Here is a 60,948-nt window from a genome sequence, read left to right on the forward strand (position 1 = left end):
AGCACAAAAGCTGACGTTTCGGGCCTAGACCCTTCATCAGAGAGGGGGATGGGGTGAGGGAACTGGAATAAATAGGGACCAAAGATGGATAGAGGAGAAGATAGGTGGAAAGGAGAGTATATAGGTGGGGAGGCGGGGAGGGGATAGATCAGTCCGGGGAGGACGAACAGGTCAAGGAGGCGGGGTGACGTTAGTAGGTGGGAAATGGAGGTGTGGCTTGAGGTGGGAGGAGGGGATAGGTGAGAGGAAGAACAGGTTAGGGAGGCAGGGACGAGCTGGGCTGATTTTGGGATGCAGTTAGGGAAGGGGAGATTTTGAAGCTTGTGAAGTCCACATTGATACCATTGGGCTGCAGGGTTCCCAAGCGGAATATGAGTTGCTGTTCCTGCAACCTTCGAGTGGCATTATTGTGGCACTGCAGGAGGCCCATGATGGACATGTCGTCTAAGGAATGGGAGGGGAAGTTAAAATGGTTTGCGACTGGGAGGTGCTGTTGTTTACTGCGAACTGAGCAGAGGTGTTCTGCAAAGCGGTCCCCAAGCCTCCGCTTGGTTTTCCCAATGTAGAGGAAGCCACACCAGGTACAGTGGATAAAGTATACCACATTGGCAGATGTGCAGGTGAACATCTGCTTAATATGGAAAGTCATGTTGAGGCCTGGGATGGAGGTCAGGGAGGAGGTGTGTGGGCAAGTATAGCACTTCCTGCGGTTGCAACAGCAATTCATGTTCCGCTTGGGAACCCTGCAGCCCAATGGTATCAATGTGGACTTCACAAGCTTCAAAATCTCCCCTTCCCCCACTGCATTCCAAAACCAGCCCAGCTTGTCCCCTTCCCCCACTGCATCACAAAACCAGCCCAGCTCATCCCTGCCTCCCTAAGCTATTCTTCCTCTCATCTATCCCCTCCTCCACCTCAAGCCGCTCCTCCATTTCCCACCTACTAACCTCATCCCACCTCCTTGACTTGTCCGTCCTCCCCGGACTGACCTATCCCCTCCCTACCTCCCCACCTATACTCTCCTCTCCACCTATCTTCTCTTCTATCCATCTTCGGACCGCCTCCTCCTCTCTCCCTATTTATTTCAGAACCCTCTCCCCATCCCCCTCTCTGACGAAGGGTCTAGGCCCAAAACATCAGCTTTTGTGCTCCTGAGATACTGCTTAGCCTGCTGTGTTCATCCAGGCTCACACTTTGTTATCTTAGCTATTGTGTTTAATCCCAGTTACATACTCCATTCCCAAACCATTGACTCCTTTCCTATCTTTGACAACTGTCAGAGTTCAACATCGTTCATTCCAGACATGAACTTCTGACTGCAAACCCAAATCACCAGTAAAGAAAATTAATTTCCACTTCTGTAACTTTGTGCAACCCTGCCCAAGCTCAGCTACTGCCAATGCCCTCATCTGTGCCCTGGTTACCACTTGGCTTGATGATTGTAGTGCATTCCTACCATCCTTCCACATTCTATCCTCCATATACTGGAAGTCAAACTTTCACAAATACAAAATGGCATCACATCTGGTTCACCCAGCACCTGCACTTGCTTACATACACCAGCATCCAGTAACACTCAAATTTTCAGCCTCATCAAACCCCTCCATATCTTCACCTCTCCCCATTTCTTCAATATCCTCCATCCCTATAATATATCTACACTCACTTAATTTGGTGCTTGAGCTTCCCTACATTTATGTCACTTCACCATTGATAGTTATGTTTTCATCTGCAAAGATCTTTGGAATTCTGTTCTTTAACCTCATCTCTTCCTTCTTTTAGGATACTCCTTAGTAGCTGTCTTTGAGCAAGCTGTCAGCCCCAATATTTCATACTGGGAACTGGTGTCAAACTTTGCTTTCTCTCTATGCAATGTCTTAGAGAATTTTATGTTAACAGTGCTACGCAACTGTCAACTGTCATTATCGTGCCAACAGTGGAGTATTTCTTGGTGACTTGGCTGCTATTTATCCATCAACCAATGTTATTAAGCTCCACAAGGTTTGGTTAGCATTAAATTACAGTTTGTGGGAGCTTGCTGTGTGCAAACTGGTTTTTGTGTTTATTTGAAAGTACATTATTCACTATAAACAGTTGTGGGATGCTACGAAAGCACAATCTTTACTGTTTTTCCTTCCTTGCTCAATTCGAAACAGCCTTCAGTACTAATGATTAATAAATCAGTATTGAAAAGGTTCCAGGAAGTAACCATAGAACTACATCCAACAAATCAAAAATTAGCCAGCATGGAAATTATAGTAATAGGGTTTGATGATTATGTAGATGAGTCTTTGAGGTAAACCGTAAACTCAGTAGTCCTGTTATATCTGGTGAACGGCTTTTGTGGTGCAGTGGTCGAGTCCTTATCTCTGGCCAAGAAACTTAGGTTCAAGTTCCACCTCCTGGGAAACTGCAGGGGATGAGCACAGTAGAAAGGAAACTGCAGGGGATGGGCACAGTAGAAATGTGGAGCTTATTCAAGGAAAAGCTCCTGTGTGTCCTAGATAAGTATGTACCTGTCAGGCAGGGAGGAAGCTGTAGAGTGCAGGAGCCGTGGTTTACAAAGGAGGTGAAATCTCTGGTCAACAGGAAGAACGCTTATGTTAGGATGAGATGTGAAGGCTCATTAGGGCACTTGAGGGCTACGAGGTAGCCAGGAAAGACCTAAAGAGAGAGTTCAGAAGAGCCAGGAGGAGACATGAGAAGTTGTTGGCGGATAGGATCAGGGTAAACCCTAAGGCTTTCTATAGGTATTTAAGGAATAAAAGAATGACGAAAGTAAGATTAGGCCCAATCAAGGATAGTAGTGGTAAGTTGTGTGTGGAGTCAGATGAGATAGGGGAAGTGCTAAATGAATATTTTTCAACAGTATTCACTCTAGAAAATGACAATGTTGTTGAGGAGAATACTGAGATACAGGCTACTAGACTAGATGGGATTGAGGTTCACAAGGAAGAGGTATTAGAAATCCTACAGAGGGTGAAGATAGATAAGTCTCCTGGGCCGCTTGGGATTTATCCTCGGATCCTCTGGGAAGCCAGGGAGGAGATTGCCGAGCCTTTGGCATTGATCTTTAACTCGTCATTGTCTACAGGAATAGTGCCAGATGACTGGAGGATAGCAAATGTGGTTCCCCTGTTCAAGAAGGGGAGTAGAGACAACCCTGGTAATTATAGACCAGTGAGCCTTACCTCAGTTGTTGGTAAAGTGTTGGAAAAGGTTATAAGGGATAGGATTTATAATCATTTAGAAAAGAATAAATTGATTAGGGATATCAGCACGGTTTTGTGAAGGGAAGGTCATGCCTCACAAACCTTATTGAATTCTTTGAGAAGGTGACCAAACAGCTAGATGAGAGTAAACCGGTTGATATGGATTTCAGCAAGGCGTTCGATAAGGTTCCCCACAATAGGCTATTGTACAAAATGCGGAGGAATGGAATTGTGGGAGATATAGCAGTTTGGATCGGAAATTGTCTTCTTTCAGCAAGCCAGAGGGTAGTAGTTGATGGGAAATGTTCATCCTGGAGACCAGTTACTAGTGGTGTACCGCAAGGGTCGGTGTTGGGTCCACTGCTGTTTGTCATTTTTATAAATGACCTGGATGAGGGCGTTGAAGGATGGGTTAGTAAATTTGCAGACAACTCGAAGGTCGGTGGAGTTGTGGATAGTGACGAAGGATGCTGTAGGTTGCAGAGAGACATAGATAAGCTGCAGAGCTGGGCTGAGAGGTGGCAAATGGAGTTTAATGCAGACAAGTGTGAGGTGATGCATTTTGGTAGGAGTAACCAGAAGGCAAAGTACAGGGCTAATGGTAAGATTCTTAGCAGTGTAGATGAGCAGAGCGATCTCGGTGTCCATGAACACAGATCCTTGAAAGTTGCCACCCAGGTTGACAGGGCTGTTAAGGCATACAGTGTTTTAGCTTTTACTAATAGAGGGATCAAGTTCTGGATCCAAGAGGTTATGGTGAAGCTGTACAAAACTCTGGTGCGGCCGCACTTGGAGTATTGTGTACAGTTCTGGTCACCGCATTATAAGAAGGATGTGGAAGCTTTGGAAAGGGTGCAGAGGAGATTTACTAGGATGGTGCCTGGTATGGAGGGAAGGTCTTTCGAGGAAAGGCTGAGGGACTTGAGGTTGTTTTCATTAGAGAGAAGGTGGTTGAGAAGTGACTTAATTGCAACATATAAAATAATCAGAGGGTTAGATTGGGTGGATAGGGAGAGCCTTTTTCCTAGGATGGTGATGGCGAGCACGAGGGGGCATAGCTTTAAATTGAGGGGTGAAAGATATAGGACAGATGTCAGAGGTAGTTTCTTTACTCAGAGTAGTAAGGGAATGGAACGCTTTGCCTGCAACAGTAGTAGATTCGCCAACTTTAGGTAAATTTAAGTCATCATTGGACAAGCATATGGACGTACATGGAATAGTGTAGGTTAGATGGGCTTGAGATTGGTATGACAGGTCGGCACAACATCGAAGGCCGAAGGGCCTGTACTGTGTTGTAATGTTCTATGTTTTATGTTCCTCTACAGGTGCATTATAACATCTTTGAGCAGGGTAATTCGAAATTATCTGGCAAATAAGTTGTAATCTGTACAACTCCGAGCTACCACTGTAACATTTCTTCATTAGTAACTGTTGTACTGTGTAATAAGTGTGGCCTGAGCTTCCATTTGGAGCTGAAGAACTCATACTATGACACAATCAAACAAATTAATTGAATAACAGAATACAAGATCAAAGAATTTGCAAGTGAACAGTCACAGGCGTTTCAGCACTCTTCACGTCGTCTTTTCTCATTTAGATGGGACCAACTTACGTTGAGGTACATTTCCTATAGCCCTGCCGTATTCCAATTTGCTAGTCTTCAAATTGGCACTCAGCACATGGACATTGGTTGTTTATTTGAACTAATTCTTCCATTAAAATAAAATGGAATTCTCCAGCAATGTCTCTTTTTGCTTCGTAGTTCTTCCATTTAACAAGGTGCAGAGATTGGAATTGTGGAGTTACTAGGGGTCATTTTAGCTTCAAAAAGGTCAATTCAGATCAAGTGCGAAGGTAAAGTCTTAAAAATCTTGATCAAAACATACAAACAAGGAACAAGTGTAGGCCATATAGACCTTCAAACCTACTATACCATTCCATAAAATCACTAGGTGATATAATTATTACCTCAACTCTACATTCCAGCATATCCCTAGTATTCTTTCATCCCTTTGATAACAGATAATCTATGTTTTAGTATTTGGTCTAGGGAGTTCCTTAATGCTCGGTTTCTACACAAGAGCAGATTAGCTTCCAATTCTAGACTTTATATGAATTGAATTTAACATTCCATCATTGGCTCAAATCTCAATAAAGCAAGTGTCTATCAATTGTAGTTATTTACATTTAAAAAGCATATCTACACTGGTGAAAGATGACAAGAACAAACAATAAGTTTATTTACTCTCTTTTGGTATGTAGTGGCTCACTTTATTCAAGTTCATCATCAATAATAAGCTCTGAAAATCCCAGAGTTGGACACTTATGAATTCCACCTCCCCCCCCCCCCCCCCAAATGGTGGCTGCACCTTCAACCACCTGGATTCCACACTCAAAATGACATTAGAAGCAGGAGTAGGCCATCTGGCTGTGCCATTCAACACGACCACGGCAGATCTTTTCATGCCCTCAGTCCCACTTACCCACTCTCTCACCAAAATCCTCAACTCCTTTATTATTCAAAAGAAATTATCTATCTTCGCTTTAAGAACATGCAATGAAGAAGCCGCAACTATTGTACTGGGCAAAGAATTCCACAGATTCACAACCTTTCGGGTGAAGAAGTTTCTCAATTCTGTCCTAAATCTGGTCCCCCTAATTTTGAGGTTATGCCCTCCTGTTCTAGTTTCACCTGCCAGTGGAAACAACATTCCTGCCTCTATCTTTTCTGTTCCTTTCATAATTTTATATGTTTTTATAAGACCCCTCTCCTATTTCCCCCAACTCCACTATTCTTCTAAATTCCAAGGAATATAATCCCAGTCTATTCAACCTCTCCTGATAAACCAACCCCTTCAACTGTGGAATGAACCTAGTGAATCCCCACTGCAGACCCTCCCGTGCTAGTAAATCCTCTCTCAAGTAAGGAGTCTAAAACTGCATGCAGAACTCCAGGTGTGGCCTCAACAACACCTTAAATAGCTGCAAAAACCTCCTTGCTTTTAAACTCAATCCTTCCAGCAATGAAGGACAAAATTCCATTTGGCTTAATTACCTGTTGTACCTGCCAACCAACCTTCAGCAATTCATGCACACAGACAGCCAGTTCCCTCTGCACACCAGCATGTGCAGTTTTTTTAACCATAGAAGTAACAGTCCCCTTTACTGTTATTCCTACCAAAATGAAAGACTTCACATTTATCAACATGGATTTCCATCTGCCAGACCTTCACCCACTCACTTAAAATTACCTGTATCCCTCTGCAAACTTTCAGAGTCCTCTGCACACTTTGCTCTATCACTCATCTTAATGTCATCTGCAAACTTTGACACACCACACGTGATCCCCAACTCCTATTCATCTGTGCAAACCACCAATTATAATCTCTGCTTCTCTAGTTTTAAAGCAGCCTTTTAATCCAAAATGTTGGAAAGCTTTCCTTGTTTCTCTTCCTTTGGTTTGGCACATTTAACTCACCATGTCTAAATCATCTTGGGATGTTTTTCCAAATATGTAAGGCAAATTCTGCAAACTGACAGCAGCTTCCAAATTTCCATCAGTGGCGAACCAGTGAACATAAAACTTAGCAATAACAGTATGGGTGTGTTAATTTGTACATGCACTCATGCTAGAAGTTGTGCTCAGTTTCTGGAGGATAATCGAAGCAAACAAATATTTTGCTATCATAACTCTTTCAAATTCTTGGCCACTATCTATGCTTTTTAAAATTAAAAAATAAAATAAAATGTAATTAAATCTTACTTGATAGGAAGCTGGCCCTTCAATTAAGTACAAACATGTTTTTATGTGTGGTGTTACTGCTGAGCAAGCTAGTTTAGAATTTCATTTCATGCACTGTACAAGTGATACAGGGAAACAGCAGTGAAATAAAGCTGAAGACAATACCAGTTGTTTTCTTTCCCGGCATAGTGATGTGTACATTTAAAGAAATGCATTCTTAGCTCACGATGATGAAAATATATTTTATTTCCAGCAAAATCAATGGTAATTTGAAGATCATTTTGACAAATCAAAACTTGTGTGAATAAAAAGTACTGGAACAACTGAACAGTTAAAGCTTGGCCCTTTAATCAGTAAAAGGATACGGAGATTTACAGCATAAATGAATGCTGCCTTTTTCATTTACACACACTTTTCATATACACATCTTGAATATAGTCAAAACATACATTTCAAAAATGAAACTGAGAAATAAGAACATTGAAATTAGAATAGGATGCATGATCTTAGAATGCTTTACAACTTAAAATGACATTCAACCATTTTTAGAATTCATTACATCCTACATTCTTTCTTTGCTCAATATACAATTTTTGGGAGTAGAAATATGCATCTCTACTTCTGAAAAGTAAATTCATTTTGAAGAAAGCGGATACATACAATTGGCTTTATAGTACAATTAAATAGAACTGCATTAGATTGAATCAGGGAAATGAGACATAATAAAGTGTTTCTTATTTACTCAAATCAGTTGAATTCAAACCTGGACACCTGTATAGTAGCTCTGTTAAATAATTACTTTTGCCAATGAATTCAGTTTCCTGATCGAGAAAATGTTTCAAATTTATAGAAGTTTTCTTCCCTCTCCTCTAACATACAGGGAAGAATACTCAAAGATACACTAAAAATTGTTTCTGCATAACTGAATGAATTTCTGAGTTACAAGTCAAAGATCATGATTATAGGTTTAAAGCAACATTATCAACGGCAGTACAATGCATATCCACTGGAACTGTTAACACTACTACGTGGCCTCTTGCAGAGAAGTTTTACACAGGGGAAAAGAAAATACTCTTTAAGCTTTAAAATGCACTTGTGTCAAAAGGTGTGGTCATACGTAGCATTTCACTTGCACAGTCTGCTTACTCCAATCAATTAATCAAATCAATCAATCTCAAGATCAAGGACATTATCAAGAATTCTTAAAATGCATTCCCCAGATCAGATCAAGCATTGTTCTGTATATACTTCTGTCCATGATAAATATTGCATCATTGAAAGACAGAATAGTTGCAGACCTTGTTGAATTATAAATCTTCTGCCTCTGGTCTAGGCTAGTTCAAACAGTTTTTAATTATTATTCAGCTCCAGCAATGTCAACAATACCTCTCTAAAAAGGGTATAAATCCCAGACATAATACAATTTCCCACAGGTTAATGCAATTTACATATTTAAACATTTCTAAGTTTATTAGTACATTGAATCTTCTCTCTTCAGTGGAAATACACCACATAGGTGTTGCTGTCTTTTAGAATATCAGACAAGAGTTGCAACATAAGACAAAATGTTTTTAAAATTAAAAAAAGCTACTTTTGAGAACAAGTTTTATTGATTTACCCAATGATGAGCTGCATAAAAATCCCACTTTGTTGCTAAATTTAGCAATGCATTACAATATCCATTCATGCAAAGAAAATTCAGCTGACTTTTAAAATAAATTGAGTACAGTCAGCTTGTCTGATGCATCATGGCACTATGCTTCCCTTTGGACAACTAATGAATAGTCACAGAAGATGGAGTTCATCCACAAGATGACTAATACTTTTTCTATTTTTTCCAGTCTCAGCATCCATTTCTTTCTCAGCTCTGTTCAGGCCAGGCCTAGATTAACAATCCAGATCACGCAAATAAAGTGTCCATGATAGCAGTTACAGAATTTGACTTCAGTTAGTAAAAAACATATGGAAACAAGAAGCTGGTATCTGTAAGCAACGACGGTTTTGGTTTGTGAAGAAGATCTAACTGATTCCTTAACAACCTTCAAGGCAAACAATTTACTACTTTCATGTACTTGCACATAAGCCAGTCTGCAAGTCTATACCAACATGACTGATTTAAACATGCTCTGAAATGACCTAACACACTGCTTGGCTGTCTCAAACTGATACAGCAGTCCAAGAAAGGTGTGCCAGTGACTTTAAAGCAATTAGGAACAGGTAATCCATGCCAGACTCCCAGGGCCGTCCATGTTCAGTGGATGAATAAAAATATTTTTAAAAGCAGTTCAAAAATGTCATGCACATACAGTTGGTTTCCACAGAACTGTGAATCAATTTCCAAACAAGGTATACGAGGGCAAAGATGCAGCAATGTAGTCCACATCTGTTCTGTAAGTAAATCATTCCCGAATTCAGACAGCGAAGAAACATGCTTACTTTTAATCTCACTATGTGGTGAGACTGCAAACTTGAAACCGTTGAGAACATATAATTAATGAATCCATTTAAGAAAAGGACAATATACAAGGGTAGCATAATGCCCTAGTGCACCAGAGTCTTGCAACATATTGCAAGAAGTTTATTTCATTCTGAACCATTTACCAACGCAGGGGCTGAAAGGATCCAGGTTGAAGCATTGGATTAGTATGAAACAAATCTTCCTTAGTTGCATTAGATTTGAAATAAACAGCTGGAAATGAACATGATACAATATGGTAAAAGCATTATATGCAAGTAAATAGTAACATTACTAAAGCACTTAAATTTCAAAAAAGACAATAGATATAAACATATTACAGTGTAAACTATTACAACTAGTGGTTAATCATACTGAAGATGTAACCAGGATAACAGATTCTGCCTTGTCTAAAAGGTGGACAGAATTTACATTGGAGAAGCAGCACATTCTGTGCCAAACTCCATGTCCAGAGTAATGGAATCTGTAAAAGCAATAGAAAAAACATCAAAAATTGTAATATTAAAATTGTTTGAAAATTCCACTTAAAAGCAGTAACCGGATCAGAGTCCCCTTACTCCAAGTAACAAGTACAGGTTTGGAAAGAATCCTCCTTGTCACTTACCAAGGCCACCTGCTGCTCCTTGTTCAGGTCCTTCATTATTGCTTCCACAATGCATTAGAGAGTCCAGTGTACGTGGAGACATTGGGAACAGGTCACTTGTGTTGCCAGAATTTGTTCTGTGCAAATTAGACACATAAAACAAAGGTTTAAGTTGAGATGCCAGTATCATTAAGTTAATAGCAATTGACTGGATTATTAATAACACCATAATCAATATACATAAAATTCTCTTGTTATAAAAAGTTAATCAGTGACAGTGGTTAGATTATAATATAAAACATGCTACTGAAGCACATTAAGTGGCCCAAAAAACACCCAACGCGTCCGTTCTTACTTACGGTGTCACACAAATGAATTTTCGCTTCAGGTATGCAAATGTTTCTGCAATATTAAAATAGAAAAAGAGAGTGTCAAAATGAGCTTACAATATTAGAAAAGGGCAAAACAAAATTTGAAATTAAAAGGTTATACATTTAAAAACCAGCAGCTACCATTTCCTGTCCTTGCAAAAACTGTAAGTATTATTATTTTCCTGACTGAAAAGTCGAGTGTCCAAGGGTTAAACAGTGAACAGTTGTTCTAAGTGCAGCAGCTGATGATGGGTGCAGCAGTGTAAAAAAGGTAGTTCATGGCATTGCCATTACTGTCTGGCTAAATTGAGCGCGTGCGCGCGAGAGACAGAGAGAGCACGCGCGAGAGACAGAGAACGTGACAGGATTAGATTACCTACAGTGTGGAAACAGGCCCTTTGGACCAACAAGTCCACACTGCCCCTTGGAGCATCCCACCCAGACCCAACCCACTATAACCCACAGACCCCTGAACACTATGGGTAATTTAGCATGGCCAATCACCTAGCCGGCACATCTTTGGGCTGTGGGAGGAAACCCACGCAGACATGGGGAGAATGTGCAAACTCCACACAGACAGTTGCCTGAGGCTGGAATAGAACCCGGGTCTCTGGTGTCTCTCATTTTAGAGTTGACTAGATAATTCCCAATTTCAAAATTTGAACTAGTTTTCAACATGTATGGTGAACAGCTTCTTCTTATCAAAATTGAGTTTGTAATTTGAACAAGAATACGGTAGATCAAGCATGAGAACCTAGGCAAGACTGAAAGCTTCACCTGGATCATTGGGATCAATAGCTTCTTGAGGTTCACTGCAGCAATACTTTCCAAATGCCTCTTCCTTCGGAATATCAGGGTACAAGTACACTAATGGTGACACGAGGATATTGGTAGCATCCATGATCTTGTAACTTATGATAATGTCAGCAAAAGACATATTGGTTAGTTGCTGTTTGGTGTATGGTTCCACAGACTGGATCTGGGTCTTTCCTGTTAGAAAATGTAAAAAATACAAATATACACTATAACTCAAATTTCATCAACTAGAATTAGCAATGTAACATTTTAATATACTCAAAAATGTTATTAATTCAACTTTAATTACACAAAGAATGGTAAAGTATGTTCACAATTCAGATGTGAGACTTTCAAACAAAAGTTGTTTGCTTGGGCAAGACTATCACAGAAACAAAAATGCTGGGTATTCGAACCCATCTGTTTTTGATATCCAGTGCAAGTGTCAAGCGCTTTATGACCAAAAGTAAACAGTTTTACTGTGCCCAGTGTATTTTACTGTTTACTTTAGAAAAGTATTTTTTGGGGCACCTGTTTAAGCAGTCTTATTTGATATCAAATCAGACAAAAGGAAAGTAATTACGTTTCAGTGCCAATTTGTAGGTGTTTGTTTCCATATTCCCACTTGGAACTGAAATTAAATCGAGCCCCTTTCAGATCCTTAAAAATAATTGTTCAATCTAATCGAACTGAACACAAACCAAGTTCTAAATGCAAAACAATAGTGCACCATCAAATTATAGTAACTCCATCTTAAAAGTTGTTGAGATATTAGCATGTTTGATCGGATTTGTAGCTACACTAAGAAATGTAACATCAAATTTGTTGAGAGATCAAACGTTAAAGAAAAGCATACAGTTAATGGCAGGACTCTGAACAGCACTGATGTACAGAAGAATCTTGGGTGTCAGGTCCATAGCTCCCTGAAAAGTGAAGAGGGTGCATGGCATGCTGAACTTTATTGGTCGGGGAACTGACTACGGTGTTCAACTCTGGTCGCCACATTATAGGAAGAATGTGGAAACTTTGGAGAGGGTGTAGAAGAGATTTACCAAGGTGTTGCATGAAGTAGACAGCATGAGCTATAAAAAGAGAGAGACTAGAAAAACTCCAAGATAATAAAATGTGAGGCTGGATGAACACAGCAGGCCAAGCAGCATCTCAGGAGCACAAAAGCTGATGTTTCGGGCCTAGACCCTTCATCAGAGAGGGGGATGGGGTGAGGGTTCTGGAATAAATAGGGAGAGAGGGGGAGGCAGACCGAAGATGGAGAGAAAAGAAGATAGGTGGGGAGGAGTGTATAGGTGGGGAGGTAGGGAGGGGATAGGTCACTCCAGGGAAGACGGACAGGTCAAGGAGGTGGGATGAGGTTAGTAGGTAGGAAATGGAGGTGCGGCTTGGGGTGGGAGGAAGGGATGGGTGAGAGGAAGAACAGGTTAGGGAGGCAGAGACTGCTTGGACTGGTTTTGGGATGCAGTGGGTGGAGGGGAAGAGCTGGGCTGGTTGTGTGGTGCAGTGGGGGGAGGACTTGTGGACTTCACCAGCTTCAAAATCTCCCCTTCCCCCACCGCATCCCAAAACCAGCCCAGTTCGTCCCCTCCCCCCACTGCACCACACAGCCAGCCCAGCTCTTCCCCTCCACCCACTGCATCCCAAAACCAGTCCAACCAGTCTCTGCCTCCCTAACCTGTTCTTCCTCTCACCCATCCCTTCCTCCCACCCCAAGCCACACCTCCATCTCCTACCTACTAACCTCATCCCACCTCCTTCACCTGTCCGTCTTCCCTGAACTGACCTATCCCCTCCCTACCTATACTCTCCTCTCCACCTATCTTCTTTTCTCTCCATCTTCGGTCCGCCTCCCCCTCTCTCCCTATTTATTCCAGAACCCTCACCCCATCCCCCTCTCTGATGAAGGGTCTAGGCCCGAAACGTCAGCTTTTGTGCTCCTGAGATGCTGCTGGGCCTGCTGTGTTCATCCAGCCTCACATTTTATTATCTTGGATTCTCCAGCATCTGCAGTTCCCATTATCACTAGAAAAACTCCAGTTGTTTTCTCTTCAGTGGCACAGGCTGAGGAGAAACTTGATAGAAGTCTATTAGATTATTAGATAGGGTTGACAGTTAGAATCTTTTCCCCAGAGTTGAAATGTCTAATACTAGGGGACATGCATTTCGGGTGGGGGGGGTGGTGAAGGTTCAAGGAGACATGAGGAGCAAGTGTTTGGCTTAAGTCTGGAACGCACTGCTGGGGTGGTGGCGGAGGCAGTTATGATAAAGGACATTTAAAGGGACTTTTAGATAAGCATATTAATATGCAAAGAACAGAGGGGCATGGACCAAGGGCAGGCATAAGGGATTAGTTTCATTTGGCATCATGTCCGGCACAACATTGTGGGATGTAGAGCATAAAACCATACAACGCAGGAACAGGTCTTATGTTCTAAATAGAAATGTTATACCTATTTTAAACTTCAAGGTAACCATTTGAAACAAATATTTGAAGTGTTTGATCAGATTACTGCACTTATATTTGTAAACACAACGAAGACCCACACAGTTAGTCTTTCCTCATTCAAGTAAAGTGACTGCTTTCATGCACCTAAACTAACCGTAGAGTGTATCATTGTAAGCAGTTTTGCATAATTAATTCCAAAGTGCTACAGAAGATAAAGGCACTTTTATCATGTGAGGGACAACATTTGCAATTTTACAAGCTTCTGCCAGGAGCATTCTGAGTGGGATGAGTGGCATATGAAATATGAGAAGTGCCCAGCCCACCATCTTTCCACCCGTCCTGAAGCTCAAACACAACTCAGCAAGTGGGTGGTTGGGAAAAATCAGCAGTCAAGCCACCATATGAAAAAAGACAGAAAGGTCAACCAAGCTTATTAAGTCTCAACTAACTGCAATATTACCCTGCATTTCCACCATGTCTCCTCCTTTCTCTATTCCAAAGGAATTGCTCTCTCTGAAATACCTTGCCTTACTGCGCACCACAGGAGGTATAACACTTGCCCTTTTACTTCCTCCCTCCTCATTGTACAAGCACTGGACAATCCTTCCAGATAAAGCAGTCATTTACTTACATTCTTTAAATCTAGTCTACCGTTGTTGCTGCTTGCAAAATCTCTACACTAAGGAAATCAAACACAGGCCGAAGACCACTTTGCATAACACCATCAGTCTGCAAGGATGATCTCAACCTTCCAGTTGCTTACCATTTCAATATACCATGTTGCTTTCATGCTCACATTTCTGTTCTCAGCCCACTTTTATACTTTCAGTGAAGCTCGAGGCAAGCTGGAGAAACAGCATTTCATTGTTTGATCAAGCACTTTACCACCTTCTGGACTCAATGCAAACTCTGCCATTTTGATGCCTTCTGCACCTTGAACCCCCGTGTCCTGTTTTCATGTTGGGCATTAATAGCTGATAGCACAACCAACGCATGCTGGATCTCTCTGTTGCCTCTCAACAATTAACACTCTGACTATTGTCCTGAGACATCTTGATCTCTATAATCTCCCTCACCCACAAAGCTTTCCTTGACCATGTGTTCCATTCCATTTGTTCGTTCCCACTGTTTTCAGACAAACACTTTTCCACCTCTCTCCAACTCTGATGAGTTGAAATGCACCGGTTTCTCTCCCAGCAGATGCCAGCAGAACTGATAGACTTCAGGGCTTTGTTTTTTTTTGAACAGCAGTAGATTCCAACTCACTTATCAAGAGCATTCAATGTTATGACAACCTTACTCTTGAGTAAACATATATGTGTAGAATTGGATGAAATGAGTGATGCAACAAACATCATAATCACAGTGACTTTCTTTTCCTGATGACAAAAATGTAAACATGAATGCAGAATAAAAAACTACGGTTAGTGGATTTGACATGTATATGTAAAGCCTGGGAATAAGTGCTATTTGAAATGGATACTAGCAAGTTTTGAGAAGATTTGTATGGATACGTTTCATAGAAATATTCCACACTAAACTATGTGAACATACAGCCACTAGGAGATTCCACACATGCCAAATCAGTACACAGAAGCACTGGCGTCCACTTTCCAAAGCCAATGCTGCACATGGAACTTGGTCGTCTGTGTAGCAGAGAGGGGGAAAAAAAAATACAGACAGCACTGTTCTACAGTACATTAGTTTCTTTTCCTCACTGAACCTTACTTAATTTTCAGATTAAAATGGTTTTTGCCATTTCTGAAGCTGAAGGGAAATGTACTGGAACTTAGCTCCTCGCAATGAAACATCATTCTTAGCAACCTGTCTTTGAAGCAAATACATTCCTTCCATTTAAATCCTCACTGTACTGGAAGAATTCAAAATTCATTAGCTGAAATAGATCATGCATTATATTCTTACAATTAAATGGTACTAAATGTGTCATGGCACTCACCATGGTAAGCCACAATTTTGAAAAAAAAACTTCTTTGCTTATGGGCATCACTGGCAACACCATTATTTATCACCCATTCCTTGACACTTGTGAACAAATGGTGCCAGGTGTTCTTGAATAGAATATTCAACTAAACTGCTTGATCGTGCAATGGATGGTGTATTCTGCTTTTTAGAAAGACTTTTATTTTTTGCCATTTGGATTTCAAAACAGAATATTGGTCAGTTGAAAGGATTTTTTTTTTGTTTGTAATTTTTTAAAAAAAAGAGACAGGTCAAAATATCATCTGGAACAGTGAACACCACCCCCGCAACCGTGTGGATCAATTCAATGACAGCACATGATTGCAGTCACGTGCCTGGCACAACTCTGCAGCGTTAATGGATGAATTCCTTATGTTGTAGAGTTTACATCAGAGAACAAACCCATTCAATTTTAACCAGAAAAGATGGATCAAAGTCTCAATTCAGACAAATGAAAGGCTCAGTTCATAAGGGAGGAGTTATCTTTTAATTCAGAGAAACCAGTAACCATGGCCAAAGTGTTTTAGTTTTGTGGAGCTTCTAAGCCAGGACAGTTTGCATAGAAAGCTTCAAGTTGATAGAACTGAAAAGTTTCAGGCCAGAGTCAGAAAAGAATTGTAAAATTGTCTTAGTTTCTTGTCCTTGGATGGCTGAGAATAGTCATTCAAGTACATATTTAAAAAGAGATAGGAGTGAAACTTCTCTGAAGCTGACTGCACGTAAACTGATACAGTACGGAAAAAAAGGTTCAAACTTTGTTTCACAGTTAGTGCTAAGGCCTTTCTAATGATACATACAGTTTTGTTTTGTAAGAACAGCCACAGCCTCATATGACTGTTTCAGTGACTAAATGCCAAGGGGGACCAACAGTAAAAATTAAGCATATGGTTTGTTAAGCCATGTCTCCTTCTGGGTTTTGATGTGTTTGGTAGTAGCATCAGCTGGGATCATAACTCCAGTGTACAGTTAAGAGTTGCCACATTCTGTGATTGAAATCACATATAGGCAGCACTGGGCAAAACAAAGTTAATTTCTGTCTGGGCTAACAGTGAACCAATCAAGCTTTTACAATAATGTGACAACTGCTCATTGGGGTCTCTTATTCATTCTATGGTATATTACAAAGTTAAAATAATCAAACAAACAGTCATTGTTGAACTCATGTTTTCTGGATGACTAGTCCAATAACAGAACCACATCACAGGAAGCGGGATGCAAGTTATTCTTTCAACGTTGGTTTGAATAGCATCTTGCCGTGCAGTGTGAGCATACGTCAGGCCACAGCTGAGCCATCATCTCAGAAGATAATAGGACTGCTCCTTCATTGGAGACAAAGAAATCTGATGGAAAGCTTTATCCTAAGGTATGGTGACGTGAGGCTGAGAAGGTGGAACCTTCATGGTGTTGTGGGAATTGAACCCATTTTGAGGCATCGTTCAGTATTGCAAACCAGCCCTCCAGCCAACTGAGCTGACCGACAACTGTATTGACTGCTGAAGCTCTATGAGAAGCTGTTGTGACATTGGAAATATGTTTGCTATACATTAGACATTTACAAAAATAAAATAATCGTTCAAATGATATTGCTAAATAAGGTTTGATTTCTCCTTTTCTGACATGATGTGAAATAATGATATTTAACTTAAAAGCAGTTACACACCATTGATATCCTTTTCCACCCACGTAAACGTGATTCCTCCTTCTTTGTTGCTCTCACTGAATCGAAGGAGGAATGTGCCTGGGGGTTTTACGTTCAGTAAAGCTCTCTCTCTCTCTTTGCTTATGAAGCCCATGATATACCTATTACAAAAAAAATCAGACCATGATTATGAAAATTACAAGCTTTATTAAAAATACAAAGTTTGTGCACCATAGCAAGCTTCTAAGATCTACATCAAAATTTAACAACAGGTTGCATTAATCCATAGGATTTAACTTCTCAAACTCTAAAACATGGATTTGCAGAGGAAAGTATAAGGCTCTCCTCCTATAGACAAGCACATCTTTACTGAATTAGGCAATGAGAACCCGAGGTTCACTGAGGTTTTGCAATAAGGATGTGAAAGATTATAGATAAATAGAAGCATTATAGTATATTCTTACCCATCGTTCCACAGAGAAAGAATAAATTTCTTCACTAAGTCTATGATATTGTCCAGCCATACCCAGAATGAAAATGCTTTGCCAGGCATATTCTCCTAAATGAAAACAAAAGCATTAAAAAGTTTGCTTGTTATTTAAATTTTCACTGTGATTCAACTAAAAAAAATGCTATCCCGAGCTTGCTCAGTGCAATAAACCCTCTAATCAGATAGTGTAAGATACAATGAAGGTATGTCAAATCCCCAGGATGTTTAATTAGAATTTTTGGATTAAATGAGTTTTATTTTAAAACCATGAACATTAAAATGTTATAATAAAGATTCTGCCCAATTATTTAAAAGAGCAAGTTAAATTTTTTTAAAAAGTATTTACAAAGCAGAATTTTGTAACAAGAAGATGATTGATAGGAAAATAAGCTTAAAACTAAAAGCAAAATTTTTGATGTTATTACAGAATTTAACAAAGATGTGGGTTCACTCACTTTACAGAATTTTGCCCAAGTGATCTGGCACCCAGAATAGTTGACACCAGGACCTAAAACAAAACAAACAAAATCATTACTAAAAGAACTTTAAGGTATAAAACAAAATACATTTAAAAGCTCAAGTACAAATTAAGTACTTCAGGCACTCCAGTAGCACATGCTGTCAACATTTTTTTTTGCTTCAGTACCACTCATTAAATGATCATACAATTGTATACTAAATCAATCATAAAATGCTCTCCGGGGGGGGGGAGGAGGAGGAGGAGGAGGAGGAGGAGGTGGCAGTCAGTTACCAATAGACAGAGATTTTCCATAAATTCAGTTTCTGAATCAACATCTGTTATCAAAGGTAACTGTATGACTTTGACACTTTTGAATGTTACTTTCTAAATTACTGTACTTCGTGTTCGATGAGAAGAACGAACTAATTTCTTTTCAGCACCATTTGTTAAGGAAAAAGTGGCTTGGACACTGGGACAATTCTTTGTATTTCTTAGAGTACCACCACAGGCTCATCAACAAGGAGACAGGGACTTGATATTTTAAAAAAAACTTTTACATCTTTTTAATAGAAATTTAAATTTATAAATTTAATAATTGTAAGGACTGAGCTCAGATACAATAGTGATCTCAATACCATGAATGGTAAGTAGGTTTGGTATGTTTAACAAGAGGTAAACTGTGCGGTATGTAAAATATATACTATAATGAATTTCTCAATCAGAATAAACAACAATATCTGTACCATTTTAGCAGAGGTTAAACAATTTTTAACTGAGATAGCAAAGAACATTTTTTGAGCAATTTAATGCTTATACATGTTATCGCCTGGTGTAAGTTCAATGACTATTTGATATTTCCATAACTCACCAAGCAACTTCTCAGCCAGTGTCCCTAGCTGCTCCATATTCAGGCCTCTTTTTGTGGTGGAAGAAAACTGCCAACTCAGAATCTCTGCGACCTGATCCCACGTCGCAACTGGTGGTTTTGTGAAAAAGTTCACATTCTATTTGAAAACAGGACACAAGTCAATATCTTAATGTCTGTGACTGTGGCTGTGCGGTATTGGCATTCACTGGAAATGTTTTATATCTGCAAGTACTTTTACCAATAGCACCAAACCTGTTACATCCTGTAACTTTATCACCTTCAAACTCGATTAGGTACACAATAGCTTAATTACCCTTAGATGCACCAAAATTTGACAATATAAAAACAAATGGGCGTCTCTAGACAAATTAAAACAATTTAAACTCAACAGGTCTGCGCTCTGGTCAAAAGACAACTGTAATGCACATTTCCTGCATTACCATGAACATTGGTTAAAGCAACGTATTCACCATCCCACCTCCAAAAACAAGAGCAAAATTCCTCAAACAATAAAATAATTTTTAACAAGTACTGGTTAAGATGTTAATAAAAGGAACCAAAAAGAATATATCCATCTTTTCTGGAGTATGTATCAGAAAGAATAATTTTAAAGCCATGACAAAAGGTGAACACAGACAAAACAATGAAAATTTAATTCAAGGTGACTAAGTTTTTATTTCATCTTTGCAATGTCCCTGTATTATGAATGAACATTTTTATAAAAAAGTGGTTGCAGTCATATTTCCTGAACATTTTAAACTTTTAAAAGAAACTGCATCCAAAGCACGTTGAGTCTGAAGACATTATTAAGTTGATAGCGTGCTTCAACACAGACTTTAATATTAAACTCTGATAATCATCAATGCAAGATGTCTTCTGAAACCTAAAGGCAGATCTAAACTGGCAGCCTTTTAAAATTTTTATTTTCATTAACTTCAACCAGAATTATGTGCACAAGCTCCTAGAGCGGGAACGAAAGCAAGACTTTTTGACTCAGAAGTAAGCCTGCCACCACAATGTCGAGGCTGGCCTCAAATGAATGGAACTACATCCAACTTGTTCTAACAAATTATGCCCATTATTAGCAAAGGTGTGTATAAAGTTAAGTGCCTCCTTATACAGGGCATACAATTTGGTGATTTACATTATTCTAGTCAATATCTTTTGCACACATTTCACTCAATGCTCTCTTCCAAGCTAAACCCGGAAATTTAGTTTCCACAACAGCCGAGTTTCATACCTTTGGGTTATTGGTTAGCATATTATACCAAAGAATTGAGGCCCAAGCATTTGGCATCTGGCAGATGTTGGAGATTACCACAACTGGCAGTGAAGAGGTCTGTTAAAGAATATAGATGGTTGGTTAATAGCACATGTAAACATTAGTTACAAACGCTGCAGATTTTAAAAGAAAAATATTTCATTTTGGTTTCATCACAAGAGTACATTGGAATATTATGTTCTGAAAAACACTTGGCATCCTGTGATCTGTCCTTCCCAATTTCCTCCTACACTGCCGAAAATGATGGAAACAATGGTCAGGCAAGTAAAAGCTACCATTTTAAACAGTTAGGACTAAGTAAGTTGTGTTCAGCCTGCTTAACCACCCAATAGCTACTTGCATAGTAGTGCTCTTTGTTTTTACAAAAAAAGGTAGCAAATGCTGATAGTACAAGAGATTGGAAATACTCTATTGTAAAATAATGTTATAGAAGTCCTCAAAGTGTAAACATTCCATACAGAATTTAGACAACTAGCAAACAAAAATACTTACTTTATAACAAGTGTGAACTCATTAATGCCAATGCAAACATTAGGAAATCTGGAATTTATTAACAGAAGTAACTAATATAAATGCTGCAATTATATTTCATCTACCTCCAAATCAATTTTAAGTCCTTGATGATAAACTTCCGTCTCAAAGGTTATTAGATGCAGCTCTTCAGTCACAATGAGGGAAGCCTGAAGGAAAAAAATGGAAACAAGTTACCAAAAAGGTAATACAAGGGGTAACATTAATTTACTGTCCAAAAATCAGGACAGCTTTTTTTAAAGCTGTGCAAAACAATGCTGTTTTTGGAACCGGGGAGATCATTTCTGAGGCTGAATGGCACCAGGAGTCTTTGAGTTAAGCAAAGGCTGCCTGATGACAGCCCTTGGATTAGTCAAACGATGGTTACCTCCAAATTTATAAGTGCAGGTAGCCAGTGACATCCAGAGGTTGCAAACTGAACATACCTTTCTCTCCATGCTCACTCCACTTATGGATGAGAAGTCAGAAATGTCAAGACAGCTTTAAATATAAATCTAACAAGACCTGACCTAGGTCCACAGAAAACTACTACAGTGAAAAAAAATCATTTTACAGGTAGCAGTGAGTAATCTTTACTCAAATCAAAACGAATGGAGAGACACTTAACCACTCATGATGTCACGTCAAAATGCCTGTGTTTATCATGAACAAGTCTTTGTTGGTTTGGGATTTTAAGAGGGGTACAGTATTGCATGCAATTGATACATTTCTTTTCTTGATTATCAAAGTTGTGCGTTACAATAGATAGATTTATTTTCTATTATTGAAAACCTGATATAAATTGCTTTTTTCTTCAATAGCAGGCAGTCAGGCAAATTGGTAAACTTTGGTAGCCTAATTGTCGGTTCTAATGTGATGGCTTGTGAAAAAGTGGGGTACAATTATAGATGCACCTTTCACAGCTGAGTCACGACAGCATTTTCATTCATCGATAGGGTGTGGGTTTCGCTGGCTGGACCAGCAATTATTGCTCATCCTTAATTGCTTGAGAATTAAGAGATGAGTTGCTTTCTTGAACTGCTGTGGTTCTTTTACTGTTAGGGAGAAAGACCCCCTGCCACCATACTTGTCCTTTCTCATCGCAACCCATCAGAGAAACTGCAAAACGCAGATAATTTCTATTTCACAAAGTCCATAAACTTAGGGACAGATGCAAATCTTAGCAAGAGAACCCAAGATACCAAGGTTTATAAGCCACAAATTGTAAGAAGGAAATACTAACACTGCAATACAAACATTAACTGTATTGAAACAGAACTACACAATGCTGAGTGCAAACATTTAGTTGCAAGCAATTTTATATTTTAAATTTGTACTCACATCACTACTAGCTCTGCCTCCATTTCCACATCTTTGTTCTCTGAGGGTCTGGAGGGAGAAAGATCACATTAATAAATAAATATAACTAGTGCCCGGAGTGTCTGGTCAGAACCAAAAAGAAACACTTTTCAGATATTAAGGTTCTAATCCAAGCAATACACTTCACCAGATCAAATACATTTAATTGTGCCAAATTATATAGATATATTAAAGACATCATGCCAAAGTGACTTCAAGAATCCTTAAGTTCATCATGATACAAGCATGCTTCACTGGAATTGCTAGGACTTTGTTCAAATGTTGTCAGCAATTCACTACCCCTTGTAACTTGATGTTCCTTTAATTTCACTATGGTTGAATCAGCTATAGGTGTTCTTTGTTTCAAAACGTAATGCATGTGCCAAACATTTATGCAAAAAAAAGGAATATACAAACTTATGCATCAGTGGAGAACTGCTAGGACACATCAACAACAGCACTCAAGTTAGAAGTCACATGGCACCAGGTTATAATCCAGCAGGTTTATTTGAAATCACAAACTATTGGAGCGCTGCTCTTTAATCAGGTGAAGTTTCGCGATTTCAAATAAGCTTGTTGCACTATAACCTAGTGTCGCGAGATTTCTGGCACGTCCACATCATGGCTCTCAAATTAGCTGAATGTAAAAGATATGCACAATGTACACAGTACAGAAATTAATCTAAGTGATAGGGGATCTTGTTTGGGAAGATCTACCATATTAAGTGCCAGTTGGGCACTTATCTGGTCTGCAGCACGCTGTACCCGGGATTTATGACCTCTAGTATTGGAATTCCCATCCCTTAAGAGAGCAGGCAGCTCTTCATAACCATTGCATGCTGCAAGTCAGCAGTGGTGGCTGCAGCCAGTGATAATACTGCTTCAAGTCCTAGAATCACTAAAGGGATTCAAGTTGGTAAGGGCAGAATAGGATGAAGTAAGGCATACAAATTGAACTTGGGAGGATATAGAAAGTAGGTTGGGTGGTGCACAGGGGTGATCTCTACCCAAACCCATGTGGTCCATAATTAGTGACCAGGCAGAAGGGCTACGCATAATCAGGCTGAGACCAGAAAGTGGCGTAGACCCTCCCAGCATCTCTCTTGATCTGAATGAAGACAGCCCCCACGCCTCTACCAACAAACACTAATTAAATTCTGCCCTCAGACACTTTGCCAGCAATACAAATTAGGTTTTTAAATATCTACTGAGCAGACGTCACACAGCATATTACAGTATTATCTGCAAAGCAAACATCTGAATACATACTGTATGACCAGTTTATGATCTTTGCGTAAGAGCAATTTCCCAACAATACTCACCAAATGTTTAAATTCTGCTGACAGGCTCCCATTATTTGATTCTTCCATATTCATGACTTTTGTATTGGTTCCCAATATGTTGAATTTCCGTGACCTAAAGATAAGTTAAAGCTATAAATGGCATTCAAACAGGTACTCAAAGAGAAAAAACAGAGAGAGGGAGAAAAAGAGAGGGAAAAAAAAGAGAAAAAGGGTCTAGGTCCGAAACGTCAGCTTTCCTGCTCCTATGATGCTGCTTGGCCTGCTGTGTTCATCCAGCTCTACACCTTACCTCAGATTCTCCAGCATCTGCAGTTCCTACTATCTCTGAAACAATTTTAACCTCACTGCGAAGCCTCTTCTAAGGATACCTACCCTGAATAAGTTACCCTCCTCCCTCGGGAAAAACCTCATTGGGCCACTCTCCCACTGCAACTCTCTCGTAATTTCCAGTTCTGAAGAAGGGTCTAGGCCCAAAATATCAGCTTTCCTGTTCCTATGATGCTGCTTGGCCTGCTGTGTTCATCCAGCACTACACCTTGTTATCTTAGAGACAATATAGTTGCCAGGCTAAACATTGTACTTATTCTGCCTGTACAGTAATTCTGCAATGCCGAAGTTAGAAAATATTACTCAAACTTTTACACACAAAAAATGAACGTAAGTACAAGTATTCCCTTTAAACAAGTAAAACTCATTCAATGCTAAAACCTAACTGTGCCATTTTAAACACAATGCATCTGTCACGAACCATTCGAGCAACACAAGTGCAGTCCTTAGAGATATTGCATTATTGAGCCCGAAGAGATGGTAAATGTCACTACATGAATACCTAATATACTGCAAGAATTTTATTCTTTTAAATTGATGCATGAAACACTAAAATTACTGTTTTTGTTCTTGACGAATGTATTCTGAATTTTAAATGAAATCAGCGAGTGATGCCTCAGAACAGAGTTAGTAGTTTCTATAGCATCAAGTGCATTTAGGTTGCGCAGACTGAAGCAGCAGCCAAACAAATTATGGGTCCAAATTATGACTGAAAGAAAGCACATTTTATTATTTGACTGCAATCTGAGATCCAAAGAATCTTAAGTAATACAGCAGTTCAGGGCAATTAGAAATGGGCAACAGCTCTGCCATGATCATTCACATGCTGGAGAAATAAAGTGGATAAACAAACAGTATAAAAATTGGACAAAGCACCACCTTTGCTCAGGTGCACTTTTGTCCAGGATACCTATGCGCACTTCGACTGGACTGGAGTGATTGTTCTTCACTCAACAGCCTCTTACACAGATATAACGCTGCTCATTATTCACTTTAGCTTGGCTACATATCGCAGAAGAACTCAACTACCTTATTCACAGACAGATATCCTACTCAATAGTCTTACAAAATATTGAACTGTTTCAAATATTTGTACTAGTTGTTTCCCCAATTACATTTGGCTTACCATTAGTCAAACTAAAATTGTATCTCCTACTATCAACTTGGAGACATATCATGCTGGACAATCCATGGAAACTTCCACACCCATTGTACTTTATTCTTGCTCATACCACAAGAAGTTGAAATTGGACTACAGAAGTCGAACAGTGAATACAAACAAAAAGGCCCAAAATAATATTTAACTTACAATCTAGCAAGGATAAAAGAGGTAAGAAAAAAAAAGGCTCACCCTCTCAGCGCAGAACCATCTCCAGAATCCCTGGAAAAAAAATTGAAAAAAAAAACTCAGTCTATCTGAAGAAGGGCCCTGATCTGAAATGTCAACTTTCCTGCTCCTCTGATGCTGCCTGGCCTGCTGTGTTAATCCAGCTTCACACCATGTTATCTCTTTTTCCTGAGTTCATGGTATCGTCAACTCACAGGTAAGATACAAAGTAATTCAGGTTAATATTTTGGAAACCTGAATTACTGCTTGTTTGTAATTCTGTTACATGTTCTACACCTGTTGATTGTGTTTTTTTTAAACTGGAGACATTGAAGCAAATAGGAAATGGCTACTACAATAGCACTACAGCTGTAAGTTGGAAATAGCTCAGGATTCTGCTGGTAAGACAATGAAAAGAAACACTAAATCACAACTTCCAAACCAGTTTTGTGCAATATTTGCAAATTGTATCAGCAGAGTAAATGCATCAATTCACTGGGTCATGCATCAGACTGTGAAGCTCACCTGGACTTGATGTGTTTTGTGTCCACAGTTTCTGCTTGAAGTATAACCATGCAGCACAGGAAGGGTACAATTGTATCGCATTTTTGAGCAGCACAAAATGCTCATTAAAAAGGAGACTGAATATGTTTTGACGGAACTCAAGCTTCCAAATGCAATTGGAATGCTGAGTTGAGATCTTTTCAGCATTCTCTACCATTCAATTAGATCACGGTTAATCTGTATTTTGATTTTCTTTACTCAACTTGCTCCAAATCCGGACACATCCATCTTGAAAACATCATTGGACTCAGTACCCAGAGCCTTATGGAAGAATGTTTCAGATTTCTACCATCAGCATTTGTGTGAAAAATTGAGACTGCATGTCATTCCAAACTGGTTTAACTGTTATTTTCAAATCATTTCCCTCTTGTTTTTGCATTCCTAAGAAAATGGTTACCCTGCATTTACCCTATCAAAACCCTTCAACATTTTAATCATACCAATTACATCTTCCCTCAACAATTTAAGTAGGGCTATACAAGCCAGGTTACCCTGATAAGTTAATCCTTTAAAATCTTTTCACCTGTACTGTACTCTCATCCAAGATTAATGCATCCTTCCTTAGTGCAATAATCTAGATGGCCTCCAACCAAGGCACCAGGAAATATAGCTTACTCACCGTGGTATTCCAATTCTCCTGAGATAAAAGCAAAAATTTTACTTGCCTTGTTAGAGCCAATACCTCTCAAATGTCCCAGGAGACAACTGAACTACCTAGTTTACTTTGCTTGAACAATATCTCTTCCAATTTAGAGGCGACAATAGTCATTTTATGTGGTGCTTGTGGATGGGATACAATCCCCAGTCTCAGCGCATCCTACACTAATAAGCTGACCTCTCTTTATTAGGAAAGACCAACTCCTTCACATATCGGGGCAAAACAGACTGTTATTATTTGTCCTAATAAGTTCAATGTCCCAAGGCATCCTGGTGGAGTGACAGTGTAGAGAAATTTAATGATGATGTTACCAGGACTGGAGGGTTCAAGTTACAGGGACAGGCTGGATAGGTTTGGACTTTTATTGACTGGAGAGATGGTGGTTGAGGGGTGGCCTTATAGAGGTTTAAAAGATCATAGGGGCATAGCTAAAGGTGAATAGCAAAGGTCTATTCCATAGAGCAAGAGAATTCAAAACTAGAGGACATGGACATATTTTTAACGTGAAAGGAGAAAGATTTTAAAAAGGGACCTGAGGGGCAATTTTTTCACATGGTGGGTGGCTCGGACGTGAAATGAGCTGCCAGAGGAAGAGGTTGATGCAGACATTTGAAAAAGACATTTTCAAATAGGGGAAGGTTCAGAGAGATATGTCCTAACGGTAGGCAAACGGGGCTAGTTCAGGTTGGAAATATTGGTCAGCATGGATGAGTTGGACTGAAGGGTCTATTTCTATGCTGTATACTTGATGACTGTATGTATAAAACAGGACCAACACATCAGTTCACTGTTATACCTGCCACTATGAGACAGACTTGTGGCACCATTTAAGGCACAATTGCTTTTATCAATACAATTAATAATATCCAATACTAACACAAAAAGTCTATTAAAACGCCAGTACGTTAAACAAATACAACCACTGACACAAATTATGAGTATTGGGAAGGATTCAAATAAATGGTGGAGGTAGTTAATTGTTGGAGGAGGCAATAATATGCTTGCAAATAAAATACTAACACACAAATACACTTAGTAGTGTATTAGCTCCTTTTTACTCACTTATCAATGGCAACCTTGATTTTAAGCTGGTAATTCAACTCTGGAAATTTAACGAGCAACCTGTGAACAGAAAGTAGGTGCTAGATTTAATAAGCAAATTACGACAGAAAGAAGCATAATGAAGTTAAAAGATAATGGCAACTACGTACACAAGCAAGCTTCAGAAACTAAACAGACGCACAGAAGCCTTTTAGGTAAATAAGATAAGGGCACATTGTTAAACACCAGGCAACCACTTATTGCTTTGGCAGTTTCCGCATGGCAGGGAAATTACCTCACTGCAGGGCTGAACTGAGAAAGGTTTACTAATTGTGGAGGAGTAATCCATAATATAAATAATAATTGAGGGCAGAATGATCTGTTTCCAAGGATAAGCAAATGGATAATGATGGGATAGTGTAGGGGGAGGGGCTTAGATTAGTTCACAGGTCGGCACAACATCGAGGGCCGAAGGGCCTGTTCTGCGCTGTACTGTTCTATGTTCTATGTTCTCTAATTCTTTATTTGCAAGATAAAGATGAAAGAATCATTTGACAACTTCCATTCCAACACAAAGCTGTTTTAGACACACAGTAAGGTAATTTTTCACGGCAGGATTGTGCACTAAGACAGGATTTTAATTATTTGGGTTCACACTGAGTGCAGATTAATTCCAGCCTCATGTGAATCAGCATTTCACTTTCAACAACACAGCACTCATTCAGGACTGCAATGAAGTATTAATTTAGATAATGTCCTATTGTCTTTTAACAGTGATTAAACTCTCTATTTTCAAACATGAGATTGAGTCATTTAAGTGCAAGGCATGGGACCAAGTGAAATCCCTAGATATTCACTGATTAAAATTTAATTTAGTATTGAAAGTAAACACAAAGCCACTTAAATATCTTAATTCATAGCTATGATTATTTTAAATAATAGTAATTATAACTGTTTAATATTTGCTTCTTTCCCATATCAGTTCTGACATCTAACATGCAGATGAGTTACTGACAGCAGAATTCTCCAAGTTTTTGTGATTGAGCACGATTATGACAATTTCTCAATAAGTATTTCCCTACCTACCTCACTTTTGTTGTAAACTGCACACCTGTTTTGATCACTAAAGGACGGTCTGGATGCATTGGCATACACGGCTGTCTCTCCACGACAAAAGCACTGAGAAGAAAAACAGGTTAAATAAATTAAAAACTCTACATGACTAGGTGACTGAGCACCAGTTAAATGTGTGTGACTGAAGTCTAGTCAGATTGTGTTAATATATAGAAGCAGAATTCCAGCTTGGCTCGAGTAGTAGTTAGTCATTATTCCCCACTCCCAAATAAATTTTCAGAGATTGTTATCAGCAGTGAATGTCAGCCAAGAAGTGGGAAAAACTGAGTTGTCTAATGGATCAACATGATCTAGGTTTATACCCATCAAGATAAAGAGGGGTTAAGGTCATTTTTCTGACAAATTTAAAGCAATGCATTTTGGCTTTCTCAACTCAACTTCTGGTGAATACACGGCTATGATACAAAACAAATGTGATGTTAAGGATGCAGTTAGGACTTTGGGGATTGGCAATCAGCTCAGGTCAATTCTCTCCCTGCTTACCTCACATTAAACTGACTACATTGAACGATGCATTTCACGGGCTTAGAATAGAGCAGCACTTTAATAGAAGACAATCAGCTGCAGAAGATCAGAAAGGACTTAACATCCACCAGATTGAAATACCTTTTAATTAAGCTCCGAAACAATTCAACAATTCTCTCCTCCAAAACAGGTCTGTGGTGAACAATAGGATCACCTTTGTAAGAAACCTTTTGCTGAAGTTCTTCCAGTTTCTTGATCTGCTGACGTGTTTGGAGCTGAGACTCAGCTAAAGATGTAATCCTGATAATAGGCAAAATAAAACATACATTGTGCAAAGTGAAAACTTGATCTGTAGTGAGTGTTCGATAAAACATTTCAAATATATACATATATGCACAGAAGTGGCAATACTAAAAATGAGAAGATTCTGCTATCAAATATATTTCATACCAGTTTTCAAGGCGGTCAAGGCAGATGTTTGGTGGGCCTCCTATGCATGCTACCTGTTGCCGCCTTTTCCAGTCCGCTAGTTCTTCATCTGTCAAGGTCTTCTGCACAAACTCCATCGTAGAGAGCAGGGCAGCTAGGTCAGTTACTATTTGCTGTTGTAGAGGAAGATTTAACAACAAGAATAAACGTTACTTTTAAATATTTGTAGGTTTGAGCTACGATCAGCTAAAGGGAAAAAACGATCCTTGAAGATTAACCAGAATGTTTTTAACTGTACCCTCCGCATCTGGTCCAAAGCTGTCAACATCTGTTCCAGTTGTGCCATCTTCTGCCTTGTTGCTGCTTGTGAATTCCCATTCAAATCTTGCACATCTGTAAACATTTAGAACAACAAGATGTTTTCAAGAGTTGTGAGGATCCAATGTAATTTCAAATAATTAAACTCCTGAAGAAAACCCATGTTTTAGTTTATATAATACTGGATCCTGTAAACCAGTTATCAGAGTAACCCACCTCCTTGGCTTTTCAGGGTCTTGTAGTTGAAATCAAAATCATCCTGAAGGTTTTCCAGTATCTTAATTTTGTGTTCAAGATCCTGTAAAACAAATACACTTAGGCCCTTAGTCACAAATCTCATTTTAATAAAAACAATTTTAATTCAAAAGCAGAATACTGAGGATGCCAAAATTCTGAAATAAAATCGGAAAATGCTGTCAGTACTCAGTGGGTAGTAGCTGTACCTGTAGGAATAAACAGTTACTGGGATGGACTTTTCCACAGTGTCAATTTTGAGACATTTCATAGAGGGTGTCCCTCTGTGAGCCCTGATGATTTTCTTGAAGCAATTTGATGCTGTTCCACTTAGTAATTCTGCATTCCATACCAACAGCATCATACTCATGCAATCTTGCACTCTGCAGAGTTGGAGGTGTTTGCCAGTGTCGAGACCTTACAATATGCACACTATGGCCATCATTTTTAAACCCTGGCTGCATGCCATTTCAGCGCCCCCCCCCCCCCGCCACCACCAAATCCAGGACCTGTCCTTAGGTGTCCTGCTGCACCACTCCAAACAGGCAAATGACAAACTTCTTCACAGGCACAGGCCTGGCAGTCGTACTAACAGTGTATAGGAGAGGAGGGCTGTTCTCCTTCCCCAGGACTGCCACAAAAGACCATGGCACCAGATTGGCAGTGTAGTCTGAAGTAGCCAGTCAGATCAGTGTAGTGTTCACAGTCCAAAGGTACATGCAGCCAAATGGAAAAAGGTTTACTAACATTCTATGCATGGGGATCACACGTCCTCTCTCTAATGCCTCACTCTGCCACTGCATTCACATCCTAAGGATCTTCATTTACCACTCACTTTTGCATGCACCTTCTTCCCTCAATGGCTCTTACTATTCTCATTTCCCTGAAGTACTAAAATTTCCTGCACTCCACATTCTCTCTTGTTCAGAACACTCACCAGTTTTCGTGACTGAGGACCAGCCAGCTTCCTTGAAGGGACTAAGGGTAACTCAGACTTTTAGATGCAGCCACTAGGTTGAAGCACATGCAATATGCTTACCACGTGAGCAGCTTCCATGTACTGTAGGTGTGACATTGATGTAATATGGTGTCATATACTGTGTCTGCCCCTCTATTTTCTGCACTAATGAGTTGCATGGCTTTCTGTCTGCACTAAAAGATGCTGTCATGATGTTAGTGCAAAGTGTGTGAGCAGTGAGAAAGCAAGCTTAAAGTCCTGACATGCACCCGGCTCCATTGCATAAAACAAGTACCTGTGCCTGCAGGCCAGCAGCAGTGCTCCAATGTAAGGTGAGCTCTAAAGTGCAATAGTAAAGTGCTGAACAATAATCAGAGCAAGTTCGAGATGTGCTACAATGACATTGACAAATGAAGGGTGAAATATTAATGCATGCAAATAGAGCCCTCACCAAGCTGTCAAAACTCAAGAAAAATGCCAAATTTAAAACAGACTTCTTGCGCGACCACCCACTAACTTTCTGTCCATTGCCCAATTTGTTCAGAGGGGGAAGATTCTACCTACTGTTTCAGATCTGTAAGTTACCTTCAAAAAAAAAGAGAAAAGTCAGATGTAATAGGATTTTGAACCTGGAGTAGGTGGGACAAGCAACATGAAAGTTTAAAAAAAAAGTATTATTGTAGATTTTTTTGTCGTCATTTTAAATCATACGGTCTCTGGACAGTTTAAATTAAAATTTACACTCATACTGCACCAAATTGAAGGTTATTGTTCAAAGGAAAGCTGGAATGTGTTTCATGAGGTTTTGCTTTTTACAGAGGAAATTAAAACTAAATGAGTATTTGTGCTTTAAATTAAAAGTCAATTTAAAGGTTGCAAGCCTCAATTTCAGTAGTAAACAGTAGAACATCAATAACAGTAGATTTGAGGGGCTAAACAATCGATTTCTGTTCCTATGTTCTTAACATTAACTGAGGGATTTGTGTAGAGCAAAGCTGCTTCGATTTTTTTTTCAGTCTTTATTTTTCTATTTAATGCTAAGAAGGACTGCAATGTTTAACTTTTAACTTTGTTTTTCTACTTTGTACCTAAGATATTGTACCTTGGTAAGCAAGATGGTGCCAGGAATGGCGACACTGTACACTTTACTGCAACCTTGTATCTCTGTACTTGAGCACATGTTTTCTAACTAAGTCTAATATACACAGAATTATTTCCAAATAATCCAAAAACAGTCTTCTTCCCTTTTGCAGGAATTCACCAAGCATATGTTTCAAATCCTTAGGTTTTCAAACATCAAATTTTAATCCGTGAAACAAAGGGCAGCATGATAGCACTGCGGCCTCACAGCACCGGGTGCTTAGGATCAATTTCACCCTTGGGTGACCGTCTGTGTGGAGCTTGCGCGTGTCTGCGTGGGTTTCCTCCGGGTGCTCTGGTTTCCTCCCACAGTCGAAAGATGTGCAGGGTAGGTGGATTGGCAATGCTAAATTGCCCATTGTGCCCAGGGATATTTAGGTTAGATGGGTTAGACCAGGCAAATGCAGGGGTAGGGAACGAGCGTGGTGTGCTCTTCGGAGAGGCGGTGGGGCTTGATGGAACAAATGGTCTGTTTCCACACTGTAGGGATTCTATGATGATCTATGATGGCGATATGCAGGCTAGGTGGGTTGGCCATGCTAAATTGCCCATAGTGTCCAGGTGGACTACAGGAGGATGGGTCTGGGTGGGATGCTCTGAGGGTTAATTTGGACTCGTTGGGCGGAAGGGCCTGTTTCCACACTGTCCGGATTCTTTCAAAAATTTCAACTGACAAGGATTTTCGTTAATAGCATTAACTGAGTAAGTGTGTCAAAACATGATAACCTGTTTAAAAATTGCATGTTGAACAAGGTCTGATCTATACAATTATTTCTTTTTGTTTGAATATTACTCATCTTTGTAGGCCTTGCAATTTTTAAATGAGTTTAGATTGAGAATATGTTCGGCGTGGGATGGTTGGACCAAAGGGTCTATTTCCATGCTGTATAACTCTGACTCCAATTTTCAGTTTATTTGGTAATATAGAGTTAATGATTTCCTTTGTACTACTGCAACATACAAGATTCTTTTCAACTATTCAAATAGACTCACCTGTACTCTCTTCCGTACGTCCTGAAGATTGTGTTCGAGGATCTGCTGTTTTTCAGTCACCACAGAGCTGTGATGTGGTGATTGTCCAGCTTGCTGGAAAGACATTGTAAACATTAAACACCAAGCGGGAATGTTTAATGACTGACATGTGTTTCAGCAGTAGACTAACATGAAAACATAAATTCTTATCTCTTGCTTAACTGGAACTGCTTATTAAAGCTAATAGCAAATAGCAAATAGAATCAGGTCAGGAACATGGCAGTTATTTTACTTGCTTAAAAAGTTTCAGTCTCACCCTCCCACCCTAACCCTAAAAGGCTGTGCTCTATTCCCTAACCCCACAAAGCAAGGCCACACTCTGATCCTATACTCCAATCTCACATAGAAAGACTTTACGCTCTCTGGCCTGTACTTATACATGAAGGCAGTAGGAATGTTTCCCAGTTTAAAAGACACGAAGGCAGTCAATCCACCAAGCGCTCCCAGAACCAGCAGAGTCCTCAGTTCTTCTCGACCTACCTTAATCAATTTACAATCCAGTTTGTTCACCCAGAGTGAAAATTGGGAGTTTCGGTGGCCATTTTTAATGGTCAGCCTCATGGACTAGGAATTCCTCTTCTGCATCCCTGACCCAAAACAGAACCCAAGTGTGTATATTTCACACATAATGCCACATGCCAATGCAGAGATGAGGGGCCAAATGACGATTGAATTTTACTTTCACCTCTCATTGCACATTTTAATCCAAAAACAACCCCATTTGTATTATGTTTCTAAAGAAAGGGGGCAGAATTACAATCAGAGGTAGTGAGCATAAACGTTGTGTATAAAGTGCGTATTATGATGCTGGTCCAATTGGTAAACACTGCAGTCACACTTCACTCACTTGTGACACTGACGTTGCAACTTGAAGAAGACGTGCTTCTTCCCACAAGCATCGGGCTATGATACGCGCAATCTCCATTGGCCTCTCCAAATACCTGTTCTTTAAAACAAAAAAAAAGAGAAAAATAATTAAAATGGGAATATTCCTCCAGAAGCATTTATAATAAATGATTTCTCATTAAATCAGAGACAAAATGTTCTGTATCTTTAATGCCATTTATGTCCATTTTGACAGAGCACAACTTCAAACAATCTTGTGAGTAGCAGCAACCAACTGGACTCAATTTTGTTATATCAGTTTTGGACCTGCTGTCAGGATGGATTTCTGGCAAAGTTCAAAACCTTTAAGTTGGAAGAAGTGAACTTCAGTTACATGAAAACCTGAGACACCGAGGGATAATGATAGCAACAAGAAAATAGTTTATACCCAGCAGTCGGGATTTGCTACTAATACTTTCCTCCTGAGGCAATCTCTGCCAGTTCATGACATTAAAAGGAGAACCTGTTCTGTGCAAACACAACTGCACAGTCAACACAGGTATCCACATCTCAGGAGTCCCTGGTTATGCAAATGTGACCTCTCATATGCCCAGTCCCAACAAACGGAAGTGACAAGTGCCCCACTGGTCAGAGTGTGGGTGTGTGCGCATGCGCGCGCGCACGTGGAGTGGGGTAGAGACAGCATAATGCATGATTGAGCAACAGCTGCAGGCCAACAATAAGCCAAGCAGGCGAAAGCCATGGACAATGGTACAGTTAATGTAAAAACCAATCTGAAATCAAGATGTATTTTTTCCTATGTTCAGGAAAATATTCAAATCTTTTAAACACAAGTGCAAATCTGAACTTTTAGAGTTCTACATTTTGTAATGCATCACTGATTTTAAAACGTGGATTCAGTGCTGCAGTCAAAGTTAAAAACCTGCACTTGTAAATTAAAATACCAAACCTATTCCAATTCCAGTGGAAGCATACAACTATGACTTTTTATTTTCCACTCTATCACTGACATTCACATAAATCTATCAATGGCAAACTTTATACCTGCAGGTACTGTTTAATCTTCCGCAGATTGTGCTGATACAGGACATTAGATTCCTGTAGAAATCTGCTGTACTGTTGATCAATCTCACCCAACAGATTATGGAACACTAGTGTAGCATGTGATTCCTTGCTTGCAGCATATGCCCTGGAAGGTTAAAGAATGATTTCAAAATCAGAAGCTGTGTTTCAGTCACCCCATCTGCATCTTCACTACAAAATGCGACATCATAGATAGTTACAAACATACCCAGGATTTAAAGCAATAAAAGAAAAAGAACAAAACCCTCCTAATCAAGGCAAAGATGACTGAAATGAGAATGGTCTTTTTCTTCAAAAATCAGAAGAAAGGAAAAAAAAAACTTCTTCCCTGCCCATTGCCACTCCAAGAGGTCACCTTGTAGGTGACAAAATACGTACAATTGCTGTACATACCAATCTTGGGTCTCAATCCAAGCTGCAAGGAACTGCCTCAATTCCATGGGGAAGCTGTCACTGTAGAGTTGGTGCAGTTGTTCCAGATATCTGGTATCCAACTGCTGTAGCTGATTCCACTGCGCCATTGTATGAGGAAATTACTGAAAACTGGAAAGAACAAAGTTGTCTGATAAGTTGCCATCTGTAATCTACTCCTAAGAGATTTTCTCACAAATCAGTCCAGATGCCAGAAAGAGCCACTTTCAGGATATATAAATTACATGATTACATTACTCTTGAAGAAAACATTTATAAAATAGACATGTCTAAGATAAATATTAGCTTTTGGACCTAATACCACAAATATGTGCCCAGTTAAAAATATTCCTATGGAATTGAATGGTTCAATCAGTTCCAAAAGCATGATTAAACCAAAACACCAGAATTTCCAAAAGTAAGTTGCCAGATTTTGAATGACAAAGTCAGGGATGTGGCATTGCAGAAAACATCCAGGATATGATGCAACTCTACAAACCATAGCTTGCACATCCTACATATTTCCACACAATGGTCATTTTGGAGACATTTTATTTGGTTGGGGTAACTTTACTGTCTATAAACTAAAATGAGTCTAATTTCTCCTGAACTGAAATACTAGTCACAATTTTCCTTTCTGAAGTAGTAGCAAGAAAGGTGGTTGGAAGGGTAAACAAACAGGCTGCGTGATAACAGGGAGGTATGTGCCATCTTCCCAATACCCCAGAAATTGAGTTCTGGGCAGAAAGGCCTACAGTTGACCTCTCCAAACTGCCGACTTTTAAAAAGGTCCTTAGGTGGTTAATTAATGGCCACATCAAGCCTCATCCCGCCACCAGCCAGATTAACCCGGGCAGATGAGTACAGCAGCAGTCTTCTGTGTTGGGGGATGAGCCTCAATCTATGAAGAACTGGGGCACAGAAGTACAGCAAGGGGGTGGCTACTAAAAACCAATCCTCTGCCCTGACCTCAAATCACCTTAAAACCTCTCTTCATGTGAACCCCAGACCCACTGCAAAATAAAAGGTCACTTACCTCCCTGCTACTCCTGAAATTTCAGTGCTGCTGAGCTTCCAAAAAAAGCCACTGCTCTTCACAGTGGCTGCTGGCCTCTGATTGGCAGGTAGCTTCAGGTGAATCAGGATATCACCACCCTGGGAACTGATTGACCAAGATTCTCATTAGGTCACCACTTAAGTGTCTGGTGTTTGATTCAGCAAGCTTCCTCTCTAATGGAGGTGTTAGTGTTTGTGGTCGTGGTGGTGGGGACGGGGGACGGGGATGCATTTACTAGATCTTAAAAGATGCCCACACCCACAAATAAAACTAAAAAAGGAAAATCCCCGCCACTGTCACTTATGACAACGAACGCACTTGCAAATAAACGTCACCACTTTGAAATGTATCAAGCATCAAATGTTGAACTAAATTCCAGAAACTGATACAACTGATGGTGATTTAATAAAATGATATTTTTATAATTTTGAGGCACATTATAAAAATGCGGAAACTGCATGATTCTGCAGAAGGACTGGAATTCCTTCAAATCCTTTAAAATCTGTCAACACGAGTTTCAAAACCATGCATTCTAAACTAGGTGTTTTTAAAAGAACAAAATCAATGATAATTCTTTTCCTTTGTGGAACTTTGCTTTGGTTTTAACACACCCCTCAATATCTCTGTGCATTTCTAAGAGAAACCATCACCATTAGTTGGCATGAACACGGACACAGGAATAAAAATACGCAAAACCTCTAGATCAGAATTGTTTTCCATTCTATTTTTGCTTTCCTATTTACAAAATTTTACTTCTGAATCAACTGTTCTCACAAACATGCGCCAGCAGGAAAGTGCGTAAGAGCAAGGGGACTTTTGATTTTAACTGGTAAAATTGAGTTTCAGAGTTCTCACCACCTACTACTCTACCTTGACTTGCAGTCAGTTTTCCTTTTTAAGTCTGATACATGAGTGACAATAGAAGCAAGGTTGCTACTACTGTGCAGAAAAGAAAATGCTATTAGGTAGGAGCTAAACCACACGTTTGCTTTCTTCAAAAGATGTAATAGCACAAAAGACCTAGCAAAAAGCTAGTGGTGACATAATCATATTAGTTCTCAAGGCCATTCTTTTTGACTGCACTAAACCTAGGTAACTGTGCAAAGCTTTTTGTCTCCTCTTTCATTAAAATGGAGAATAGGAAAATCGGGAACAAGTATGAATAACTTTTTTTCCTCAGGAAACAGCTGAAACATAGAAGACCATCCTCACTGTCTAGCCCCAGTTACTCCTCAACCACTTCAGAAGCCAGTCACATAACTGGACCAATCGGGAATGACAGATTCCCTTTGAGAGAAATGAACGAACCAGTTGGACAATTGGAATAATCTGCAACAATATTATTTATTTCCCCAGTGGAGAGATGAAAAATGACCAAATTTATTCATTGCAAATGTCACAATTTTCCTTAGTAGGCTGTAGTCACAATGTGAATAACTAGTTGAGTGTTTTAAACTTACACCAGTTCAAGTGCTTGTTACTCCCTTGCTCCAGCCTTTCCCCACATTCACCTGACAATTAACTCTCAGTACATTTTCAGTAATATTGCATAAGTCAAAGATGATGTTTTTGTTACAACATAAATACAAACTAATTTACATTTTTGACTGTTGTCTCAGCACTGACTTAGAGAAGTAAAAGATTATACTTGAAGAACAAGAAATCTATTGAAGTCGTCATTTTGGGAACATCAGATAAGGAGTGGTCCATTCAGCTCCTCGAGCCTACCCTATTAGTCGTTAAGATCACGGCTAATCTGCAACCTAGCTCCATACCCACATCCCTTGATACCCTTACTTAGTAAGTTTAAATTTGAGGTAGACAAGTTTTTAACCAATTGAATTAGCATCAACTGATGTCTGAAGAGGAGTTCCAAATCTCCACTATTCTTCCTGTATAGAAGCGCTCTCTAAAATCCCTCCCGAATGCCCTGACCCTAATTCTTAGGCTATGCCCCCTGGTTTTAGATTATTCGACCAGTGGAAATTGTTTACCCTTCTTTCCCTGTTAATATCGTGAAGGCCTCAACTGAAACACCCCTTAACCTTCTAACTTCACGAGAATAAAAGCCGAAGTTATCTACTTCCTGCGGTGCCAAAACATCCTTCCTCAGGTTTAGTACCCAGATCTGCACACAGTACTCAAAGTGGGGTCTAACTAGAGTTTTTGTAACTTCAGCATGACACTTGCATCCCTATACTCTAGGCCCTTTTAGGTATGAAATCCAGTAATCCATTAGTCTTCTTGACTATTTTTTGCACCGGTTCCTGGTTTTTAAGAGCTATGCACCCGAATCTCCAAATCTCATTGGCCATCCACTGCATCTAACTTTGTGCATTCTGAAAAATTACCTTGATTTATCCTTTTTCGGTCTGATATAGATTTTCATATAAGGAAGTGTGAAGTTATCCATCTGCCACAGCTTTGATTATTTACCTAATCTATCCATATCCTGCTGTAATTTTAAGCTGTTATCAATGCTGTAAACTATGCTGCCCAATTTTGTATCATCAGCAATTTTGAATATTTGACCCTATGCCATTATTCAAGTTGTTGATGAATACTATAAATAAATGAAGACCAACACAGATTCCTGCAGGACACCTCCAGTCACAATCCGCCAATTCAAGTACTTATCCATTATTCTATGTCTCTGTCTGCTATCATTCAACCAACTTCCTATCCAGGCCATGTGCCTCAATTCTGTGGGCTTCCACCTTAGCTGAGTGTCTTGAATGTGACTTATCAAAAGCCTCCTAGATCTCCATATAAACAAAATCCAATGTCTTACATCTGTCTGCAGGTCTATCAGCTCTTCAAAAAAAAAATACTGAGCTTCATCAGGGATGACCTACCCTTCATGAATCCATGCTGACTCTCCTGATTAACCGAAACTTGTTGAGGTAATCAGTTACCTAACCCTGGATTACAGACTCCAACAATTCCCCCACCACAGTTGTTCAGCTAACTGACCTGTAATTCCATGGTTTCTTCTGTAATGCTCCTTAAAAGGTGAAGTGACATGAGCAAATTTCCAATCCAGAGGTTCAACTCAGAGTTCAGGGAACTTTGAAAGATTATGGCTCAGGCATTGGTACTGTGCTGTCCTACCTCCTTTAACATCCATGGATGGAAACTTTCAGTTCCATTAATTTCCACATTATTGATGATTTACTTAAGCTAATTTTATTTAGACCCTGCCCCTGATCCTGTTAATTTCTTTAAAATTCCCAGCAAACTATCCTCCTTTTCTGGAGTGAATACTGAAATAAAATTAGGGGTGGGACGGCAGCTCAGTGGTTAGCACTGCTGCCTCACAATGCCAGGGACCAGGGCTCAATTCCACCCTCAGGCAACTGTCTGTGTGAAGTTTGCACATTCCTCCCATGTCTGCATGGGTTTCCTCCAAGTGCTCCGGTTTCTTCCCACAGTCCAAAGGTGGATTGGCCATATTAAAAATTGCCCATAATGCTCAGGGGTGTGTACGTGGGTTATAGGGGGATGGGTCTGGGTCTGGCTGGGATGCTCTGAGGTTCAGCATGGACTTGTTGGGCCGAAGGGCTTGTTTCCACACTGTAGGAATGATGATTTTAAAAAAATTGTTCAGCATCTCTGCCATTTCCCAATGGGGATTGTCAATATCCCCACCTTCAGTAAGCCAACAGTACTCCTTAATCAGCCACTTTAGCTTTATAAAGCTATAAAATCTCACACTATTGTGTATATGTCCATTGCAAGTTTTCTTTCACAATACTTTTTAGCTGCTCATATAAGCGGCTGTGTGGCCCTTGTCGATCTTAGTACTATCTTACTCTGAGATCTGTACTGTTCTACACTTTATAAGCTCTTTCTTTTAATTATAATGCTGTGCCTTAGATCCTTGGATTTTTTTTTGTGATGTGGAGCTTTTCCTTTTCATGAGTACAAACTGCATCTGAATTGCATTCAATGTTTCTTTGAACACTCTCCGCTATTGCTCAATTGTTTCACCTATTTTTAGCAGAGTTTTCCAGTTTACAGAGAAGACTCTCTGCTTCATCCCATTAAAAAGTTTGCCTTACGTAAATCCAAAATTCTAACATCCGATCTTCACTCATCTCTTACAAACTCTACATGAAAAACTTGATCATATAATGATCATTACTTGACAATGCTCACAAACAACTAGGTGACTAATTAAATCAGGCTAGTTGTTCAATACCAGATCAAATATTTCTTGTCTCCTTGTTGCAGAGACATATTGCCATATGAAAAAAAATTATTCCAGACACATTAGAAATTCAAAACTTTTCTGGAAGGCGATCGTCCATCTTCCCAGGCTATATTAAGATTGAAATCCCCTATTAATACCATTTTAAGTGTGAAGAGACGATGTTACAACATAAAGAACATAAGAACTAGGAGCAGGAGTAGACCATCTGGCCCCTCGAGCCTGCCCTGCCATTTAATATGATCATGGTTGATTTTTGAGAGACTCAGCTCCATTTACCCACCCACTCACCATACCCCTTAATTCCTTTACTATTCATATGTTGAAGATAACAGTCAACATGTGAAACAGTTCACTTTAACAGCCCAGGCAAACACTGAGCAATGCAGAAGTTAAATTATGTTAGTTCAACACAGGTGGGATGGTGGCTCAGTGGTTAATACTGCTACCCGACATAGCAGTGTTCGATTCCACTGTCCAATGACTGGCTGTGTGGAGTTTGCACATTCTCCCCAGTGTCTGCATGGGTTTTCACCAGGTGCTCCGGTTTCCTCCCACAGTCCAAAGAGGTGCAGATTAGGTGGATTGGCCTAGCTAAATTGTCCACAGTGTTCAGGGACATGAAGGTTAGGGTGCGTTAGCCATGGAAAATGCAGGGCTATGGGAATGGGTCTGGGTGGGATGCTCTTTGGAGGCTCGGTATGGACACAATTGGCCCAAATGGCCTGTTTCTGCACTGGCAAGATTCTGTTCAGATTAATCATTCTTCCAGACAGAAAGGTTTGGTTTGTTGCTCCTGTAATTTGTTCAATTGCAGAAAGCAAGAAGTCTGTTTTTAAAACAAAAGTCAAATACAAAGTTAGTTTTGTACTCCATACAAACAGAACTCAGGTCTTTGCACGCTCCCGCAGTCTCCACTCCCCACAAAGTGTTTCTTCATGCTCCAGAAAAATTGAACATTTGGGCCAGATACCCAAGAGACGGGGCGGGGGGGGGGGGTTGGTTGGTGGTGGAGGTGGTGGTGGAGTGCATATAAATAGCAAGGAAACATAAGAATACGGAGGTTGTGCCAAGTTTAAATGAAGAGACCTCAAATGATTTTATCCTATTTTTCCACCTGCACAGACTGAAGGTTGATAAGTGGAAATGCTTGCAGGAATGGCTAGAGTGAATATGCTCTGGAAATCTAGAGAATGAGGCTCCAATTTCATGTGATCTTTTCATATACCAGAATGAGCCACGTCACAGTAAAAAGTAACCCTCTTACTCCAAACTCGCCTATCGAAGACTCGTGGTGGTTCAGGGCAGCAACAGGAAATGAGGGAGTTGGAGAGGAGGGGGTTCAGAGAAGTGAAGAGTCAAGTGTGGAAGATTTCCAGTGGACCATGTGGAAGAGGAAGTGCTGGGAAAAACACTGAATCTCAGTCTGTTCCTATCTACTTCCAACTGCTGGGTTTCCCAGTCCGACACACAGCTGTTAGCATTAAAATGGTTGGCAGAATCTGATGTTTAATTATCAAACAGCTGCTTCTATAGGGTAAGTTACCTGTCCAAATCAAATTTGGTTTAATCCAAAAGGTAGACATGTACACAGCCTGTTGCACCTTTTTTTAAACAACACACTACTTGCAAGACCTTCTGCCACCAGTCATGGTAAGGGTTAAAGTTAATTTTTTATTGTCATCTTTCAAAATAAACCCATTGCTGAGTTGAGCAGATAGTCTGGAAACTGAAATGTCTGAAAGTAAACAAACGTCTACCTTGCTGTATATATTAGGCTGATGAAAAGCAGAATGCTTATTTTATGGCCAGCCATACTTGCAACAGACACAAACTTTCCATTTTTAAGTGCAACAAAAATATGATGTTTCTTAATAAATCTTCAGAGAATTGCACAGTCACCACTAGAAAGTTTTTTTTAAAATATCACTTCTACAGGCATGATACTGCTAGTTGAAGCCAATAGAGAAATGTAGCAAACCAAATGGTGACCACACAGGAAATCATATCTGTACACAAAGTTTGTTAGTGAGACAAAGATCCACACACACAGCACTCAAGTCCAACAGCTGAAATTAACTGAATAACATTTCTTATATTATGACTAGCTAAACTACAAATAGCGGAGCAGACTTTACCTGGGCTAAAGAGGGGAAACACGTAAAGTAACTAAACAGGGTTTTAACTAAGAGCAAGGACACAGGTAATTAATTAATACTACCCTACCTAATAAACCTTTTGGAAAATGTTGAATACGACCAAACAAGGCGGCTGGAGGTTACAGATTTCTTTAAATTTTGAGAAACATTGCATTATCACAAAGCCTTTGGATTATTTAATTTGAAAATACAACAAACTAGATAAAATGCAGGATTTGTTTAGGAATTAGAGAACTACCCGAGACCGAGACTCAAATGATCTACTTCAAATGCACTCTCAAAAACACTTGAGACAAATCAAACATTTTATGGCCTAAATTTTCACAATTCACAGTTTTGTAAAATTGAAACACAGGAAAAAGTGTATTGTAACATAGAATTTTCATATTATGGGAGTCACTGCAAACGACCATGGAGTTTATATATAAAAGCTACCAGGTGCAGAGGCAGACTGGATGGTAGGTCTACCACACTGTACTAGCACTTTGTTGAGGAAATTAAAGTAAAACAGCCCTCCTCCAGCTCTCTCAATCCCTGACCTCTGCATACATGCTCCAAGCCCTATTCATGCTGACCCATATCCCAACTTTACCCCACAGTCCCATCTATGCCCTGTATCCTTCTAGAATAAGTGTCTTACACAGCAAATTAGATTTAGCCATATGGTGAATTGTTTCTGTACCACAAAGCCAAAGCAAATCATGGATATCTGTTCAGGCACTTTTTTAAAAAATAAGGCCAATCATTACTATCCTCAACTGTCAGAACCTGATTTATGACCTAAACGCATAATAATTTTCCCTCAAAGTAATCAGCGATCTGTGCACTCAGGCCTTATTTACTAACATAGATCTCCTGCCCAAAACAAAAGCATTGGACACTTTGTGATTTTTCATGCTTGACAAAAAAAAGGCAAAGTCTCTAGTGAAATCTACTTCATGTAGGCAAAGTCAGCACAAAGTTGATTACCAACCACATTGACATATTCAATTGAACATATTACAGCACAAAAATATGGACATTGCAGGGGATATATGTCATCTCTAACTCTAGAAATATCGTAATAAGAAGTGCAAATATAGAGTTTTACTTTATCAACATAAAAACTGACTGATGTTTTTCAGATTCATTCACACAAAAAAAACCGAAAGCTAACTTTACTTTCCATTATGACACGATATGAAACCGGTGCTGTGTGTAACTATACGCTTTCACACAAGTCAGTCTTTGGCAGTGTAGCCCTATTATGTGATAATGGGAACTGCAGATGCTGGAGAATCCAAGATAATAAAATGTGAGGCTGGAGGAACACAGCAGGCCAAGCAGCATCTCAGGAGCACAAAAGCTGACGTTTCGGGCCTAGACCCTTCATCAGAGGGGGGGATGGGGTGACGGTTCTGGAATAAATAGGGAGAGAGGGGGAGGCGGACCCAAGATGGAGAGAAAAGAAGATAGGTGAGGAGGAGAGTATAGGTGGGGGGGTAGGGAGGGGATAAGTCAGTCCAGGGAAGACGGTCAGGTGAAGGAGGTGGGATGAGGTTAGTAGGTAGGAGATGGAGGTGCGGCTTGGGGTGGGAGGAAGGGATGGGTGAGGGGAAGAACAGGTTAGGGAGGCAGAGACAGGTTGAACTGGTTTTGGGATGCAGTGGGTGGAGGGGAAGAGCTGGGCTGGTTGTGTGGTGCAGTGGGGGGAGGGGACAAACTGGGCTAGTTTTGGGATGCGGTGGGGGAAAAGGGAGATTTTGAAGCTGCTGAAGTCCACATTGATACCATTGGGCTGCAGGGTTCCCACACCTCCTCCCTCACCCCTATCCCAGGCCCCAAGATGACTTTCCATATTAAGCAGAGGTTCACCTGCACATCTGTCAATGTGGTATACTGCATCCACTGTACCCGGTGTGGCTTCCTCTACATTGGGGAAACCAAGCGGAGGCTTGGGGACCGCTTTGCAGAACACCTCCGTTCGGTTCGCAATAAACAACTGCACCTCCCAGTCGCAATCCATTTCCACTCTTCCTCCCATTCTTTAGATGGCATGTCCATCATGGGCCTCCTGCAGTGCCACAATGATGCCACCCGAAGGTTGCAGGAACAGCAACTCATATTCCGCTTGGGAACCCTGCAGCCCAATGGTATCAATGTGGACTTCACCAGCTTCAAAATCTCCCCTTCTCCCACCACATCCCAAAACCAGCCCAGTTCGTCCCCTCCCCCCACTGCATCCCAAAACCAGTCCAACCTGTCTCTGCCTCCCTAACCTGTTCTTCCTCTCACCCATCCCTTCCTCCCACCCCAAGCCGCACCTCCATCTCCTACCTACTAACCTCATCCCACCTCCTTCACCTGTCCGTCTTCCCTGGACTGACCTATCACCTCCCTACCTCCCCACCTATACTCTCCTCTCCACCTATCTTCTTTTCTCTCCGTCTTCGGTCCGCCTCCCCCTCTCTCCCCCTATTTATTCCAGAACCCTCACCCCATCCCCCTCTCTGATGAAGGGTCTACGCCCGAAACGTCAGCTTTTGTGCTCCTGAGATGCTGCTGGGCCTGCTGTGTTCATCCAGCCTCACATTTTATTATCTTAGCCCTATTATGTGTTTTCTTCGCAGAAAAAAGAATACTGACATGGGTACAATGCAAGACCGAATCACCACCACCGAAAAAGGATCAATTATATCTGTGGAAGCTATTTATGTGCCAGCAGTTAAAAGTACTAAAACTAAGCAGGAGTACCAAAGCTGGGAAACTTGTCACAAAGGCAAGTCAAGCGATTGCCTGACTAGGTACAATTGAGTTGAGTATGTCCCTGACAACGCTATCATATTTCGTCAGACAAGACAGGACCAGGTGGCAGTACAGTGATATTGAATTCAAAGGTAGTTGCCTTAGGGAGCCCTCAAAAAATTGACCACAGACCTCAGAGTCCCATGGCAGCATATAGTGGTAATCACAGATTTCTTGGATCCCAATCACAGACAAGGAAACCTCCTGTTGATTATCACCTACTTCCCAGTAGGTACAGCAAGCATCATGGGGGATTTTAATCTATCGATTGGTCAAACCAGGTCGGTCATGGCAGCCTTGAGGAGGGGCTCATAGAATGCATCCATGATAATTTCCTTGAACAATATTTAATGAAACCCATGAGGGAGCAAGCTATCCTAGATCTAGTCCTGTGTAATGAGACAGGAACAATTAATGATCTCACAGTTAGGGATCCTCTCGGAAGGAGCGATCACAGTATGATTGGATTTAAAATGCAGATGGAGTGTGAGAAGGTTAAATCCAGTACTTATGTCCTGTGCATAAACAAAGGAGACTATGAAGGAATGAGAGAGGATTTAGCTAAGGTCGAATGGGAGCAAAAACTTTATGGTTGGTAAATTGAGGAACAGTGGAGGACTTTCAAAACAATTTTTCACAGTGCTCAGCAGATGTATATACCAGCAATAAGGAAGAACTGTAGGAAGAGAGAGCCAGCCATGGATGCTAAGGAAATAAACAGAAGTATCAGATTGAAAAAAAACAGACAAAAAAGCAGAGTAGTGGGAAACTAGTAGACTGGGAAATCTTTAAAGGCCAACAGAAAGCCACAAAACAAAATTAAAGAATAGTAAGATAGATTATGAAAGTAAACGGGCTCAGAACATAAAAAACAGACAGCAAAAGTTTTTATGAATATGTAAATCGTAGAAGAGTGGCAAAGGTAAACATTGGCCCTTTACAGGAAGAGAAGGCCAATTTAATAACTGGCAATGAGAAAATAGGCAAGACATTAAACAGTTATTTTGTGTCGGTCCTCACAGTGGAAGACACAAATAACAAGCCGAAAACTAACGACAAGAAGGTTATAGCAGGCGAGGACCTAGAAACTATCACAAAGGAGGCAATGATTTAAAAAAAAATCGCAGCACGCTGCTGTGCAGAGGGACTTGGGTGTCCTTGTGCATGAATTGCTGAAGGTGGGATTGCAGGTGCTGCAGGTAATTAAAAAGGCAAATGGAATTTTTGTCGGCCAATGCTACAGGGATGGAGTTTGAAAATAGGAGGCTATGCTGCAGTTGTATAGAGTCCTGGTGAGGCCACACCTGGAGTTCTGTGTGCAGTTTTGGTCTCCTCGCTTGAGAAGAGATATACTAGTATTGGAGGTGGTGCAGAAGAGATTCACTCGGTTGATTCCAGAGTTGAGAGGGTTGGATTATGAGGAGAGACTGAGTAGACTGGGATTATGCTCATTGGAATTCAGAAGAATGAGGGGAGATCTTATAGAAACTTAAAAGATTATGAAGGAAATAGATAACGTGGAGGCAGGGAGATTGTTTCCGCCAGCAGGTGAAACTAGGACTAAGAGGGCAGTGCCTCAAAATAATGGGAAGCAGATGTAGGACTGAGGTCAGGAGGAACTTCTTCACCCAAAGGGTTGTGATTTTGTGGAATTCCCTGCCTAGTGAAGCGGTTGAAGCTACCTCACTGAATGTTTTTTTAGGAAAGGCTAGATAATTTTTGGAACAGTAAAAGAATTAAGGGTTATGATGAGTGGGCGGATAAGTGAAGCTGAGTCTCAAAGATCAGTCATGATATTATTAAATGGCAGGGCAGGCTCAAGGGGCCAGATGGCCTACTCCTGCTCCTAGTTCTTATGTTCTTATGTACCCTGCACAAGCATTAACCCCACCCTCCCCACAACCCATCCTGAATGTAATCTGGTCAGGGAACTTCAATGTCAGAGTGTGGCTAGGAACACCACTACTGATTACAGAGGCCAAGTTCTATTGGAGGTAACTGCTAGGTTGGTTCCCTTACCAAATATTGCAGACACAAGAAGAAGGAAACATTTACTTGATCTCATCCTTACCAATCTGTCTTTTGCAGATACATCCTGTCCAAGACAGTATTTGTTGGACTGATCACTAGACAGTCCTTCTCCAGAAGACTGGTCTTCACATTGAGAATGGCCTAAACGTTATATGGATTTACCAGATGCTAAAGGGTAAGACTTTGAAGAGATGCAGCAACTCAAAACTGGGTATCTACAAAAAGTGTTATGGTCCTTCAATTGAAGGGTTGTAAATCAAACACAATTTATGCCTTATGACCTGCATATTTCTCACTCTACCATTACTATCAAGCATGAAATCATTCTGATTCAATTGAGAGTACCGCAAGGCAAGTCAGGTGTGGCACCAGACAAGTTAAAAGTGAGATGTCAATTTGATTAAATTGCAGTGCTGGACTACTTCCAAGCCAAACAGCTGAATCAACAAGCTATAGGCAGGGCTAAGCAATCTCAAGTAACAGATCAGATCCAAGCATTGGAGATTTCCCACATACAGTTATACATGATGGTGGATAAGTAAACAACTAACAGGAGGAGGAGACTCCACAAACATCCCCGTCCTCAATAGTGGAGGTCTCCAGCAACATCAGTATAAAAAAGACAGGGCTGGAAATTTATACATAGACCTTCAGCCAGTGTTGCTGAGTGGATGGTCCTTCTTGGCCTCCTTCCAAGATCCAAGCATCATGGTTTCAAGTCCAGAGCCAATTTAACTCACTCTACATGATATGAAGATGCTCAGGAGGCACTTGACACTGTAAAGGCTATAGGCTTGGCTAGATTCCAGCAATAGTACTGTGGATTTATGCTCCAGAACCTGCTACACCCCTAGCCAAGCTGTTACAATATAGCTACCACCCTGACAATTGCCTGACAATGTAGATATGTGCTGTACACAAAAAGTAGCACAAATTCAAACAGTTCAGTTACTACCCTATCAGTCTACTCTCAATCTTCAAAAATGATGGAAGGCATTACTGATGATAGTGCTTTCAAATGGCACTTGCAAAGAAATAACTTGCATACTGATGCTCACTTTGGGTTCTGCCAGGCCACTAAGCTACTGATCCCATTACAAAAATGGACAAAAAGAGTTGAACTCGAGAGGTGAGGGAAATGTGACGGGTCCGGACTTCAAGACTGCTTTTAACCAAGTGGAACGTGAAGGAGCCCCAGCAAAACTAGAATCAATGGAAATGAGGTGGCAGAGGCTCCATTAGTTGGAGTCATATACATAAAAAGGAAGATGCTTGTGATTGTTGGAAGTCAATCATCTCAGCTCTTGGACATCTCTGAAGGAAAATTTCTCAGTGCCCACGTTTTATTTTAAAATCTTGCCCAGATGTGTTGTGGTATGGAGCAGGTAGGGACATTAACATTGCAACACAGGAGCCCCTTCCTCAATACAGACATTTTCCAATTAACCTGACCAGAAGTATTATTTCACACCTCTGGAGCAGGTGGGTCTTGAACCCAGGTCACTTGAACATGGATCTCTTGGCTCAGTGGTAGAGACATTTCTGCTGAGCCTCAAGACCACTCCCATCCTCAATGTAATGTCATGGGACAACTGTCTCCAGCAGATACATGAACGGCTTTTCTTCCATTATGAGGTCTGAAGTAGGAATATTCACTGATGACTGCATCACAGTCGGCACCACTCGTGACTTCTCAGATACTGAAGCAGTCCCTATCTACAAATGGAAGACCGCGACAACATCTAAATTTGGGCTGATAAGTGCCACGTAACATCCATCCCACACAAATTCTAGGCCATGCCTGGCTTCAATGAGCAAAGCTAACCATCACCATTTCACATTCAACAACATTATCACTGAATGCACCACCAACAACATTCTGGGGTAACTGCTGACCAGAGACTGAACTGGATCAACAGCAGAAATACTGTCACTGCGAGAGCAAGTCAGAGATTAGGAATTAAACCTGACTCCCCAGTGCTCGTTCACTATCTAAAAATGACAAGTCTGAAGAGTAATGGAATACTATCCACTTGCCTGAATGAATGCAATTCCAACACTCAAGAAGCTTGACACTATCCAGGGCAAAGCAGCCCCTTCATTGATACCCTAACCCCACCTTTAGCATTCACTCTCTTCACCACGCAATAAGGCACTGGTGTGTACCATCAACACTGTGGCAACTCACTAAGTCTCCTTGACAGTGCATTCTAAACCTCTACCATCTAAAAAGGACAAAGGACAGCAGAATCATGAGAAAGCGCCACCAGCAAATTCTCTCCAAGTTAAACACCATTTGACTTGGAACTACATCACTGTTCTTTCATTGTCAATAGGCCAAAATCTTAGAAATCCCTTCCTAATAGCACCGTGGTTATTCTAGATCTGTAAAACCTTCAGTGGTTCCAAAAAACACAGCTGACTACCACCATGTCCAGAGCAATTAAGGACACCTATGAGTGAACTAAAAAGATGCATTAACATGCATGATGTAACAATTAATCCAAACTAAGTCATTCTTACTTATTTGGTATCAACATTAACAAATACTCAAGAAAATCAAGAAGAAATCACCGTAAATCAAATCACACCGTACTTGCTAATAACTCAGTGTGATATGTTCAAGTCACTATCTTGGAGGTACACTCTACATGACCAACAAAACTGATACTTAATCTTCTTTCCAGATGTAATCCATCTTTTATTGGTGAAATTTATGGTATCGTTCACAGTTCACAAACAAAATTTCATGCGCTTATCATGAAACTTCGATGAAGTCCCTAGATTCCAACTAGAATTGGATAATAGGAGTTAGCAATTGAAACCTAGTAACAGGATCCAGATGAAGCCGCAGACCATAACAAAATAGTTCAGGGTATTATGGAAACTGCTTTGAACCTATAGTAGGGTAACACACTCCTATTTGTTTCTTTCTTATACACGATCATTAATTGCAATCTTGCTCGTGATCACCACATTGTTAATATCTGGAGTTCCGTGGATAATTGCTTTATCAACAGAAATGGAAGAGCTGCTTTTACAACCAGAAACAGAATTAAATGTTTATTGGAGGTGAGCAAAATCAGCAGCTGAGCAAAGGAAAAAGAATTTAGAGGAAAATGAAACCATTGCTTATCGATGTAATCCAAAGACTCTTGCTCATCCAGCAGGAGAAAGGGGGTACCCTCCATTATGACTAGCAAACTTTACAATGAGAAATAAACTGCTGAAAATGTAAGATTCACAAAATCATGCAGTACATCCAAGCAATGTGGGGAGGCTGCTATGTAGCCCAATACCAGCATCAAAACTGGAATTAACCACATTACATTTCCAAGCATTCTTAAAAACTTTGGAGAAATAAAGCAATGTCTTGTCTACTGATGTTCAACCTTTTGCTACTGTGATTTCACACCGTACAAATGATTGCTTTTGGCATTTAAGTGGTTTGTAAGTATTCACCAAGCAGTTAAAGGTTTGCTTCAGTTCATTAATGATTAGATCATTTTTGCCAAAAGAAAACAAAATCTCAACCCCACTTCATTTCCTCAAGAGTCACATAATGTTATCATTAGCCTGTGTCTCAGATAAAAAAGGGAATTTTGCTTCCATAAATCTTGTTTCACCTTTGTGGGAGAAAAAAAAATCAAAGATTGAAACTTTACTGCAATAATCAAAGTGGCATCAGGTATCCAGTACGTCCAAAGAAACAGATCAAACACTTTGTGGTTAAAAGATCTAAAGCTAATTTAATGAACCCATTTATTCCAGAATCAAGAATACTGGTTGCAGTAAGTGGTACCTTACAAAAGCCATTCACAACCTAACAACATCTGAAAAGACATTTAAAATGTGAGAACAATAAAACATTCTCTTCAGCTCAATATGCATATTAAACTAAATGTTCTTCTTTAATTCTTTAACAGTAAAAAAACTGCTGAAATTATTGATTACCTTTACAAACAATGCCGAGCCCACTGATTGAGTGCAAATCAATTTGTAAAATAAAAAAATTGTATCAGTGATAATGGGAACTGCAGATGCTGGAGAATCCAAGATAATAAAACGTGAGGCTGGATAAACACAGCAGGCCAAGCAGCCTCTCAGGAGCACAAAAGCTGACATTTCGGGCCTAGACCCTTCATCAGAGAGGGGGATGGGGTGAGGGTTCTGGAATAAATAGGGAGAGAGGGGGAGGCGGACCGAAGATGGAGAGAAAAGAAGATAGGTGGAGAGGACAACCTCCGGATACAACGCATAATCCTCCGACACTTCAGCCATCTACAATCCGACCCCACCACCCAAGACATTTTTCCATCCCCACCCTTGTCTGCTTTCCGGAGAGACCACTCTCTCCGTGACTCCCTTGTTCGCTCCACACTGCCCTCCAACCCCACCACACCCAGCACCTTCCCCTGCAACCGCAGGAAATGCTACACTTGTCCCCACACCTCCTCCCTCACCCCTATCCCAGGCCCCAAGATGACTTTCCATATTAAGCAGATGTTCACCTGCACATCTGCCAATGTGGTATACTGCATCCATTGTACCCAGTGTGGCTTCCTCTACATTGGGGAAACCAAGCGGAGGCTTGGGGACCGCTTTTCAGAACACCTCCGCTCAGTTCGCAATAAACAACCGCACCTCCCAGTTGCAAACCATTTCAACTCCTCCTCCCATTCTTCAGATGACATGTCCATCATGGGCCTCCTGCAGTGCCACAATGATGCCACCCGAAGGTTGCAGGAACAGCAACTCATATTCCGCTTGGGAACCCTGCAGCCCAATGGTATCAATGTGGACTTCACCAGCTTCAAAATCTCCCCTTCCCCCACCGCATCCCAAAACCAGCCCAGTTCGTCCCCTCCCCCCACTGCACCACACAACCAGCCCAGCTCTTCCCCTCCACCCACTGCATCCCACAACCAGTCCAGCCTGTCTCTGCCTCCCTAACCTGTTCTTCCTCTCACCCATCCCTTCCTCCCACCCCAAGCCGCACCTCCATCTCCTACCTACTAACCTCATCCCACCTCCTTAACCTGTCCGTCTTCCCTGGACTGACCTATCCCCTCCCCACCTATACTCTCCTCTCCACCTATCTTCTTTTCTCTCCATCTTTGGTCCGCCTCCCCCTCTCCCCCTCTCTCCCTATTTATTCCAGAAGCCTCACCCCATCCCCCTCTCTGATGAAGGGTCTAGGCCCGAAGCGTCAGCTTTTGTGCTCCTGAGATGCTGCTGGGCCTGCTGTGTTCATCCAGCCTCACATTTTATTATCTTGTAAAACAAAACATGACCAGTTTGTAGTTCACTTATTAAAACTATACTTCATATCAATTTCCTGCTCTTTACAACCAAGTGATTGTTACTATAGTAAGACTGGCAGTGTTAAAATTCATTTTAACTCAGATTTTTCTTTAAACAATCTATTTAAAAAAACAACAATGCTCTCCCTTCACCTGAACACAGGTATTAATTACAGCAAAATTAAATATTCATTACTGGTAAACAATGAGACTATGAATTATATATGAGATGATGGATAAACATCAAGTTAAAACGATTTTTCTTCCTTTCCAAAATCCAAATCTTACATATCGTATTGTGAGGTCACAGTAAAAATAAAGTTTTCATAACACAACACTCTTAAATCAAAGGTTTAAGAGTGCAAAGTAAAATTTCTAGTTTGAAATGTTCTCCTTTCGGTTTTATTTTTGTTATATAACTGCACTGTGGTTAACATGTTGCCTTTCAACAATTCTCAACTTTGCAAGCATGCAGACCTAATTGGCCCTCAAGGCCTATCTTATTAAAGAAATACATTACACATTAGGTTAGCAAAGGGCTCTTGTAGCACATCAGCGGTGTCCCTACCTCTGACCCAGGAAGACTGGGTTCAAGTCCAACCTGCTCCAGAAGTATGGAATAACATATCTGAACTGGGTGATTAGAAAATATCCACAGAGTTTGCAACCCTGATTGTATTCCTGGCAATTTCATTGGCCTCCAGTTACCACTTCCAGTAAATAGCTTTTACTCTTCAATGTTTTTATCACTAATAAACAAAAACAGTTGAATCTTTTAGGCATTTTTAATGCTTCCAGACTTTCACTCTGGTTTTGTTTACATCCAGCAGATTAGTATTTAATTTTAGCAAACTGCAAAGAACAACAATGTTCATTTAGTGATAGTAGGAACTGCAGATGCTGGAGAATCTGAGATAACAAGGTGTCAAGCTGGATGAACACAACAGTCCAAGCAGCAGCACAGGAGCAAGAAAGCTGATGTTTCGGGCCAAGACCCTTCTTCAGAAATGATTTCCGAAGAAGAGTCCAGGCCCGAAACATCAGCTTTCCTGCTCGGCCTGCTGTGTTCATCCAGCTCTACACCTTGTTATCCTTAAATGTTTATTTAGTACCAATTACAATCTTCCTGCATCCTTATCCATGTTAAAGTCAATTAACTACTTGTGATGTTGGAAACCCAATACACTACGCAAACTTCAGGAAATTACAAAATATACCACTGAATTATTCAACTGAAGATAATAATGTTCACAGTTTTACAGGGTTAATGGTACAAATAAGAGCAAGTTTAGATTTTTGTAGAACAAGACTACTAAAAAGTCAACTGAACAGTCTGTGAAACAAAAGAAAAATGTCATAAACATTGGGGCTTTACAATATTTCAACTTCAACTCAACAAAATTGTTTTAAATTGCTACTAGTTTGTCTCTCCCCAACTATCCAGCACTGAAGCAACTTTGACTAGGTGCTCGTACACAACAGCTTATTAACTAATGCTTTAATTCTGACTGACTTCAAAAGTAATATTATTCTAAACAATATGATTTAGAGGGCTGTACATATGTATCAGAACAGGTAGATACTAATCTAGCAGTTAACCCTTGTCTCTCTTTGGCAGAACATATGAAACAAGCTTCGAACACACAATACATTCCTCTCACTAAAAGTAAAATTCTAGTGACTGGAAAGACAGAACACGAGGTTTTCCGGCTGACCAGACAGAAATGGGTGGGTGGTCTATGATGCATTAAAATTCTAAATTTGCAGAATAGGTTTCAATTTGAAATTGGCATGGTTGCACTGTACTCACCAATTTGAATCCCACAAGTAGTGTTTATTTTCATGCAGAACTATGAAATGAGTGGTAATTAAGAGGCAAAATGGAAGTGGTGCACAAGACAGCTGAAAAATAACAGTACAAGTATGAATTTTTAAGAAGTACCTTATCATTACATCAGAATATACTAATGCGAAGCAATACACTGGCAGGATACATGACTGTACCAACTGCATGGGGGTAAAGTAAAGTAAGCCTCTTTTTCCAGTAGTGATGAAAACTGATGACCCAAACATAGCTGGAACATTAGGGGAAGAATTAAATAAAATGCTGCAGGGGGTGGAGACACGCTTGAATGTTATACTATTATAATCCAAACTGATTATTGCTGGACATATCAGATCTCAGGCTGAAATTTGGCTTGATTGATTTTTTTTTAAATTTGAAAGGGGTGTCATTTACTGAAACAAACATGCAATGCTACAAATCTGATTTTAACCATAAAACAGAAGCATATGATACAAAAGATAAAATAGAATAAATCAAGCTATTTGTAAAGATAAAGCTAAATATTTTCAAACTAACAAAATACAGTCCTACTTATCCCAACATCAATACTTTATAGTACTAAGACACCAGAGACAATTTGCTACTCTACCATATTTACAGGTTTAATGTTAACTGTTTCTTTAATTTGTAGCCTTGAGAATCCAGCAGCCTTTTCCTTGAGTATTCACACAACCAAATTTAGATTTTCTTAGCTTTGAAATAATTCCTGCATTGCTCTAAACAAACACTCAGGTCTGGACCTTTCAAACTAACCTCCTTACAATAAGGTAACCTACTTCCTAACTTCTGAGTTAACTGTTTTCTCTACGAGAACTGTTTCATACATCCAACTTTAAACCAGGAGATTGGCAAACTGAATCCCAAGCTTTTCAAACTGTGTGTATTCTCCCAGTATGTGAAAGAAAACCCAATTACTAATCCTTCTGGCTGAAAGCAACCCCATGTACTCTGACAGCTGCTAAAACTCTCTCAATGCAAACAAATTCTCATTTGCACTCCAGGAACTCTCTCACACTGATTTGTTTTTAAATTCACAGTTCCAGCTTTCCACTTGTTTCAAAATCCAAGTTCTAAAATAATTTGAATTTACATATGAAAAAGACTTCCATCACGATATTTTGAAACAAACAAGCCTTCATATGCACAACTTTTTATGTATTTTGAAACAGTTGCAGCTTTTAAACTATGCTCAGGTGATGTATCTCACTACAATTGATGTTACGAGTAAGAAAATAAACATTTGACCAAGAAAATTATTTTTCCCCTTTCTAAAGAACTGGAAAATACAATGATGTTCCTCTTCACAAGGTACTGTAACAAGTTTGGTCTTTCAAATCACTATCAATGCATAACCTCTAAAATGCAGTATCCTTCCTCATTCTTGTAAAGCAATTAAAATATTACATCTTCTGCTTCTGGTTTCAAAATCAGTTTACTTAAAATTCAGCTTTAAAATCTGGGAAAACTGAAGTTACATTCAGCCAGGATTGCCCACATAACAGTCTTAAAATTCACAATTATGAACTGTACTTCCTCCTTTCAAACAAAACTATTTTCCAAATTCTTAAATTTACAATATAAAAAGTACACAATTCATGATGTTTTTAGTAATAATCTTAATGCATCTTAAAAGAGACATAACTTTGAAGCCATTTGTAATATTTAGCGCTAGGAACTGAGAAAAACATCCATGATGGGATGGTACAGTAATAAAGTACATTAGTTTACCTGATTGTTTCAGCTGACATGCAGAATTTTTCTATTTTTTCGATGCAGCTTTACCACAGTTTAACACTGAAAGGCAGAAAGAAATAACTCAGATATATAACGAACTGATAGTGAACAACGTAAGTGGATAAATTTTAAAAACATAATGAATAAAGAATAGTCACAAAATCACTCGGCAGAAAAGTGATCAAAGGGAGAGAAAACAGAAAAGGAGTCAATTACTGGAGTAAGACAACATAAATTCAAAGTTAAAAGGCAGGGAAAATGTGTTCCTGATTTTTTTCCCCCAAAAATGTATGTTGTGCGCAGAAAGAAATGATGACTCAAGAAAAACAAAATATGCATGACATTTTCATAAATAATTGTTGATACGATTTGAAGCATTATGTTATCTTTAAAAGGTATTGTTTAGTCCAACTGAATACAGCACCAGATTTAACTTGATCTGGGCCAATATTTTCTCCATTCTCAAAAACAAAATGAATTTTCACTTAATATTCCAGGAATTAAAAATTCCTGATGCCAAACACAGCATTGACTTTGGAACAATCCATTTACAGGGTTATGAGAGGCTAACATGTAGAGTTGTCTGGCACTTGTTGTATCACTAATAGAAACTAAAACATCAGTAAGTGAGTAATATTGTGATTTTGCTGAGAACTGAAACAAACCCTAGCAGCATTGTCTTGTGTCAAAATGATCAAACCTGAAATAATGTTCAATCGTTTATTATAACCACAAGTGGCAGAGTTGGTTCCACATTGCAATACAGAACAGGTATTGAAATACCCAAAATTAAAATAGCTACTGACTGCATCATGGGGAAGACATAGGGTTACCAGAGTTCTCCACCATTTTAGTATTGTTTTGAATATACATAATGATTTGGGAAAATCTAAGTTCAACAAATTAAATGTAAAAACATTGCAGTTCAACCAATAAACAGCATGCATCATGTCTCCCCAGTTAAGAACTGTTTCATCACACTGTCAGCAAACAGCCCACCCTTGTCATAAGGCATCTCCAGATTTACTTGTTTATTTCCTTTATGTAAAACTTTTCAATGATAAACCACATCGATTGTGATTAAATCTGGTTAACGTTTCATTCAAATTAGATGTAGCTAATCAACAACATGGAAATGCAAAAAAAACTCCACATGCCGAATCAAAATTGCATAAGTAAATAGAATGGTCTACTGTCAAGTTTGGATTTAAAACATGGCACAACGCAGTTTCCATAAATAATCCTTTGTTAAAGGGTTACAAGCCAACATACAATATTTGCAAAGATTAATTGCTGCTACATTGTACTTATTGCGTGCAAATGTAAAGTAAATGCACTATTCTGTGACAAAATGCTAGTTGAGCACTAAACCTTCAACAGAAACTGATAAATACATTAATCATGCGTCCAGAACTCTTCCCTTTAACACAGCCATCCCACTTCCTGTTAGCGGCCGCTGAAGAACAACAGCTCAGTTAATAAGTGCTATCTCCTACATTTTGTGCCTTTTTGGGGGGGGGGGGGGGGGGGAAGCGCGGTGGAGAAAGACGAGTCAGGCGTTAACAATCCATTTCCCTCGGAACAGACTGCTCTTCTAAAAGACTTAATACAGAAGCCCAAAAGCCTTGTATGCTTTCAATACATGATCCATTTGGAAATCAGTAACTGCCACATCCCTGTGTCACACTGATTGTGGATAAGATTCAGCAGCCTGGGAGACAAAAATCCACAGGATTTCATCTGTCACTGTGCCTTTTGTCTCTTGGTGTGAGGCTGGGAAAACACAGCACGTCAAACAGCATCAGACAAGCAGGAAAGTCAACATTTCGGGCCCAAACCCCCTCTTGTCAAAATGCTTCGTTTTATTTCCACCTGTTAAATTACTTGGTAACTCAAGACTTGCTGCAAGTTTCAGCTTGGCATTTTGTTGACGGGGTGTCTAGGCCTGCTACAAATAAAAAGGAATACAAGACATACTGTACCTGCGGCAATAAAAGTTTCCAGACTGACAACCCCAACTTTCTGACACCACGACCTACGGCTGGGACATTCTTAATTCCGTCAACGCCACGAACACGGCGATCTTTGATCCACTTTTTACTTCAAATACAATGTCAAAAAAAACCTGTCGATTCGATGATTTTTCTTGACGCACTTCGGCCGAAAAGATTTTTTTTAAAAAGTGATCCCCTCCCCCTCCTTCAGGAGCTCTACAACCGACGGTGCTGACCACGAATGACAGCCTGCTCGACGAATCAACGGACGGCCTGTTTCCTGGGACATCCCGCCTCCCGCTTGGTTTCGACCAATCGGAGCGAGGAAGGGGGCGGCAAGTTCTGTTGAGGTGTACCACGCCCCCCGCACGGCAGTGCCGCCCGCTGCCTCCCTCCCTCCGGATTCACGCACGCGCCTGTAGAATCGCGTGGCACCGGAAGCGCTGATCGGTGGGAGGATAGAGCGCTCCGTGGAACAGCCGGCGCTGCGAAGTCATCTGAGTTCCTGGCAGCGATGACGTCTTCACATTTGCGAGCCAGTGCCAGAGCCCAAATTGATGGGAGTTTTGCTGTCAATCAAATGACTAAACCTTTTATTTCCCCTCCACGCTTAAAAAAAGGAAAGCAGGCAATTGCTTGTGGTTTAATGCAATATTTTGCATATTTCTCATCACTTTGAAAAACTACATTATGATTGCTGAAATTATAATGGGCTTTTGAAACTAAAACTAACAATATTGTCTCAATTTCCTTTGCATGAATAGAATTATTACACTGCTAAGTTAGGACCCAGGATGGGAAATAAAAAAAACAAATTGCTCGTAAATCTCAGCAGGTCTGGCAACATCTGTGGAGAGAAATTAGTTAACATGCGGGTTCGGTGGTCCTTGCTCAGGATGTGAAAATTGCTGATGATCCCTTATAAGCAAAGAAAGGTTTTTTTGTGATACGCAGCAGTGAGGATAAAATCTGCAAACAGGTCTATACCTGTCTTTGTACCCATGCATTTCCATTAAAGCAAAGGAAAATCAGAAATTATCAGAGAAATGTGCACGAAATGCTTAGGAGGCTAGCCAACATTTGTTGGCAAGTAGAAATTCGCGTTTGTCATCAATGACCTTTCGTGAAGTTGAAACTTTTTGCATCACCCCGCCCCCACTATTTCATTCTCATATCGGAACGGCGAAGATACCTACCATTCGTAATTATTGCAATTTCGTGATTTGCTCAATCCAAGCTGAATTTAGAAGTTCATCCTTCTCTTAAACACCTTATCATCCAGTGCTCAAAAATAATAAATACGTCTATTTTTGCAATGCTAGATGGACATTTTACCGGGACTGTAGGTTAGTACGTTCGGATACAAAATAACAGGTTATTGTTGTGGGGGAGATTTGTTGTTATGTGTTATTTAAATCTCCTGCAGCAGCCAATGAGGCAATATTTGCATTAAGTTCTTAATATCGTCTGTTCCAGTAAATTAACCCACTCAAAATTCCCCGCAGGCAGGAATATTTCATCACAAATGTAGCTTATAGTACAATAAAAACAGGATATATTGTCAGAACACAGCAGGACTGTCAACAATGAAAGAGATTAGATCAATCAACAGACCTCTGTCAGACTTCTCCTGACAATTGCCATGTTTTCCAAACTTCCAGAATTTGAATAGAAAATTAAAATCAACTCTTGAGATTATGAGGCCAGACAGCATCAGTGGAGAAGGAAAGTTGACGTTTCGGGTCAGGGCCCTTCTTCAGAAACAGAGAGGGGGAAGGGAGCTAGGAAATAAATTGAGTGGAGAGGTGAGGCTGGGGAAGGTAGGTGGGATGGTGATAGGCACCCTCAAAAAAACTAAAGACAGAATCTCCCTTGTCCTCACATATCACCCCACCAACCTCCAAAGTATCATTCTCCATCATTTCCACCACCTACAATCTAACCCCACAACCCAAGATATGTGTCCCTTCCCACCTTATCTACCTTTCGTATGGACCACTCTCTCAGTGACTCTCTCATCCAATCTACACTTCCCACTAGCCCCACCACCCACTGCACTTTTCCCTTCAACCGCAGCAAGTACTATATCTGTCCCCATATCTCCCCCTTCACCTCCATTCAAGGCCCAAAACAAACCTTTCATATCAGACAGTGGTTCACCTGCACACCCTTCAACTTGGTCTACTGTATGCGCTGCTCCCGATTGGGCTCCTGTACATCAGTGAGACCAAGCATAGGCTCAGAGACCATCTCGTAGAGCATCCGCGTTTTGTACGTGACAAACGTCAATACCTTACGGTTGGCAACCATTTTAACTCACCCTCCCACTTCCTT

General features: G+C 40.1%; 1 protein-coding gene across 3 annotated transcripts; it reads right to left on the reverse strand.

The window, feature by feature from the left end:
* Nucleotides 1-7,176: 7,176 nt before the first annotated feature.
* Nucleotides 7,177-58,858, reverse strand: stat3 (signal transducer and activator of transcription 3 (acute-phase response factor)). Of its 3 annotated transcripts, XM_048560277.2 has the most exons (27): nucleotides 58,603-58,858; nucleotides 56,615-56,680; nucleotides 54,851-54,942; nucleotides 36,533-36,658; nucleotides 35,479-35,628; nucleotides 35,047-35,191; nucleotides 34,004-34,102; nucleotides 33,118-33,210; nucleotides 30,009-30,090; nucleotides 29,773-29,867; nucleotides 29,496-29,647; nucleotides 29,187-29,345; nucleotides 28,533-28,625; nucleotides 27,468-27,527; nucleotides 25,208-25,237; nucleotides 23,548-23,641; nucleotides 22,208-22,255; nucleotides 20,953-21,036; nucleotides 20,315-20,413; nucleotides 19,075-19,210; nucleotides 18,202-18,254; nucleotides 17,721-17,815; nucleotides 17,278-17,417; nucleotides 11,162-11,374; nucleotides 10,373-10,415; nucleotides 10,035-10,150; nucleotides 7,177-9,893 (listed from the first exon to the last, which is right to left on the reverse strand). In XM_048560277.2, exons 5-27 carry the CDS (start codon nucleotides 35,604-35,606, stop codon nucleotides 9,838-9,840), a joined length of 2,313 nt encoding a protein of 770 aa, XP_048416234.1. In that variant the 5' UTR covers nucleotides 35,607-35,628; nucleotides 36,533-36,658; nucleotides 54,851-54,942; nucleotides 56,615-56,680; nucleotides 58,603-58,858; the 3' UTR covers nucleotides 7,177-9,837. The 3 variants fall into 3 exon arrangements, with proteins under 3 accessions (XP_048416234.1, XP_048416235.1, XP_048416236.1); XM_048560278.2 differs by lacking the exon at nucleotides 36,533-36,658; XM_048560279.2 differs by lacking the exons at nucleotides 36,533-36,658; nucleotides 54,851-54,942.
* Nucleotides 58,859-60,948: the final 2,090 nt, after the last annotated feature.

Source organism: Stegostoma tigrinum, chromosome 31 (assembly GCF_030684315.1).
Source record: "Stegostoma tigrinum isolate sSteTig4 chromosome 31, sSteTig4.hap1, whole genome shotgun sequence".
NCBI lineage: Eukaryota > Metazoa > Chordata > Chondrichthyes > Orectolobiformes > Stegostomatidae > Stegostoma > Stegostoma tigrinum.

Excerpts from the sequence above, each read along its gene's own strand:
- stat3 (XM_048560279.2), bottom strand. The coding sequence starts at position 35,606 with ATGGCGCAGTGGAATCAGCTACAGCAGTTGGATACCAGATATCTGGAA. Across the intron at positions 33,211-34,003 it reads TTGCAACGTCAGTGTCACAA|CAAGCTGGACAATCACCACA; the intron begins GTGAGTGAAGTG and ends ATGTCTTTCCAG. Across the intron at positions 29,346-29,495 it reads CTTGACCGCCTTGAAAACTG|GATTACATCTTTAGCTGAGT; the intron begins GTATGAAATATA and ends GCCTATTATCAG.